At 48.7% G+C, this 70,319-nt stretch overlaps 2 protein-coding genes and 1 long non-coding RNA gene across 5 annotated transcripts in view; 2 read left to right on the top strand and 1 right to left on the bottom strand.

Moving 5' to 3' along the window:
- Positions 1–13,500: 13,500 nt before the first annotated feature.
- LOC122213740 (zinc finger protein 77-like) lies at positions 13,501–36,349 on the top strand. 2 transcript variants are annotated; one of them, XM_042927935.1, is made up of 4 exons: positions 13,501–13,593; positions 31,986–32,112; positions 33,357–33,537; positions 33,947–36,349. In XM_042927935.1, the coding sequence occupies exons 1-4, from the start codon at positions 13,591–13,593 to the stop codon at positions 35,640–35,642; spliced, it is 2,007 nt and encodes a 668-aa protein (XP_042783869.1). In that variant the 5' UTR covers positions 13,501–13,590; the 3' UTR covers positions 35,643–36,349. The 2 variants fall into 2 exon arrangements, with proteins under 2 accessions (XP_042783869.1, XP_042783867.1); XM_042927933.1 differs by lacking the exon at positions 13,501–13,593 and having other exon boundaries at positions 31,187–32,112.
- Positions 22,608–23,578, bottom strand: LOC122213742. The gene is made up of 2 exons (XR_006199625.1): positions 23,344–23,578; positions 22,608–22,818 (listed from the first exon to the last, which is right to left on the bottom strand). It is a non-coding gene; the product is annotated as an uncharacterized LOC122213742 (long non-coding RNA).
- A 16,702-nt stretch (positions 36,350–53,051) lies between the features above and the next one.
- Positions 53,052–70,319, top strand: part of LOC122213741 (zinc finger protein 77-like) — a 17,998-nt gene continuing 730 nt past the window's right edge. Inside the window, exons 1-4 of one of the 2 annotated variants that reach the window (XM_042927937.1) lie at positions 53,052–53,430; positions 60,465–60,591; positions 68,199–68,379; positions 68,784–70,319. The exon at positions 68,784–70,319 is cut by the window's right edge and continues 730 nt beyond it. In XM_042927937.1, the coding sequence (XP_042783871.1) occupies positions 53,428–53,430; positions 60,465–60,591; positions 68,199–68,379; positions 68,784–69,795 (1,323 nt within the window). In that variant the 5' untranslated portion in view covers positions 53,052–53,427 and the 3' untranslated portion in view covers positions 69,796–70,319. Of the gene's footprint in view, positions 53,431–53,564; positions 54,268–60,464; positions 60,592–68,198; positions 68,380–68,783 lie in introns of those variants that run through there. The other variant, XM_042927936.1, reaches the window with a different exon arrangement.

Here is a 70,319-nt window from a genome sequence, read left to right as displayed (position 1 = left end):
TCCAAGTAAGGTCACAGGCTCAGGTACCGGAGGGTTAGGAGTCAAACAGATCTTTTAGGGGGACATATTTCACACAGTGCAGCAGAAACCCCTGCGGGTGACGCCAGGGTGGCGCAGGGCCCCTGGGAGCTGGGGACAAGATCAGGCAGTGAGGATGTGCCTGGAGGACAGAACACTGGGTCCTCCCTGTCCGGGACTTTGGGACCCTGGATGTTACAGGTTTGAGGGTGGGAGTCAGGGCGGGGGCGGGGGGGGGGGGGAGGCAGGGGAGGGCATGTGACAAAGACCAGGGAGGAAGTAGGTGATGGTTGCTGGGTGGGTGGGGGGCACCCGAGGAGAGCAGCACAAACGGGGAGGGTGAGCCTTTGGGGAAGGAGGGGGACAAAGCCTCCTGCTTGTGGAGGGACTGGGCAGCAGCCACCGTCCTCACTGCAAACAGGCCCGAGACCTGAGATAGGAGAAGGTCTCGGGGAACAGAGGCTGCAGGGCAGGGGCGGCTGTGGGAGGGCGGCTGGGGGGCCTCCTGCTTTTGCTGGAGTTCTCCCCCTTCTTCCCTTTGTTCTCCCGTCTGGCCACATTTCCACATTCATTGAGGGTTCCTGGGCCCAATGCCCACGTGTGTGCAAGGGACTGACCCCCACCCATAAGCCCAAGCAATCCTCAGACACCAGCTGGGGCCACCGCCTCTTCCTTAGGTTCATTAATTTACACAGAACTCAGAGAAACTCACTTCCCTATTTATGTATGTATGTATATTTACTTTTGAGAGAGAGAGAGAGAGCACACATGCAGGGGAGGGGCAGAGAGAGGGGGAGACACAGAATCGGAAGCAGGCTCCAGGCTCTGAGCGGTCAGGACAGAGCCCCATGCAGGACTCGAACCCGCGAACCGTGGAATCATGACCTGAGCCAAAGTTGGACGCTTAACCGACTGAGCCCCCCGCCAGGCGCCCTGGGATGAGATTTATTCTACTCTCTGGTCCTTTAGTGCAGTATTTGTACAACTTTAAACTCCATCGCTTTTCCCCATTGCCTTCTCTTTTCTCCTCAAATTAAAAAAAAAAAAAAAAATGAACTCCACTGCTTTGGTTCTTTTACATCCACGCTTAGTATCTGCTGGGGTCTGAATGTCTGTGTCTCCCCACACCCTTATGTTGAAACTTAACCCCCCGTGTGATGGCGTCAGGAGCTGGCGCCCCCAGGAGTGGGACTACCACTTGAGGAGAGACCCCAGAAGGCTCCCTCCCACCTCCTGCCACAATGTGATGGGCACCGAGGAACTGGGCCCTCACCAGACACCGAATCCACCAGGGCCTTGATCTTGGACTTCCAGCACCCAGAACCATGGGATAGGCCTGTTGTTTACAAGCCCGGAGTCTGTTGTTTATTCTCTTACAGCTGCCAGAAAGGACCGAGACTGTACCCATTTCTCAGATGGGGAAAATCTACCTGCCAATTTCCCACCCAGCAGCACCTGAGGCCCCGGGAGGCACAGCCTGGATTCACACTTCCCTGCTGGGCTGTGCCAGCCGCTCCTACCAGCACCACCCCCCCACCCCCCCACCCCCATCTTGAGTCAAAATCAGTTTCCCCCTTTGCAGGACTTACTGGCTGAACTGTGACCCCCGGGACCTCAGAAAGCGGCCTTATTTGGAGAAAGGGTCTTTGAGGAGGTGATTAAGGTTAAGGCGAGGCTGTTGGTGTGGGCTGTAATCCAGTCTGGCCAGTGTCCTCGTAAGAAAAAGAGATCAGGCTACGCCGTGGCTCTCGGGCACGTGTGCACAGACGGGGACCCCGTGAGGAGACGGCAAGAGGGGTGACTGCAAGCCCCGGGGGAAGCCTCCGGAAAACCAGGCCTGCCCGCACCTTGATCTCAGATTCCCGGCCTCCAGAGCCGTGACGGGACGTGTCTGTTGTTTCAGCTGCTCTGCCCCTGGTATTTTGTTTTGGTGGTGGAAACCGACTAATTGCATCGGCTTATTAGGAAAATGTACCGAGCCCTCCCGCGCCCGTGGCCTCGTCACCGCTGCTCCGCCGTGGTGTCTAATCATTACCGAGGCTGTGCCCTGTTTCCAAGGGGGAGTGGCTTTCACATTAAACCTGCTTCCCTGGGATGGGGAAGGAGCAGAGGCTGGTGCCCGGCTGATGGCCGCTGATCGGTGTTAGTGGTTCAGACAGGACTCCAGAAACCACGCTTCCCAGAGGGGCCATGGGCCGATCAGCCCAGCAGTGAGCCGGCTGTGACCTCGCCAGGTGGCAGCTGTTGATTGGAGCCTTGGTGAGCCCCCGGTCCCGGTGATGCCGGCTGGTGGGCACCATCTCATCACATGATGGGGGATGCCTCGTGGTCAAGCCAGAGGCCGACCGGACGAAGGCCCGGGCACCAGCCGGCTGGTGTCTGAGATGGGGAGGGAGTTTTCTGGGGAGGCGGTTCCGGAACCCCATTCGTGAGTTCATTTGCCACCCTGGCCCGGCCAACAGCCAGATCTCTCTGAGCTGGTCTCTAATCTGCAAAATGGGGATGTTGCTGGCCTTCCGGTGGGGCGTGCAGGCTCTGAGAGGATTCGTGTCCATGAGGGAGGGAGCTGTGTGAAATCCGTTCGTGCTAACAGGCTTCCCTGGGTTGGACCTGGACGGTGGGGGGGGGGGGGGGGGAAGACCAGGGAGCAGGCACTTTCTGTGGCTTTATTAATATTTCCCCACTAGTGTTTGTGATTGAACATATCGAGTTGTTTTGGGCCAGTGGTTTATTGCATGTTCAATGGTGAGTAGTGGATATTGTTGCATATCTGGTAGGGCCAGATTGGTTTTTGGTCCAATCCAGAGTTCTTCTCCCACCTTTTTTTTTTTTTTAAGTTTATTTATTTATTTTGAGAGACAGAGCATGAGCAGGGGAGGAGCAGAGAGAGGGGGAGAGAGAATCCCAAGCAGACTCCATACTGTCAGTGCAGAGCCCGACGTGGGGCTCGAACTCACGAACCGTGAGATCAGTGACCTGAAGAGTCAGACGCTTAACCAACTGAGCCCCCTGCCCCCCGCCAGGTGCCCCAAGTTCTCCCTCTTCATTGAAGTCACAGTGATTAGATTTCCAATAATGTTTTCGCATTTCTGGGGCCCATTTTGGGGGCACCGCTGGTCAATTTCTGCATGTTATTATTTGGGAGAACATCCCTTTGAACTATGACGGAAGTTTGCCTCTTGGTTTCCTTGAGCTGCGTTTCATTTTTGTGTGTGTGTTTTAAAAATGTCAGTGAGGTGGTTTCTGTTGGCTTCCGGGGAGTCAAATCTGGAACCAGGACCCTTCATAATGCCGGAGCAGTCAGTTCAAGTACGGCATCTAATAAATTTGGGACAGGGGAGCCATTTCATCTATCTATCAATCTATCTATCTATTGCTTGCTTGCAAGTGAGTGAGTGAGGGGCAGAGAAAGAGGGAGAGAGGGAGAAGCAGGGCTCGAGCTCACCCAAGGCGGGGCTCGAACTCATGAACTGGGAGATCCTGAGCTGAGCTGAACTCAGATGCTTAACCAACTGAGCCACCCAGGTGCCCCTAGCATTTTCAATGTGTAAATAGGAACCATCAGTAAACCATGGAAACTCAGTGAGAGGCACTTCCTGTCCGTTCGCACGGGGAGTCGGAAGGTGCTGTGTCCGTGCTCAGCAGTCACGAGGGGTTTCATGTGGGTCCACGTGTCATGCTCATTCCCGGATCAGACGCCCTACGTATCGATCATTTTGTCCTTTCAAGGCCAAAAGGTGTAACAGGTGGATTCGGGCTTCCCGGGAAGAGGTCTGAGAAGGGGAGCAGAGACCGAAACCATCTACATGTCATCAGAGAGCAGAGCCTGCAGCAATTTTCCATCATCCAGACCAGCTTTTGAGATTCAAGAAAAGCAAGAAAGCCTGTGCCGCCCTGGGCGTGAGTGCCCTGGTGTGTTTCTGTTCCTTTCAAATGCAAGCGGAGTTAACTGCGTTCATCCTCACAAACTGCAATACGAAAAATGCACTGTGCAGTTTTATTTCCTTGAAAATTTGCTCTCAGTGGGAAGGGATGTCAGCGTGTGGGAGTTGGGAACAGCAGGTGCCAGTGATCACCGTGTCCTGGACAGTCCTCCGTCGTCTGGGCACTGGGTTTTCTCACAGGTAAAAGGGGGGTATTACACGGACGGGTGCAGGTATGATGGGATCATAAGCCTCAGGCTTGTAATCTTTTATGGGCTTGATGCCTTTAAGGGCTTCTTTATTTAAAGGGAATTAATTCCTGGCAGCGCTCTGAGGGATTTATATGAATCTTCATGGCAGGTACACTGTGGCTTCTGCCAATATCAACTGAGGATTTTGCTCAGAAAGAGGATGGCAGGTGATCCAGTCGAGACAAATGATCAGTGTCCCCAGATGCCACTCTAGTGTGTCAGAGATGACGTAGATAAAAGATGTTCAAGGATCATTTCATGCCCCTGGTTAATCTGGTTACTAGTGTCAAATTTTAATTTTTTTTAATGTTTATTTATTTTTGAGACAGAGAGAGACAAGCATGAACAGGGGAGGGTCAGAGACAGAAGCAGACACAGAATCGGAAACAGGCTCCAGGCTCCGAGCTGTCAGCACAGAGCCCGACACGGGGCTCGAACTCACGGACCGTGAGATCGTGTCCTGAGCCGAGGTCGGACGCTCAACCGACTGAGCCACCCAGGCGCCCCAGTACTGTCAAATTTTAGAATTATGTCCCCCTTTTGGAGGAAAGAAATCTGTCATGACCCTGTTCTAAGAAATCTCAGCCTAATACGTGACTAGAGGAGGAGGAAGGAAAGAGAAGAGAGTATCTCTCAAAGTACATAGACAAAAGGAATAGGCTGACAGACAGGAACCTGTTGCGATATTTTAGAGGCCCCCTGCTATCGGAACTATTTTAGTCCTTCCAGGCGGGGGCTGCATTACAGCAGGGGGCTGGGCACCATGAGTGTAGTTCCAGGGTCCACAAGGACAGAGAGAGATTCATTCCCAGTGTGGAGAGTGGTTTCTCTGAGCTGCTTACCAGAGAGGACTTGGGAATTGGAAGGACTCTGGAAAGGCCAGCTGGCAGGACGCAGGTTTGCTGAGTGCTTACATTTGTGACCTTTTTTTTTTTTTTTCTTTAATGACTTTGGCTCTTTGCAATAGCAGGATAGGACATACTAGGATAACAGCAGAAACTAGGAGATAACTCATTTTGTTTAGACTTTTGGAGTTGAGAATTAAGAAATTAGCATTCTTAGATGACTCATCTATGGCGCAAGCAAGCTGGTTTGCAGATTAACGAAATCTGCAGTGGACACAGTTTCCCACTGAGGTCCTTTTAACTAAAGAAAAAGATACCAGTTGAGCTCCTTAATAAACAGATTTGAACGCTACCCGGCTGGCCTCGGTGTCTATGGAAAGGCCAGAATTCCCTTTGATGACAATTTGGAGTTGCTCGTAATAATCTTGAGCAGGTTCTGGGCAAGCCTGGGCTTTGTTCCCATCAGCAGGCTTAGGAGAAGCTACTTTCATTTCTTGGAGATTTCCAGCAAGTGTTCTAACGTTTGCCCAATTTAGGAGTTCGAATATTTAAATCCATTTCGGGGAGTGTCTGGTGGGCCTCCCTCATCCTGTGTGCAGCCTGGCCCTCACCAACATGCTTGTGGACTAGTCGATATCAGTCTGAGAAACCAGGTTGGTAAGTTTGAAGAACGATTGTTAAATCCTTCACCAAACCTCTGGTGATCTTGGGTCACTTTAGGAAATGCTTTATGGCTTAGAATTTGGCCTTAGTCCAGGGAAGACAAGATTCATGTTTTGTTTTTTTTTTTTTTCCTAATGTTTATTTATTTTTGAGAGAGAGAATGCACAGGCAGGGGAGGGACAAAGAGAGAGAGGGAGACACAGAATCCGAAGCAGGCTCCAGGCTCCGAGCTGTCAGCACAGAGCCTGACACGGGGCTGGAACCCGTAAACCACAAGATCATGACCTGAGCTGGAGTCAGACACTTAACTGACTGAGCCACCAGGCGCCCCACAATGTTTTCCACTTTCTCTCCCTCTCGTGCATTGAGTCCACTCTGTGCCGAGGGCACAGTGGTGACCAAGAATCGTCTCATCCATTCTTGTGGACAGAGTCAGCTGGTCCAAGGGAATAAACAGACATCACATACCTTGCCATGTGAGACACCATCTGTTTTTTCTTTTCTTTTTTTTAATGTTGATTTATTTCGGGGAGGGGAGGGGCAGAGAGAATTCCAAACAGGCTGCACCCCGTCAGCGCAGGGCCAGACCTGGGGCTCGATCCCACACACCCTGAGCCCATGACCTGAGTTGAAATAGAGTCAGATGTTCAACTGACTGAGCCACCTAGACACCCCGAGACACTATCTGTTTTAATCATCTCCCTCTGACCCATTGGTGAGTGAGGGACCCCCACCTCAAGGTTACGGGGACAACCAACACGTGACACGCAACACTGAGCAGATGTGACCCCGGGAGGTTTATCAGATGGCTCACAGCCTGGGGGAGCAGGACACCACAGGCCACGCAGGGCCACTCAGGGGACACACTCAGGGACAGAGTGAGGCACAGGGGCTGTGGGAGGCAGGCTTTGCAGGGATGCGGGGTGGTGGTGGTCCTGGTCCTGGGGGAGGATTGTCTTGTTGGACTGATTCCGAGGCTGCGGGGGGGGGGGGGGGCGGGTAAGTGACAGCCATGGCAGGCCCCCCGGAGGGGGGCTTTGGGGGCCTTTATCGGTGGGAGCAGAGTTGGGGGCTGGGGGACTTGTGCTCAGGCCATTCAAGGCCCGATTTTACCGCATGAAGGCAGAACATAATACTGAGCCCTAATCTGGGGCCCGACACCACACCATCCTAGGATATAAACTTCCACATTGCACTGAGAGAAGCACCGACTCATTTTGTTCCTTAAATAACTGCTTTATTAAGCTACAAATCACATATCATGTATTCCACCCACTCAACGTGTAGTTTCTAGCACATTCACATGGTGTGCGTACAACCATCGCCACAATAAATTCCAGAACATTCCATCACACCAAAAGGAAGCCCTGTTCCCATCAGCCATCACCTTTGCCCCCTTTCCGGCCCCCACGAAACCCCTCCCTGTCCGTGGATGGGCCCGTTCTGGACGTTTCACACACGTGGACTCACAGCCCGTGTGGCCTCTCGTGTCCGGTTCCCTCTCTGAGCGTCGTGTTTTCGGGGGCCCGTCGGCGGGGTGGCGGGTGTGGGCGCCTCCCTCCTGCTCCGGCTGAGGGACGTGCGCGTGCGCAGTGGACACGTTCCTCCGCGGACGTGCGCGTGCGTGGACACATTCCTCTGCGGATGTGTGCGTGCGCGGTGGACACGGGCCTCTTTGGACGTGCGTGTGCGCGGTGGATGCACCTGATGGACGTGCGCGTGCGCGGTGGACACGTTCATCTGTGGACGTGCGCCTGCGTGGAGGGAGACCCTGCGTTTGTCCCTCCATTGAGCTTCAGCTTGTGGATTACACTGCAATTAACACAGATGTGCAAGTATCTGTTTGAACACCGGTGTCCAGATCCTGTGGGTATATACCAATGAGTGGAATTCCTGGGTCACATGGTCATTTTATGTTTAACTTTTTTTTTTTAAATTTTTTTTTAACATTTTATTTTATTTTTGAGACAGAGCATGAACGGGGGAGGGTCAGAGAGAGAGGGAGACACAGAATCTGAAACAGGCTCCAGGCTCTGAGCTATCAGCACAGAGCCCGACGCAGGGCTTGAACCCACGGACAGTGAGATCGTGACCTGAGCTGAAGTCGGACGCTTAACCGACTGAGCCACCCAGGCGCCCCTATGTTTAACTTTTTGAGGCACCACCAAACATTTCCAAAGCGGCTGCACTGTTTTTGTTCCCACCAGCCGTGCACAAGGACCCCCCATTTCTCCACATCCTCACCAATCATTGGTGCCTTTTTGCTTTCTATATTTTCTAAAACTTTATTTACTTTGCAGGGGGAAGGGACAGAAAAAGAGCGCGCGAGAGAATCCCGAGCAGGCTCCTCACTGATAGTGCAGAGCCTGATGCAGGGCTCCAACTCATGACCCATGAGATCGTGACCGGAGCCCCTTTTTTGTATTCTGATGCTGTCACATCTGGGGCCTCACTGACCCTGGAGGGACGGCCCCACAGAGGCTGCCAATCGCTAGAGACAGGAAACAGCTTGCCCACAGCACACCTTTTATATGCAAATCAGCCAATTCAGAGCCCACCTCCCCGTCCCCTCCTCTATGGGGCTTTCACTCTCAGGCCACTGTCCCCCTGCCCTAATCACCCCAGGGCTAGGTACCAAGCAGGAAGGGGTAGCCTCTACACCCCAGAGTAGCTGCACTCAAGCTAGCCTGGCCCGAGCCTGCATCCCTGCCTCGCCTGTTTCCGCCCAATGGAACCACAATAAACACTTGGCTACATTTCCCCCTTTATCCCTCTCCTCCTGGCGTTTGGTGTTTCTTCTCCGAGTGGCCCTGCGTGGCACAGAGTGGCATGCCCTCTCTTCCGGGGCTGTGAGTAACAGATTACCTTTCCATTACAACGTTGTGTGGCGGCAGATGTGAGCAGACGGCGTGGTGATGGTCTCTCGGGGTACACGGCTATTAAATATTAGGTAATACAATGTCCTATGTCAATTGTGTCTCAAACAGCCTTTTCAGTGCCCTTCGTCTCCTAACCTGCTGGCCTCATCAGAACTGAACAATAATAAAACCTACATTCCAAAACAGCCAGGACTGATTTTTTTTTTTTTTTAATAAGCTCTATGCCCAACGTCAGGCCTGAACCCACGACCCTGAGATCACGAGTCGCCAGCTCTAATGACTGAGCCAGCCAGGCGCCCCCAGAAGAGACAGAATTAAACCAAACCCTGCTTAGTCATAAATAATAGATGGTGAATTGATGAAGAGCAGCGGCGTAATTCAGGGCAGTGATTCTATCCAGTGGATGAAGGGTGATGAGTCAGGTGGTGGGCACCCCAAGATATGAGTAGCTGCCCAGTTTGTTCATGACCATGGGTGCCCAGGCTATAGCTCATTTATTATTTGTTCTTTCAACTTCACATACTTTTTTGCTTAAAATTGTTTTTAATTTAATTTTAGAGAGAGCATGAGTGGGGAAGAGGGACAGAGAGAGAGAGAGAGAGAGAATGAGACAGAGAGAGACAGAGAATCCTAAGCAGGCTCCACGCTCGGCGCAGAGCCTGAGTGGGTCTCAATCCCACAACTCTGGGATCATGACCTGAGTCGAAATCAAGAGTCAAGATGCTCAACCGACTGAACTACCCAGGCAGCCCTAGTTAAAATGATTAAACTTAACATTAAAACATTTAGTGCGTTTTTTTCCTCAGTCCAGTGTACTTCACGATACCAATCTAAATAATTTTTAAAGCATGAAATAATACACAGTTTTCAAATATTTATTTTACCACATGATGTGACCATCTCCCATTTTTTTTTAAATGTTTATTTATTTTTGGGAGACAGAGAGAGAGAGAGAGAGAGGCAGTGTCAGCAGGGGAGGGGCAGAGAGAGAGGGAGACACAGAATCTAAGCAGCTCCGGGCTCCGAGCTGTCAGCACAGAGACAGACGGAACTCATGAACCGTGAGAGATCATGACCTGAGCCAGAGTCAGACGCTTAACAGACTGAGTCACCCAGGCGCCCCTGACCATCCCCCAGCTTTGATTTCACTCTTAGTTTGGAAGAGGTTCTCAAGCCTTTCATACCCGGTGCTTTGAAATTTAGTTGGTTTACAGGCAAATGGAACCGAGAGTAAGAGCTTTCATTCTCCCTGTTGAAAATGAGGAAAGAGATGGCTCCCTCCTTTTTTTCTTAGAGCATTTTCTTTAGAGAACTTGTGTTTATAAACCCCTTCTCCTTTGAAATGTACGTAAACCTCTGTAAAAGCTAAGGAAAGCGTTCGCCTGCTTTACCACCGGGACTCTTTCCTGGGAGCTCACTTTGAAATGCAATCAGCAAAAGAGAGAGCGGTCTCTCCATGGGGGCTTCTCTCACTTGCAAAACTACCGACTGTCATAAAGAGAAGCTTGTTTTTCCTTTGCACAAAGCCAAGTAACTAATACGGACGGTCACCGAGTCACCAGGTGGGTGGAGGATGCATGATTGTATGACAAAGGCTGTTGGGATTGGCCACGGGAGGACTGGTTATCACTTATCCTGAGAACGTGTATGGAATGGCTTGACTGTGCTTGGCTGTGTAAGGGGGAGAGATTTCTTTGTCTTTCCAGGTTCTCAAGAGGATTGCCCGAGATGCAGGTCACATTCTGGCTTAGTGCTGACTCAGAAATAAAACCGTTCTCCTGGTCTCTTTCTCTTCAGTCTTTGTGACGGGTTTCCTGGGTTGGCAGGAGGTTTGGTTTTCGGTTATATTTTCCCAACAGAGAGCAGTATTTGAGTAGCAAAAGTTTGGAAATAAACCCAGTGTCCAGGGCGGAGACTAACACGGGGTCTGAACTCGTGACCCTGAGATCAAGACCTGAGCTGAGATCAAGAGTTGGACGCTTAATCCACTGAGCCCCCCAGGTGCCCTGCGTGGGATTTATTTCTAATTGAACCAAAACATCAAATTCTATTGCCGTATAAATATGTTGCTTTTTTATGTAACAAAGAAAGCAAGATAGGTATATGAAATTGTTACTTTTTGCATAAATACTGACCAGATGGACAGGAAATGAGTTGCTGAAGGACATGCTACCAGAGAGTCTTCGAAGGATTTCTGAATCCCAGGCTGGATTTTTTTATATGTGGCATTTATTTATTATTAATCCATACCAAGAAAGAAATGTTTAGTTTGTAAGTCAAAAGGGATTTATTTTTAATTGGAAGTCACATTTCTACATAGGAAATTATTCTCAAATATGTTCCTCTTCTTTAAAAAAAAAATGTTTAATGTTTCTTTATTTTTGAGACAGAGAGCGGGGGAGGGGCAGTGAGAGGAGGACAGGGGATCCGAAGCAGGCTCTGTGTTGACAACAGGGAGCCCGATGCGGGGCTCAAACTCATGAACCTCAAACTCATGACCCGAACTGAGGTTGGACACTTAACCGACTGAGCCACCCAGGCGCCCCTATGTTCCTCTTCTTTTTTTTATTAAAAAAAAATTTTTTTTAACGTTTATTTATTTTTGAGACCGAGAGAGACAGAGCATGAACGGGGGAGGGTCAGAGAGAGAGGGAGGCACAGAATCTGAAACAGGGTCCAGGCTCAGAGCTGTCAGCACAGAGCCCGACGCGGGGCTCGAACTCATGGACCACGAGATCATGACCTGAGTGGAAGTCGGACACTTAACCGACTGAGCCACCCAGGCGCCCCTATGTTCCTCTTCTTAAAAAAGAAACAGCAGATCTCAAATGGAGTCACTGGTGCTAAGTCCCACATCAGCACCGGGAGATTTAATACCTTATCTAATTGCAGTTTTGGCCTCTCTTGAGGAACGTGAACTTCACCGGTCAGTCTGGAATTGCTGGTCAGCACCAGTGAGATAACCTGCCTGATACACACACTTTCCACCAAAGGAAGGTGACCTTGCCTGAAACAATCCAGCCTTTGCTAGAAACTTCTTTTCCCCATCCCCTTCTTCTGAAGAAAGGCTTCTATTTTGTGTGGTTCCTCAGAGCTCCTTTGTAAGATGAGATGTAGTCTGATTCATGAATCGTGAAATAAAGCCAAATTACATATTCAGATGTGCTGAGATGAATTTTATTTCTTAACACCCTGAACACTCATTTTTATGAAAGTGAATAATACCTTTTTGCAAAACAGAGAAAATTAATTTTTATAATTATGTTTGTAAGTAACAGGGTTACTTGTTACGATGATGCTGGAGTTTACACTTCTCTACCCAACGCTGGGGGGGTATTTTTGAAATGAGCAGTCGTATTAAATGCTGCTGATCTATTTAGTGTTTCAGGTCCAACATAAATTTATTTCAGCTTTTGATGCTTTTATTTCATTTCATTTTTTTCAGCTTTTATTACTTTTAAATCAGTTAAAATAGGAATTCAATTGCCTTCAGGATATCGTAGCCTTTAATTTTACAAAATGCGCTAGAGATCTGAAAAACAGTTCCTTGCAGAGTGTGAAAGACGACTCAGTGAAGATAGCCCTAAAAGAGTCACTCAAAATACAGTCGGAAGGACATTCAGGAAGCAGGGACTGCGCACGTCCCCTGTTTCAATTTTCAGAACACCGTGAACTTTTGACTTTTGTCAATTGCAATTCCACCTCCTCCTGGAACACTTCCTCCTACTGGGGACCGAAATAGAGATCATGTAATGCCTGTTAGCCAAGTAGCCAATCGTGTATTAGACAGTCAGTTTAAACTCTGCCAGCACCAATCATAATTCTTTCAAAACAACTTATGTAACCTTGTATTTTTTGCCTTTATAAGCCTGCTCTCCTTGTTAGCATTTTGGAGCACGCTTTGTATTTTGACTCTGGCTCTCCGGATTGTAATCCCTAAGACCCCAAATAAACGCTTTGGGTTGCTTTACAGTCTTGTGGGCTTTTAGGCTGAAAAGAGTAAAACGCAGGTCTGAGAATGCCAACATCCCACCCCTGTGGCTGTGCTGAGGGGTGAGGTTGACCGACCTCAAGTCCCAGAGGTGGGGGACGGGAGAGGAGGCGGGGCCTCCTAGCGTGAAAGGTCACAGGTCAAAACCCACGGACCCTGGCTCTGCCCTTACTGTTGAGGCTCTTTGTTCTTTTTTAATATATATATATTTTAAATGTTTGCTTATTTTTGAGAGAGAGAGACAGAGCTTGAGCAAGGTAGGGAAAGAGAGTGGCAGACACAGAATCTGAAGCAGGCTCCAGGCTCTGAGCTGTCAACACTGAGCCCGACAAGGTACTCGAACTCACGAACAGCCAGATCAGGACCTGAGCCCAAGTCGGAGGTTGAATCCACGGAGCCACCCAGGCGCCAGGAGGATCTTTGTTCTTAAACAAAAGTCACAGATCCGCTCTTCACCTCGCCCCCGCGCCAACCCTTGACCCTAGGGCTCACCAGCCCCTCCCGTCTGTCCCCTCCTGTCCAAGCTCCCGACAAGGGGCGCTCCGCAGGGAAACTGAGTCAGGATCTCACGGTCCAGGAGGAGGACGCAGGCAGGATGGGTGGCCGAGCTGCAGGCGCCGGAGGTCCAACCGCAGGGAGCGGTCTCAGCTCTAAGCCCACGCTGGCCAGACACGTGTGTCCGAATGACCTGTCACTCAGGACGCAAGGGGCAGGGTCTGGGAGGATTGTCCAATCAGGGGGGGCAGGGGCGGTGCGGAGGCGCGGAGGCACTGTGGGTGGGCAACCGCAGGCCCGGTCTCTGAGGGGGCGGGGTCCGGAAGACGAGCCAATCAGAACGCATGGTCTCGTAGCGCCGTCCAATCAGGACGGGGGGCGGGCGCGCTCCAGAGGCGAGTCCCTCGCTGCCCTGCTGCCCTGCGTCGGAGCGCACCTGCCTCGCGCGGCGTCTAGCTCGGTGTCGCGGTCGGTGTCGTACTGCCGCTTGCCTGGACGCCGGGACAGTCCGGAGCGGGCTGCGAGATGGTGAGTGCGCGGGTTTGGGCGGAGCCCCGAGAGGCTGGTTCGAACCGGCCGGAACCGGCTGGAGGGCGCCCCCGGCCCAGGTGGCACCGCCCCTGGGGGTCCTAATCCGAGCCTGTGCCCTCGGCCGGGAGTGGGGCTGCAGCGTCCTGCCCTTTCCTCCTCTTCCCGGTCCCCACCCGGGTCGTCCTTGGGCGGGGGTCCGAAGCGAGGGTGGGAGGACCCCAGCGCCGGCGATCAAGGGCTCGGGGGCAAGTGGGGGTGGCCGAGGTGGAAGACCCCCGCCCCCCACCTGACAGATAAAATCAAATCCATACTTGGTTAAGGAGACTTTGTTCTTGCTAAAAAACAAAATTCAGCTGAGTAATTGGCTTCATTCAATGATTCATGGATCGGGCAGCATGCCATCTCGCCGATACAAGGGAGCCCAGAGGAGCTGTGCAAAATGAAGGGCTCACAGGCAGGAGGAGTGGGGACAGGAAGTTCTGTTAGACAAAAAGTGGATGGGTGCTGGGAGGTCACCTTTCCTTCCGGGAGGGCAGGGGTCTAGCAGCCCGGCGACCTCACCAGGGCTGACCAGGTCGTTCCTGATTGACTGGTTTAAGATTGCATTTCTGGGAGAGGCCGAATCTGCAATTAAGTTAACTCTTGGTCTGGTGACAAGGAGCTTAGTATGAGGGACTCCATTTTGGCTCTGGTGTCTTGTTTGTAACATTCCGAAGACCGCTGCAGAGGACGCTGGGTTCGGAGACTCCCCCCACCCCCCACCCCCCACCCCCAGCACCTCCAATACTCAGAAACAGGCTTTCTGTATGAGGAGCAGTGACCGAAAGGTGTTTGGACGGGAACGGGCTCCCTGTGCTCAGAGGTTTCTTTGCTCAGGTGGGCAACTCAGGGCTTGTTCTGACCAGGTGCCCATGGGGAGGCAATGTCAGGGGCCTGTGGGGAGGACAGTGGCCTGGATAAACTTTGGGTAGGAAAGGGGCGGTGGCCGACAGTTGGTCAGACCAGTGTCAAATGAAGAATCTGAATTGAGGAGGAGAGACTGGTATTGAGAAGAATGATTGCAAAGGCTGGGAGGGAGGGGACTGTTGCACTAGAGGCAGGGGCCGGGCAGGGAGTTGGGGGGCTGTTGCATTAGGGGCAAGGGCTGGGCGGGGGGGAGCTGGGGGGGGCTGTTGCATTATGGACAGGGGCTACGTCGACAGGGAGGACACTGAGTATAAGACCTGTGAGTGTCTCAAGAGTCGTGTAAAAGGAGAGGAGGAAAGAAACCAAGCATGAGCAGGTGTGGTGCTGACGTGGTGGTTCCCTGAGGCCAGCCTGTCCCCCTGTCCCCAGGAGGGGCTGTGTGTGGCTCAGGCTGAGAGCAAGCCCACATTCAGGGGTCTGGAGAAGGAGAGAAGCCAAAGCAAAGTGGGACCAGCCAGCATTTTGTGCCCCTTGGTCACGGGGACAAGCAGCTGAGCTGATCACAGATGAGGCACAAAGTGTGGGTGTGGGGGGGTCTGCGCGTGGCCCTGTCGTGGGTGAACAGGGGGACGTCCTGTGAGTCTTCTGGTCTGACGGGGGAGGGGCCCTCGTGCAGCCTGCTGTTTTCCAGACCCCAACAGGGTGGGGGAGGGAGTGCCTTTCCCTTCCACTGAGGTTTTCCTGGGAGCACAGGGCTCAGGTAGGCGTCTGCATGTCACCTGTGAGCAGGACCTGTCACCCTGTCCAGCTCAGCACTGATGGCTCTGTCCTCTGCCAGCCTCGCGTTGAGCAGGTGTAAAATGCGAGTTCTTTCTGCCTCCTTTCTTCCCCTTCAGGGCAGAGGGTAGTAAATGTGTCAGGTCGTTCCTGTCCCTGCTGACTCGGGTTACTGGGGGCTTTATCCAGAGAGCGTCCCCTGGGGAAAAGTGTCTCAGGACAGAACTGTCCTTCTCCATTAGGGTTGGGGGGGGGGGTCTGCAGGGGGCTCCACACCTTCATGCAGGTGGGTGGAGTCATGGGTCAGAGGATTCATCCAAATGCTGGTGACGGTTCCACGCAGGGTCCAGAGGTGGGAAACTGTCTTCCTGATCTGTCCCCTGGGAATTGCCGGTGTCAGAGACGCACACAAATTCTGTGAACTGAGACGGGTTCAATTCTAACGGTACCAGTCCCTGTTCTCTGAAAGGGATAAACAGCTTCCATTCATGGGAAACCACGCAGGGGCCCTAGAGCCGCCCCTCCCACTGTGGCCTTGCCCTCAGGGTGGAAGCCGTGATGCTGCACCTGGTTGTCCACACAGCAGCTTGGGGTCCCCGTGTCATTCGGGTGACCTGGGTTGCTGGAAGCTGGGGCCTCCTCTGGGCTGGGGACCGGCCACCCCCAAAGGTGGGCCTGGTGGGAGGTGAGGGAAGGTGTGGTAGGGTCTCGCTTGCCTGCAGGTGGCCTCCAGCCCCCAGGATCAATGGGAACCAGTAGGGAAGGGGCTGGGGCCGCCCTGGGGTGTCTCCCGAGGACCGGTGTTGGCATCGTCCAAGGGGTTGTGGGGTTAAGTGGGATCTGTGGAAACAGGAAGATGTGCAGGTCAGACTGAGGGAAGGCTCCTCGGGGTCAAGTGCCGTTGGAAGGGTCATGAACACAGAGCATGTAGGGGTCAGATCCTAAACTGGGAGGGCTTCCTCTCTGGTGAGAATTGTGGCCCCAGAGGAGGGGGTGCAGGGCGTGTGGAGCTCAGAGTCCAGTCCCCAGGGGTCTCTGGTCCCCTCCTTCCATCCCAGAGGACCGGTGTCAGCAGGGAGAGCTTGGCGCTCATGGGGGGACTGGGTGTCACCCTGTGCACTGGGGTGTCATGTGTGGTGTGGGCGCCGTGGGTGACCAGTCTGAGCGGCTCCTGCTCTGGTGCTCGGCCCGTTGTTCCTGGAGAGGCTCTCGCTGCCCTGGGCATCCAGTGTGGGTGACACTTAGGACTTTTGTCCCTTGGCCATACCTCTTTGTGCTGGCAGCTTTCCGTGTCGTCACCCCCCAGCAGGCGTCACTCGACCTGATCTCTGTTGCGGGGCGAGAGGGGAATGTCAGCAGTGCCACCGGTGATGTGTGGCTGCCCAGGGCTCGTCTGTGCCTCTCGGGCGGGTGCTTGCGGCTCAGTGTGTCCGGTGAACCCCTCCGTCCCGGGATGGTGGGGTGTGGGGTCTCCAGTTCATGTTTTCCTTTTGTGGGCTCTGCTGTTGCCGTCAGTGTGGTCTTGTCTCCAGGGTAAAAGCCTCGTAAGTCCTTCTGCGCTGGGGGGACATTGCATGTTGTAGCTCGTAAGTTACACGTTAGCAGGAAACGGGGTGCAGAGTGTGAACCACATGTCGGTTTTGGGTCCCGTCACTTGCGACTTCATGGCGTCCAGCTCGAGTGGGTGACACGGGGTCTCCTGGGCGTCACACGTTGGTTTATCTGATTCCTCCAGGGCTGAGCATTTCTCACGTGTGGGTTTCCTCTTCCGTGGAAGCATTTCCAGCGTGTTGTCTCCTGTAACTCACGTGTCTTCTTCCTGATGATTTGTTTCCTTCACTTCCTGGGGACATTTGTCTGTTTCATTTCTGCCTGCTGTGTTTTCTCCAGGTCAGGGTGTATCCTTTCTCTGTGTTGTCTGCATGGATGGATCCTTCACGTTGTTAGTAGAGTTGAACTTCCCGGTCTTTTCCTGTGTAGATGACCATCTTTTGTTCTGTGAGAAAACTCCTCCGTTGCTCAGGTCATAATCATACGTGCTGGAACTTTCTGTGTGTTCCACTCGTTTCCACGACAGTTAAATCCACAGGACTCAGTTACTGTCCGTGACGCTGATGGTTCTCTTTACCCTTTAGAAAACCGGTCTTCCCTGGCCCCGTGTGTCCCAGTGTCCCTGTCTCTGCTGCTGTCCTAGGGCGCCTGCTGGGTGTATATCCACCAGCATAAATCAGGGGCACGTATCTGTACATTCCCTTTGCCCACCAGGGTGTTTTTCTTCCTGTTAATGCCAAGTGTTCTAATAACCGATAACTTGAAAATTTTTTTTACTGTTATTTTTTAGAGAGAGTGCATGCGCAGGGGAGGGGCAGAGAGAGAGGGAGACAGAATCTGAAGCAGGCTCTGCACTGTCAGCTCAGGGCCCGATGCGGGGCTCAAACCCACAAACTGGGAGACCATGGCCTGAGCTGAAGTTGGACGCTCAACTGACTGAGCCACCCACGTGCCCCTAATTACTGATGACTTTAAAAATAAAACTGTCAGGTGATCACTATCACTCCTTTCCAACATTGACTTGTACGTGAGGGTCAAAGGAGCAGGGGTCACTGCACTGGACGTGCTGTGATATATCAGGGTGGGAGGCTGAAGGCCCTGGAGGGTGGATGGGAGATTTCGAAGGACCAACCTTAGTGCTTTCGGACACGGTGGTTGTGTGTGTGTGTGTGTGCGTGCGTGTGTGTGTGTGTGTCGGGGGGGTCTCTACACAGCGTGTCCATTGAGTGTCAACAGTGCCATTAATGTGTTCAACTGAGCCTGCGTATGGGGCACGGTACTCACAGCGAAGGTGTAAAACGGGCTGAACAGAACAGACCTGTCGAAGCACCTGGCTGGTAAGCTGGGTTCCTGGATCCCTGTGAAGTTAGAGGTGTGTTCCCCAGGTGAGACAGTAAGTTCTCACAGCACTGCAGCCACAGGATAAGCAGTGGGGTATCTACAAGAGAAGGCTTCTGTCCAGTGAGATAACATGTAAGTCATGCCTAAACCGTATTCATGTCCGTGAGAGAGGGAGCTGTGTGAAATCCGCTCGTGTTAACAGACGTCCTTGGGTTGTACTTGGACAGGTGGGACCAGGGAGTAGGCGCTTTCTGTGCATTTATGAATCTTGGGATTGAACATATTGTGTTGTTTCGGGCCAGGGGTTTCACGCATGTGTAGTGGTGAGTTTGGGCTGTGGTAGCATCTCTGGAAGGGCCAGATTGTTATTTGGGCCAAACCAGAGTTGTCCCTTTTTATTGAAGTCACAGTGACTAGATTTCCAATATTGCTTATCCTTCATGGGGCCGGTTGTTGGGTATCTCCTAGCAATTCTCTAAAGTATTATTTGGGAAGAACATCCCTTTGGACCAAGACAGAGGTTTGCCTCTCGGTTTTCTTGAGTTGCTTTTCATTTTTTGTTTTCGAGTTTTTGTTTGGAAAAAAATGTCAGCAAAAATGGCTTCTGTTGGCCTCCAGGGAGTCAAATCTGGAGCCAGGACCCTTCGTAATGCCAGAGAAGTCAGTTCAAGTAGGGCATCTAATCAAATTGGGACAGAGGAGCCATTTTTAATTGGTTCCCATGTGGGTGAGGACATCTTGTCTCTATAATAGTCCAAGGTCATGAGCTCCCATACAGGCATGGCGACTGTCCCTATGAACATGTGTGAACATGTTTTACCCTTGGTGAAGGTGCAGGGCCAGAGGAAGGGCCGATCATTCAGCGTGTTGAGCCGAAGTAGCCCAAAGGTAAAGTGCTGCTCAGTGACCTCAAGGGACTTGAAGTCGCATCCCCAGCACGATATTTGCCGTTTTCCATTTGTAAATAAGAGTCGTCAGTAAAGCATGGAACCTGTGCATCAGCGAGAGGCGCTTCCTGTTTGCACGGGGAGTCGGAAGGTGCCGTGTCCGTGCTAAGCAGTCACAAGGGGTTTCACGTGGGGCCAGGATCGGGCGCCCTACGTATCGATCCTGAGTTTGAGCAACCTGCAATATTTCTTTAGAGACATTTTGTCCTTTCAAGGCCAAAAGGTGTAACGGGTGGATTCGGGCTTCCCGGGAAGAGGTCTGAGAAGGGGAGCAGAGACCGAAACCATCTACATGTCATCAGAGAGCAGAGCCTGCAGCAGTTTTCCATCATCCAGAGCAGCTTTTGAGATTCAAGAAAAGCAAGAAAGCCTGTGCCGCCCTGGGCGTGAGTGCCCTGGTGTGTTTCTATTCCTTTCACATCAAAGCGGACACATGGGTCATCCCTACTGGAATATGAAAATGCACTGCATAGGGTAGTTATATCAAAAAGCTGCTTTCCGTGGGAATGGATGTCAGTAGTGTTGGAGGTTGGGAATGATGGCGTGCCAAGGGTTAAATAAAAGATGTTCAGGGGCGCGTGGGTGGCTCAGTCAGTTGAGTGGTTGAGCACCTAACTTCAGCTCAGGTTATGATCTCGCCGTTTGTGGGTTCGAGCCCCGCGTTGGGCTCTGTGCTGACAGCTCAGAGCTTGGGCCCTGCTTCGGATTCTGTGTCTCCCTCTCTCTGCTCCTCCCCTGTCCAAAAAAAAAAAAAAAAAAGATGTTCAAGGGGCATTTCATCCCCTGGTTAGGTATTTTGAGTACCTTCATCCAGTTCTAGAATTACTTCCCCTTTGTGGGAGAATGAAATTCCAGCGTGATCCCTTCTGAGGATCCGTGCAGTGAATGACTAGAGGTGGAGGAACTAACGTGAAAATGGTGTGTCTGTCACACGGGACTAGACACAAGGGGGCGGGTTCAGAGGCAGGAACCTGTGCAGGTTCATTAGAGACCCCACTGTTGGAGCCCCGTGAGCTCTCTGCGGCGGGACCTGCTTCACAGTGTAGGTCCCGTGCCAGGCGGCACAGAGAGAGTCCCTCCCCATCTGGAGAGTGGTTTCTCCAAGCTGATCAGGAGGGAATTTGGGGCAGAGCCCCTGTGGTCCTTAGAGCCCAGCCGTCGGGCATGAGGAGGGCTTGGGAGGGGCCGGGAGGAGGGCTCCCACCTGGAGCATTCAGGCTGCTGATAACCTTCCCTCACATGTCCTGGATGTTGGCAATAATAGCGCAAACTAGGAGGTATTTGGTGGGTTTTTTTAAAATGTTTGTTTATTTTTAGAGACACAGAGTGTGAGTGGGGGAGGGCAGAGAGAGGGAGACACAGAATCTGAAACAGGCTCCAGGCTCTGAGCTGTCAGCACGGAACCCGACACGGGGCTCGAACCCACAAACCGTGAAATTATGACTTGAGCTGAAGCTGGATGCTCAACCAACTGAGCCACCCAGGCGCCCCTTCTAGAAGAAGGCTTCAGTTGCCCGAGGTGAAAATGAAGAATTTTAGCTCTCTTTCTTTCATGTGGGGTGTCAGTGGCCTAGTTTGTCAAAATAACTAAATATGCAGGGGACGAGGTTTCCCAGCCCATCCTGGTGCTTTTAACTAAACAGAAAGATTCCAGTCCAGCCCATTAAATGCTGCCTGGTGGATTCCACATGCGAAGAAAGACCAGAAGTCTAAAATAAACAACTCGGGCAACAACAGATGTTGGCGAAGATGCGGAGGAAGAGGAACCCTTTGCACTGCTGGTGGGAACGCAAACTGGTGCGGCCACTATGGCAAACAGTATGGAGGTTCCTCAAAGTTAAAAATAGCACTGCCCTATGATCCAACAATTGCACTACTAGGTATTTATCCAGGGGATGCAGGTGTGCTGTTTCAAAGGGGCACATGCACCCCCATGTTGATAGCAGCACTGTCGACAAGAGCCAAAGTATGGAAAGAGCCCAAATGTCCATCGACGGACAGATGGATAAAGATGTGGTATATATACACGATGGAGTATTAGTCGGCAATCAAAAAGAATGAAGTCTTGCCATTTGCAACTACGTGGATGGAACTGGAGGGTATTATGCTAAGCGAAATTAATCAGAGAAAGACAGATATCATATGACTTCACTCATGAGGAATGAAAGTTACAAAACAGATGAACATAAGGGAAAGGAAGCAAAGATAATATAAAAACAAGGAAGGGGACAAAACATAAGAGGCTCTTAAATACAGAGAACAAACTGAGGGTTGCTGGGGCAGTTGTGGGTGGGCGGGATGGGCTAAATGGACGAGGGGCATTAGGGAAGACCCTTGTTGGGATGAGCACTGGGTGATATATGTAGGGGATAAATCACTGGAATCTGCTCTGGAAATCATTATAGCACTAGATGGTAACTAACTTGGGTGTAAATTTAAAAATAAAATTAATTAATTAAAAAAAAAAAAAGACCAGCTGGAGTCCATTGTAATAGCCACGTACAGATTCATCAGGCTTTTGAGTGGAAACCTGAATTTTGTGTTCGTCCAGTCTTCGGAAAAGCTACCGTTGGGGCACCTGGCTGGTTCACTTGTTGGAGTGTGTGACTCTTGATTTCAGAGCTGTAGGTTCAAGCCCCCACATTGGGTGTGGAGATTACTTGCAAATAAAAAAAACTTAAAAAAAAGGTACCTTAATTGCTTGGCGGGGATTTCCAGCCAGTGTCATAAGCATCTTTCCAGAAATGGGCGTCTGTCTCTCTCGGGTTAGTTTCATCCCATGTGTGGCCTGGGCCCCAGCAACACGCATGTGGACTAATTGATCTAAATCTGGGAAACCATGTTGGTAAGTTGAATAGCTGTGTTATGTTCTTCAGCGAGCTTATGGGGGTTCCCGGGCACTTCTGGAAACTTCTGCCTTAGTCCAGGGAACATGAGAAACATGGGGTTTCAAATCTTGAGATGCTTTACCTTAAAGGGGCTGGGTTAACAAGTTGAGGTAAGGAGGGATCAAGGGCAGGTTCAGAAGAAAAGGGAAGTTCAGAGCATGTCGAGGGAAGTGGTTGGAGGCAGGTCCTGGGTGTAGAGTGAAGCCGGGGCAGGAGAGAAAGACCCTTCGGAAGCCATTTGTCATATTTCAGTTGTTTGCCTTGGTTCAATTTAAATAGTCTTTTGCAAAGAGGTACACTTAGATCCTGAAAATATTTGCAAGTCTCGAGGTACTGAATAAAATCTGTATCAAATTCAGTTTGCTGGATTCATGACTTCCTAATTTTTTTCTTTTCCTTTTCTCTTTTTTTTCCCTTCCTTTTCTTTTCTTTCCTTTCCTTTTCTTTTCCTTTCTTTTCTTCTTAATTTTTAATTTTTTTCCCTAACAATATTCAATAAAACAAGTTTGGGGAGATCGAAAGTTCCCCATAAAGGCCCTTGTAGTTCTAAATTACATTTGTTCAGTTGCTCAGTTTGTTAGAAATGCACAAGGACGCACCATGGTTTTTAAACCTAAGATTGGCCAGGGTCCCAGTTGGGTCCCCCCTCCATGCGCTTTGATAATTGGAATCCATTTCTTGGTAGTTTTCTCTAGACCAGAAAAAAAGTTTATAGACACTGGTCTCTACAGGAGTAGCCTTGTTCCAGAAGAAATCAGACGAAGGGCCAGTGCATTTCCAACAGGCATGGTTCCAAGAGGAACAGTCCAGTTCTGGAAAGTAGTCGGAACAAAAATGAGTTCTCTGAGAAAGGACAAGCCCCTAAAACAGGTTCCGAATAATCCCCCGAGAGCACAGACACAGGAGAGCGCAGACTCAGGGAGTGGGGCTCTGATCCCAGCACAAAACTTAACCTCCGCTTCAGGGTTGGGGAGAAAACAGCTCATTGGGCTCTGTGGGACCTACACCTGTTTGCTCGCCAGCCTGGAGTGCTTGGGGTCTTCTCTGGGATCACTAACGTTAACCTTAACAATGAAACCGTCAGGGGTGCCTTGGTGGCTCAGTCTGTTGAACTCAGATCGTGATCTCGTGGTTCAAGGGTTTGGCACCCTGTTGGGCTCTGTGCTGACAGCTCAGAGCCTGGAGCCTGCTTTGGATTCTGTGTCTCCCTCTCTCTTCCCCCTCCCCTGCGTATACTCACTCTCACTCTCTCTCTCTCTCTCTCTCTCTCTCAAAAAAAAAAAAAAAAATTAAAAAAATTAAAACTGCCAGTTATTTTTCAGCGAAAATGGGATTACCTGGGAATAGCAGAGAATTATAATTTGGGACACGCCAGCCCCAGCAAAACCACAGGCAAGTCTGGAGAAGAAACGGGAGAACAAAGGGAGGAACGCTCTTTTCTAGAGGAGAGGGGGCATTGGGAGGGGCTGTGGGAAACTAAACAACGATTGGAGCAAACTACGGGAATCCAGGTGTAGTGGCTTCTCATTGGCTGGACTGTGATTGTCTCTCATTGGCTGGACTGTTGCCAGGGCAGGAAAACCCTTCCTTCCTACTCCTGGGACAGTAATATACCTCATGTAGACTTGCAAAGTCCTGTTCTTGATGGTGAGGTTTAGGGCTTGAGAGCTTCCCCTGCTGGTTTCCCCACTCGATTCTAAACAGAGTTTTCTCATGTTTTCATATTCACGTACTTTATTTTATTTATTTTATTTTTTTTAATGTTTATTTATTTTTGAGACAGAGAGACAGAGCATGAACGGGAGAGGGTCAGAGAGAGAGAGGGAGACACAGAATCTGAAACAGGCTCCAGGCTCTGAGCTGTCAGCACAGAGCCCGACGCGGGGCTCGAACTCACGGACTGAGAGATCGTGACCTGAGCCGAAGTCGGCCGCTTAACCAACTGAGCCACCCAGGCACCCCATATTCACGTACTTTAAAAACTGATTTCTATTGGGCAAAGTCCCACCAGTTCTGTAACATATCTCCCCTATTCTGAGAAATCTGTGTTACATTGCAATATGAGAAATAGTGTCCTTTGGGGCGCCTGACTGGCTCAGTCAGTAGAGCATGTGACTCTTGATCTTGGGGTTGTAAGTTGGAGTTGCACGTTGGACAGAGAGATGACTTAAAACAAAATCTTAAGTTCAAAGAGAACAGAAATAAGTCCCATAACAAAGCCACAAACAAACCTGATTGCAGATTTAATGGGATTTTTTTTTTTTTTTTAAATCTCTTGATGTTTTGGGAGAGTTGATATTATGGTCTCATTTTGGAAGGCACACAGCATCTCTTCATTTATTTCATTGTGTTGTGGTGTCACTGAATGACATTTTGTAGGTTTTCCATTAAGTTACTTTATACCCTTCATGAGACATATCTTAGGACTTAAGGAAAATTAGTTTAATAGCAGTTATAAAGGCTAATGTTAGAAAGTATTTTTAACACTTAATTTTCAACTGCTCGCTTCTAGTGACTCATTGTACCCTGAGATTTCTTTTTATGAGTTTGCCTCCTGCAAACTAAAAATCCGTTTCTGTGATCATCTTTCTATTCTTTTCGGGCGCGAGCTACACGCTCATTTGAGTTAGGAGTAAAGGAAAAAATGTTTTTCGGTTACAATATTCTCCTTAGGCGAAACTACATTGTTAGTTTGCTCTCTAAACGATTACAAAACATCAAGCGTGTACTGCACTTGAGCAGTAGAGAGATTTCTCCGTCTATCATTACCGGTAGCTCAGGGTGAGAAGCACATTTGGATGCTTGAGAAGACTCAGACAAGAAATAAGGCTTGAAATGTGGTTTCATGTAAATCAATTTAGAAAACCTCACTTATCTAACAGCTAAAAGTGCAGAGGAGGAGATAAAGAGGGATTTATTAAACTCTTGGTCTCCAACCATGCAAAGTAACCTGTGAAGGCACCTTTCGTTCCCATCCTGGTGGTACATGCAGCGGGGACAGGTTTTAAATGGGAACCAGCCCTTCTCCTCACATGCATTTGGCAGATTTTTTTTTTTTTTAATGTTTGATTTTTGAGAGAAAGAGCATGAGGGGCAGAGAGAGAGAGGGAGACAGAGGATCCGAAGCAGGCTCCGCACTGACAGCAGAAAGCCTGAACGTGGGGATCCAACCCATGAACAGCGAGATCATGACCTGAGCCGAAATCAAGGGTCGGACACTTAACCGACTGAGCCCTGCCGGCCGCCCCCACCAATTCCTTGTTTTTGGTTGCAGCGCTGGCCGAGCCCTCACAGGCATGTACATATGCATCCTCAGCAAGTTGTTCCCGATCTCCCATTTCACCACCAAATAGGGAGTCGGCTCTAGATTTAGTGTGGACACCATGGTTTTCTGACGGTGCATGTTTCCATCTGGTTTGTAAGCCAGTCGTCACTCGTGTGTGGTGACATGAGGCAGGCGTGTCCTCAGCCTGTATGGATTGGAAGCCTGGGGTTTGTTTGTCTTTTTTTTTCCATTAGTGGCATAAGTTGTACTTCTTGAAGAATCAGTGTTTAATCCGTGTTGCATTTCTGGAATAAAATAGACTTGGTTTTGCTGTCAAAGGTTATTTCTACATTTATGTATAAGGTTTCCTTCTAAAAAGACTTCAGTCTGGGGTGCCTGGGAGGCTCACTTGGCTAAGCCTCCGACTTCAGCTCAGGTCATGATCTTGCGGTTCACGAGTTCGAGCCCCGCGTCGGGCTCTGTGCTGCCAGCTCGGAGCCTGGAACCTGCTTCGGATTTTGTGTCTCCCTCTCTCTCTGCTCCTACCCCGCTCGCACTCTCTCTTAAAAATGAAAACATAAACACTAAAAAAGAATTAAGAAAAAAGGATTAGCCTGTATGCATGTTGCGTTTTAATACTATTTAAGTTATTCTTTTCCTGTGTTGGTAATGCCCTGTGATTCCTTTCTGCAGTTGGGAATCACAGATGTTAAAATACTTGGTGCTTGGCTCACGCAGTGTTTGAGGTTTGCATTTAGAGTGTGGGGGTAGTTGAATCTACGGAATTCATTTCTTTAATGACCAAGGACATCCTCAGATGCCCTGTTCCCTTGCATCATTTCAGGTATGTTACCAGTTGGTTCACATTCGTTCCTTTTCTTCTGTTCTAAAACACCTGTAGTGTCTCCTCAATCTGCTTAATCTCCGAAACTGTAATTTTGTTTCTTTTTCATACTTCCTTTAATTTGCCCGATTTCTATTGTTTTTGATTACAAATGCCAAAAGATGAAGAAGGATATATTTTTAGCTCCTATGACTTTTTAAAAACAGCTTTCATGGAGGTGTAGGTTCCGTACCATGAAGATTATCTGCTTAAAGTAAAAATTCCGTGGCATTTATTGCAGTTACAGAACTGTTCAACCATTCTCACTTTCTCATTTTAAAACATTTTGATCATTCCATAAAGATAATTGCATCAGTGGGTGGTCATCCCCATTCTAGTGTATCCCTGCCCTGGGTTCTAGACAGTTTCTCAATCTTTCTCTCTATTGATTTGCTGAGTCTGTACATTTCCGTATAAATGATATCCTGCTCTGTGTCCTCGTGAAGTTTGTTAACGTTCTCGAGGTTCATTGATTTTGCGAATCAGTACCTGGATCAGTATTTTGTTGTGCGCATTTCTGAATAACATCCCATTGTTTGAATACACGGTGGTCATTTTGAAATGGGTTGCTGACCTTCAAAGTAAAACTGTCATTAATTTTACCAGCAAAAATGGGTTCATCCTGGAATAGGTGAGAATTGCAACTCGGAAAAGCAGGCTACAACGAGACCAAAGGCAAGCCAGAGAGCAGAGGAGAGGGGAGGCTCTTTTATAGAGGAAACTGGGAATTGGGCAGGGGGACGTCGTAAACAAAAAGTCCATTGGAGCAAGCTGGACGCGGAAGTATTGCGGCTTCTCATTGGCTGGGCTGTGACTCTCTCATTGGCTGGGCTGTCACCACACCGGGAAATAATCTTCCTCCTGTTGCTCTAGTAAAGTGATGCCCACTTGTAACCGCAGGGTCCTCCTCTTGTTGTTGGGTCTGCAGTTGACCATGAGTGGTAGGGTGTCAGAACTCCACCTGCTGGCCTCCTGACTCCATTCTTCACGAGGTTTCCCTGTATTAATTCTCACAATTTCCCCTTTTGATAGAGACCCTTTCTTTTTTTTTTTTTTTTTTCAACGTTTTTTATTTATTTTTGGGACAGAGAGAGACAGAGCATGAACGGGGGAGGGGCAGAGAGAGAGGGAGACACAGAATCGGAAACAGGCTCCAGGCTCCGAGCCATCAGCCCAGAGCCTGACGCGGGGCTCGAACTCACGGACCGCGAGATCGTGACCTGGCTGAAGTCGGACGCTTAACCGACTGCGCCACCCAGGCGCCCCGATAGAGACCCTTTCTTAAATGCATCATTAAGAGGCAGTTTTCCATATTTAGTGGTTTTGTTCCTTGGTGCCACGAAGGATCTTTCCTGATCGTCATGTCCTACGTCATAGGGAAACCACATAGCAGTTGGAAACTCGTTAAGGTGACATTTGAGTAACAAGAAAGATTAGAGGGGAGCAGTGTCAGGCACTTCTCATCTCCAGTCCCTATTTATGAAGATAGTAAGTGTTGGAGATTATCTCCTCGTGGGTACGTCACTTTTATAACGTTTTGGCACGTAACAACTGGGAAGGCAGAAGTGATGTGGGAATTCCAAATTGTATGATGGTTCCGAACCAGGACCCTAGATCTGAAAGTAGCTAATCGAATATTGGCAGTTTTCAGACTCAGGGAAAAATTAAAAAAAAAAAAAATTTTTAACATTAATTCATTTTTGAGAGACAGAGTACAAGTGGGGTAGGTACAGAGACAGAGAGAGAGACACAGAATCCGAAGCCAGCTCCGGGCTCTGAGCTGTCAGCACAGACCCCAATGCGGGGCTTGAACTCAACGAACCGTGAGATCATGACCTGAGCCGAAGTCGGACGCTTAACTGAGCCACCCAGGCACCTCCAAATTTTTTATTCTATTGATAAAAACTGGGAGTCATGTATTCCTCCTGGAATTTGCATACAGTAGGAACTGGGTCGGTAGTTTATGGGGGTTAGGAAGCACAGGGTACCAAGGGTTAACAATGGCATATGTTGCTCAGAGGTTCCAGACAAACCTCCGTCTTCAGCCGTGGGGTTTTCACACCAGTAAAAACAGGCCATTACAGGGATTAGTGTAGAGGATGATGGGCCTCTGAGGCTTGTAATGTTCTATTATGGGCCTGATGCCTTAAAGAGCTTTTTTCTTTTAATAAAAAAAAAAATTTAATGTTTATTTATCTTGAAAGAGGGAGAGGGAACATGTGCGCACAGGGGAGGAGGGTGGGGAGGGGTAGAGAGAGAAGGAGAGAGAGAATCCCAAGCAGGCTCTGCGCTGTCAGGGTGAAGCCCAACGGGGAGGGCGAACTCACGAACTGTGAGATCATGACCTCAGCTGAAATCGAGTCGGGCGCTTAACCAGCAGAGCCACCCAGGCGCCCCAAGAGTTTCTTTATTTATAGGTATTGATTAATTGCAAGGAGATCCTTTGAGAGATCTATTTTCATCTTGATGGGAGATACACTGTGGATTCTGCCAATATCGCTTAAGGATTTTGCCCAGGAAGAGGAGGGTAGGGAATCCAACAGAGACAAATGATCAGTGACCCCAGGTCCATTACAGTGCGTCCGAGATAGAGCAGATAAACGATGTGGAATGGCCATGTATTTCCTTTGGTTGGCTATTTCGATTACTGTTTTCAGATTCTGGAATTATTTCCTCTGTCGAATAGGGGTGTAGGAACTATCTCTCAAAGGGTCTAGACAAAGGGGAGTGGGTTCAGAGACAGGAACCTGTTAACGTTCACTAGAGATGCCGCCTCCCCCCCCCCCCCCCCCCCCCCCCCCCCCCCCCCCCCCCCCCCCCCCATTGGAACTGTTTTAGTCCTTCCAGGCAGAGGCTACTTTACAGCAAGGGGTTGGGCACCGAGAATGTAGCTCTCCGGTCAACAAGGACAGAGATTCATTCCCGATGTGGAGAATGGTTTCTCTGAGCTGCTTATGAAGGAGGACGGGGAAGAGTCCCTGTGGTTCCCTAGAGCCCCGTCACTGGGGATGAGGAAGGAGGACGTTGGAAAGGCCGGCTGGAGGGATGCAGGTATGGGAGCACTTAAACTGGTAGCAAGTGGTCTTTTTTCCAGTGTCCTGGCCCTCTGCAAGAATAGGAGAACCTAGTTAGTTTCTGGTTTTATTTAGGAACCTGCATTGCCAGAATGGAAAATCAAGAATTTTAGTGGTTTTGGGGCACCTGGGTGGCTTCGCTGGTAGAGCATGCTATTCTTGATCTCAGAGTCATGAGTTCAAGCCCCACTTGGGCATGGACTCTACTTCAAAAAATAAATAATGGGGCGCCTGGGTGGCTCAGTTGGTTAAGCGTCTGACTTTGGCTTAGGTCATGATCTCATGGTTCGTGGGTTCAAGCCCTGCACCAGGCTCTGTGCTGACAGCTCAGAGCCTGGAGCCTGCTTCAGATTTTGGGTCTCCCTCTCTCTCTCTGCCCCTCCCCTGCTCATGCTCACTCTCTTAAAAATAAGTAAACATTAAAAAAATTTTTTAAATAATAAAAATCAGTAAATCAAAACAGAATTTTAGTGGTATTTTTGTAACTCATCTAGGATGTGTGTGAGCCGTTTGCCAAACTAAATCTGCAGTGGACATATTTTACCATTCTATCCCTGTCCTCTTAGTGAAAAGGGAAAGATAACTGGCTCTGCCCTTTAATAAACATAAACTTAGATGCTACCCGGGTGGATTCTATATCTACAGGTGGACAATTCTCTTTAAGAGAACTGGAGTTGATTTTAATTGTCATGAACAAGGCTGATCGTGATGCACTGTTGACCTTAAAAATAAACCCAAAAATGGCTTATCTGGGAATAGCAGAGAATTATGATTTGGGACATGTGAAGCCCCAGCAAAAGAACAGGAAAATCTGGAAAAGAAAGGGAGGAACACTCTTTTGTAGAGGAGACGGGGCCGTTGGGAGGGGCTGTCCCAAACACGAAGTCCTTTTGAGCAAACGGGTTTTCATGTGTAGTGGCTTCTCATTGGCTGGACTGTGGTCGTCTCTCATTGGCTGAGATGTGACTCTCTCACTGGCTGAGCCCTGGCTCTCTCTCATTGGCTGAGCCGTGATTGTCTCACATTGGCTGGGTTGTGACTGTCTCTCATTGGCTGGGCTGCTACTATCCTGCATTGGCAGGGCTGTGGCCGTCTCTCATTGGCTGGGTTGTGGCTCTCACTGGCTGAGCCCTGGCTCTCTCTCATTGGCTGGGCTATGATTGTCTCTCATTGGCTGGGCTGTTGCCACCCCAGGAAATAATCTCCCTTCCTCCTGCAGGAGCAGTGATGCATTATGGGCGTGCAGGTGCGTCTCTCCGTGTTGTGTCTGTCCTTGGCCCTGAGCGGCAGGTTGGGGAGCTTCCCCTGTGGACTCCTGACTGCACTTCAGTCGTGTCGCCTTTACTCAGCCTGGAAGGGGTGCCCGGCTTCTGGGTGGTTTTCATCGCTGGCGATCGGGAGTCGTGCCGCGGAGAGCAGAGCGTGTGCGCACGCGTGTGTGTGATGGCGCTCGTCCTCCCGGGTCTGGGGCAGGTGGATACGAGGAGCGGACCTGCCGTGTTGGGTGGGAACTCCACGTTGCTCGTGTTGGGGGTCCACCAGACTCTTCCAAGGCGGCTGCCCCCTCTTACATCCGCAGCAGGATGAATGAAGGAGAATGCGCCCTGCTCACGTCCTCGCCAGCGCTTCCCGGGGCGTCTTTATAGCCAGTGTGGTGGGTGCGAAGGGGCCTCTGCTGGTAGTTCGAGGTGCGTGTCCCGCGTGACGAATGTCTAGCATCTTTTCATCGACCTGTTTTCCATTTGTATATCTTTGGAGAAGTGTCCACTCACTTTCTTTACCCATTATTTAATCATATTATTTTTCTTTATATTGTTGTCTCTTATTTTTTATGGTTGTCATTTTTGAAATGTTTGAAATATAAGACTTAACAGGTGTGTGATATGCAAACCCCAGTTACAACTACAGTTGAAGTAGAATTTCCTTTCTTCTAGGTGATATGGTTGGTTTTTTTTTTTTTCTCTCTCTCATTAAGTTTTGAGAACATAGTTTTTGCTTAAGCAATCTCTGATTTTTAAAAAAATAATTTTTTTTACTCTGTGTTTCATGAGCGTGGTGTCAACCCTTATTCCTCTAAAGTTATGAATTAGCCTTGTTTTTTTTTTCTCTGTTAAAGCTGTCTCTGGATCTGTCCCCATCAATCCTTCAGGGACTCTTCCTTCTGGTGCCCTTTTCCTTGAATTCTGGGCACTGGGTCAGAGGCCCTGCTTACGCCCAAGTTTCTTCAGCATCCAGAACTCGTTTTGCACACTAGGTGTGCCAGGCACCCGGGCCCTGGCCTTTGCCCATGCCCACAGTCCATCTAATCCGCGGAAAGGGTCATGTCTGCCTCTGTCGGAAGAGAGGGGACGCCACCAGGCTTCTTGACTTGTTCCTTCCAAGGCGAGAGCTCCTCACATCGAGCGGCACTGGAATCTAAGTGTCCACAACATCCTGACATTCTGGTCCCAGTTCTTGGAGCTGACGAGGCATAATCGTCTTTGAGCAAGCCAAACGTGTGTCCTCCGATTTGTGTGCTGTCCGAGTGAATATTTCACTTTTCAGTCTGTACAGTGCTGGTCTGCTCAGATGTGTCTCCGTAGAAATAACCCAGTAAATTGGGTGTGTGTAAGTCCATGTCAGCTGTTGTCCTCACCCTCTGTTGTGACTCAGGGGTCCTAGAAATGGAGTGCAGCTCCCCGCCTGTCACCCTTCATCCTCCCACACACATGGGTGATGATGGAACTTTGCTGCAATAGAGTGTGTGGTATGTTTCAGGCCTCTGTGGTCTTTGAGGATGTGGCTGTGTACTTCACCCCGGAAGAGTGGGCTTTGTTGGATCGAGGTCAGAGGAAGCTCTACAGAGATGTGATGCTGGAGACCCGCAGGAACCTGGCCGCCGTGGGTAAGGATGGCTCCATACCTTCACTAGTCTTTTAGGGAAGAGATGTTTCTTACGATTGTCCGATTTTGCTGGGGCCGAGGAATGGGAGTGCGTTGCAGAAGAGACAGACACGGTCCAAGCCTTCATGGAGCCTACCTGGAGTCACATACCTTTTCCAGGAACACAAAGTTTTGTTGCTCTTAATCAAAGTCTGAGACTCTCTAATTTTATCAGTGTGGGGATGGTCTCCAGTGTTGCTCTGGGGCAGAGAGTGCTGCTCTGTGGAAGATACACTGGTTAATACACCTGTCTCATGGTAATCATCCTGCAGTTAAACTCACACTTCGTCATCTTCGGTGACTTTGAAGACCAAATTAAACAGCCCGTCTTCCAGATTGCTTGTTGCTCTTCAAATCCTCCCTCCTGCCGAGCTGTCCTCCAGGGGCAGGACCAGCAGCCACACACACCACCCACCCTCCCAATGGCAGCTGGGACAGTGCAGGCGGGCTTCACTGAGGGCCTCTGTGCCTTCGGAACAGTCCAGCAACCCTCGTTTGGACCAGGTTCTGGAGAAAAGAATGGCATTTGGAGACACCCATTAGAAACAAGACTCAGTCTTTGTTTGAGAAGGGTGGTCGTTGTCATTTACCTGCTTTCCTGTTGGACTTTTCATCCATCCTCATGCATGTGGTGAACCTCTTACACAGGTAGCGTGTGGATGTGTGTATCTTGCCCAGTTCCTTCTTTTCTTTAATTTTCTTTTTTCTTTTTTGTCCTTTTAATATGTGTTTATTTTGAGAGAGACAGCGTGAACATGAGGGGCGGGGGGCGGGGCAGAGAGACAGAGGGAGAGAGAATCCCCAGCAGGCTCCAGGTTCAACAAGGCACCCAACATGGGGCTCAATCTCAGGACCTCAAGATCACGACCTCAGCCGAAATGAAGAGTCGGACATTCAACCGAGTGAGCCACCCAGGCGCCCCCTACTTTGCTTTTCTGATAATACTATTTCCACGTTAGTCACCATCTATTTTGAAGTATTTCTAAGTGAATGGGCTTCCATTGTAGACACTTTTCCCATTATTGCCAAAGCCCCAAATCACTAGGGTCCTCAGAATTTTCCTTTGGTCACCTGTCCATTCATTCTGATGAACTTCATTCACATTTGGGATCAGTATATAAATAGAAATCTGCATATGGTCTGTTTTCTTACCTTTACACATCAGATCATTCCCAAGAATTTAAATTATGCTCCCAATTCTTGCAGATTGTTGCACTCAAGTTAAAACTTGTGGATCAAGGACTCAGCTGAATATTTTGGAGAATGAACTATCCAGTGAAGAGAAAATAGTAAGATTTACAAGAAATGATCCCTGGGCTCTTTTTCGAGAAAACCCGGTGTTTCATAACATTGGTGATCAGTCCCAATCCCAGGAGAGGCGTTTGAGGTGAGTGCCTCTCCCCGTAGGAGAAAGGGGGATCTTCCCAGATTGATCGACTAACTTGGAATTAAAGAAAAAGTATAAACCTAGCCCCATAATTGTGTAGTTGGAATTATACAATATAATATCTTCATAAATGTGATGTAGATATTGATCATCAGAAACATAATTGAGTTCAAAACGTTTATCGGGAGAACCCACATGTAAGAAATCCTGACAGGGCATTTCTGGGCCCTTCTCCTGAGCACGTAACTTCTTCCACTTTACAGCAGTATAGGCGGTACCACCAACATGCCCATTCCTTGAAAATGGCTAATAGTAATCCGATAATCATTAACAAACATCAATAGGTCATTAATAAAGAGATCACTTATAAGCGTCATCCCCTAACCGTGTGCCTTCCTATTTTGAACAGAAGTCCTTTGGTGGAGAGTGTCTGTGAACGTATTGAAGGAGATCCATGTGGAGAAACCCTGAACCCGATTACAAGTCTTACTGTGCATGAGGGGTGTCCCACTGGAGGCAAATCCTGTGAATGTGCTAAGTGTAGAGAAGCCTTCGCAGATGGTTCCTTCCTTGAGAAACTGCGAAGATCTCACCCAGGACTCAAACCTAGTCCTGGTGAGGAGTGTGGCCCGGCCTGCAGCTCTGTCTCGAGCCTCAGCACTCACGTGGACGCAGACCTTGTAGAGAGACCCTATGAAGGTCAGGACGCTGGGAGAGCATCTGACACATACGCGGAGAGTCTCAGTAGTAAAATATCTCTAGAGTGCAAGAAATGTGGAAAAGCTTTCACTTGCACGTCTTCCTTTCAGGGTCACGTGCGAGGTCCCTGTGGACAGAATGTCCATGCGTGTGACGTGTGTGGGAAAACCTTCTTGTATCACTCCTACCTTACCCGTCATGTGAGAACTCACACTGGGGAGAGACCCTATGAATGTATGGAGTGTGGGAAAACCTACAGTTGCCTCTCATATTTTCGAGAACACATGAGATCACACACTGGAGAGAAACGCTATGAATGTAAGGAGTGTGGCAAGACATTCAAGTACCCTGCATCCCTGCAGGGACACCTGATGACGCACACTGGAGAGAGACCTTATCTGTGTCAGCAGTGTGGGAAAGCCTTCAGTTGTCCCAAATACTTTCGAAGACACGTGAGAACGCACAGTGGGGTGAAGCGCTATGAATGTACGTTATGCGAGAAAGCCTATAGTTGTTCCTTATCCCTCCGGGAGCACGTGAGGACGCACAGCGAAGAGAGGCCCTATGAGTGCAAGGAGTGTGGGAAGGCTTTCAGACACCCCCGATACTTCCAGAGGCACGTGAGGATGCACAGTGGGGTGAAACCCTATGTGTGTAAGGAGTGTGGGAAAGCGTACAGTAGTTCCACGTCGCTTCAGGAACACGTGAGGTCGCACACGGGGGAGAGACCCTTTGAATGCCAGCAGTGTGGGAAAGCCTTCACGCGTCACTCCTCCCTCCAAGGTCACGTGAGAGCACACAGTTTGGAGAAACGTTACGAGTGTACGCAGTGCGGGAAGGCCTTCCGTTGGTCCTCGTCCTTGCAGAAGCACGTGAGAACGCACCGTGAAGAGAAGCCCTACGAGTGCCAGCAGTGCGGCAAAGCCTTCTGGTATCCCGCGAACCTGCGGGCGCACGTCAAGACCCACACGGAGGAGAGACCTTACGAGTGTCCGCACTGTGGGAAAGCCTTCAGTTGTCACTCCTCCCTGCAAGTACATGCGAGAAAGCACAACGGAGTGAAACCCTACGAGTGTAAGGAGTGTGGGAAGGCCTTCTGGTATCCCGTGAACCTGCGCGCCCACGTGAGGACGCACACGGGAGAGAGACCGTACGAGTGCCAGCAGTGCGGGAAGGCCTACAGGTGTCCCGCAAACCTGCGGGTCCACGTGAGGACGCACACGGGGGAGAGACCCTACGAATGCCAGCAGTGCGGGAAGGCCTTCAGGTATCCCGCAAACCTGCGGGCCCACGTGAGGACACACACGGGGGAGAGACCCTACGAATGTCCGCACTGTGGGAAGGCCTTCAGGTACCCCACAAACCTGCGGGCACACGTGAAGATGCACACTGGGGAGAAACCCTGAATACACAATCACGCGATTTTCCCTCATATCTTATTGTAAGTCCGGTCAGACACACGGGCAAGAAACGTGATGTACGAGTGTAAAGAATGTTGGAGAACCTTCAGGCATAGCACCTCATTTATTTTGTACATAAAACGTCAGGGCTGGACGGCAGTTTTTGTTACAAATTTGCTTGTGCCTCAGAAGTGCCTCGTCTGTAATAGGGATCTCTGTTGTATTTATTTCCACTGCATGCTGCTGATATGAACACCCAAGATAAAACATTCCTGAACACCCCCAGTTTCTGTATGAAATATATTTTGCTATCTCAGACATGAAAAGACTGTATAGTTCTATAAAATGTGTCTCATTTCCACGACGATGTCTTCTGGACCCAGGGCCGATCAGTGGTCTGTACGTGTATCTCGTCCTCTGGTGCAGAGACTAGAATTCCCCGACTCCGCCCTGCCCCTCCTTGCGGTCTTTATTATTGAAAGTTGTGTCTCCACGTGTGCTGGTGCTGCCGTGTGCCCACCTGTGTTCCCCATGACGTTAGTAAACGCGCAAGGATACTGGAGGAGGACAGACTCCTCTGATTGTGTTTGTAGTTTGACCTTCGCTCATCGCCTTTGGTCTCGGTGGTTTATCAGTCATGACCTGTTGAGTTACGAAGGGTAACTGTTGGGGGTGCCTGGGTGGCTCAGTGGGTTAAGCGCACCACTCTTGATTTCGGCTCAGGTCATGAGCTTGCGGTTCGTGGGATTGAGCCTCGTGTTAGGCTCTGTGCTGATAGCGCTCTCTCGCTCTCTCTCTCTCAAAGTAAATGCATAAACTTAAAAAAAAAAAAAAGAAGAGAAACCTTGTGGCTTGAAGTGGAAAGTTAGTGTCCGCCTAGTTCTGCTGGGTTTCGTTGTGAGCCTTGTGAGGCGGGAGGCCGTACGTCCCAGAGTCCTCCTCTGTGTGGCTCTGAGAGGAAGGCCCTGAGAAGAGGAGCTGTGTGGGGCTTGGAGAGCAGCAGTGAGGAACCGTGATTCTCCATCCTTCCGTGCCGCCAGGGGACAGACGCGTGGGGACCCAGGTGGGCCCGAGTCACGGCGTGTTGTCCTGGCTTCTGGTCTGCCGTCTGGAACAGCCCCCGTGTAAGAAAAGTTTGACATTAGTTCTTGTTAGCATGTTCCAGAGACTTCCACGAGCTGTCCCGTGACAGACCGTCTTGGCTTCCTGGTCCCCACAGATCCTTACGTTGCCCTGTGACTCTTTGTGTCCGTGAGGCTGTCTCTTCAGGCTGTCGTGCTTAGCAAGCTCTCTTATCCTGTGACCCCTTCATCTCCATGCTTTTTCTTTACATGATTTCTGTGGTAAGCATCTTGTCCCTCTCAGGGTAGGTCTGTATCCTGCCTCCCTCCCCCCTGACAGATCGAATGCTGTAGCCACAGATGCAGGAAACCTCTGTCCCTGGTTGCGTTGTGGAGAGGCTGTGCTGACCCTGCATTTCTTCTTTCTGGATGTTTCCATGATTGGAATTAGCACCTGTGAGTGTATTTGGCAGTTTGTGGGAGTTTTCCCCTATAGCTGACTGCTAAGAGAGAAACCCAGTATGTTTAATGACTGTCTGTTGTTATGTGTGATTTCCCACTGTTTAATTCTGTCATTTTTAATATGTGATTCAAAACAATGCGTTTTTTTGTTTTTTGGTTTTTTTTGGTCAAACATGGTTTTCTACATTGCTTCATAGAAGTCTCATTACCAAGGTTTTCAAATCTATTGCATAATTCTTTTTAATGTTTATTCATTTTTGAGAGAGAAAGAGAGTGAGTGGAGAAGGGGCAGAGAGAGAGGGAGACACAGAATCTGAAGCAGGCTCCAGGCCCTGAGCTGTCAGCACAGAGCCCGACATGGGGCTTGAACTCACAAACCGTGAGATCTTGACCCGAGCCGAAGTTGGATGCTTAACCGACTGAGCCACCCCGGCGCTCCACATCTGTTGCACACTTTAAGATTATATGTTTGGGGCGCCTGGGTGGCTGAGTCGGTTAAGCGGCCGACTTCGGCTCAGGTCATGATCTCGCGGTCCGTGAGTTCGAGCCCCGCGTCGGGCTCTGTGCTGACAGTTCAGAGCCTGGAGCCTGTTTCAGATTCTGTGTCTCCCTCTCTCTGACCCTCCCCCGTTCATGCTCTGTCTCTCTCTGTCTCAAAAATAAATAAACGTTAAAAAAAATTTAAAAAAGATTATATGTTTTATGTTTCACAACTGAGAAATTAGTTTACAATATCCCATTCTAGAATATTAACTTCTTGTGTTAGTTTTTTGAAATATATATTTTGGTTGATAGTGCTAAGTACATAAACATTATGACATTTTCCTTCTGGTTTGTATTTGTTTAATTCCTCTACAGCCGTCATGATTTTCTCAGTAAAATGACTTACTCATGGGGTGCCTGGGTGGCTCAGTCAGTTGAACATCCGACTTTGACTCAGGTCATGATCCCACAGTTTTTGGGTTCGAGCCCTGCACCAGGCTCTGTGTTGACAGCTGAAAGCCTGGAACCTGCTTCAGAATCTGTGTCTCCCTCTCTCTCTGCCCCTCGGCTCTGTCTCTCTCTCTCAAAAATAAATAAATATTAAAAAAAATTTTTTTACAGTGACTTAACTCCTAATGGGTGAAAATCCAAATATTGCTTATGTAGTGGCCTCCTCCCAGAGTCATGGTCTTGCAGCTCAAGAGTGTGGGAGGGGACCCAAACACATTCATCTTCCCTTCTTGTCTGTCAACAACTAGAAAAAACAGCGTTGTTGCTGTTGTGAGTCTTAGTTGCGCTGGGAATCCGTTATTACACGGAGCTCCAGGCAGAACTGTCTTGAGGAAACTAACAGTTTCTGGCAATGCTGCTTCCCAGTGTGTGCTGTCCACATACCTCAGAGGGGTAATGGAAAACTGACCCCAGAATGGAAACGTGTCCTTCCTCCCTTACTCCTTGCTGGGAATTGTGCTGAACAGGACACTTCTAACTGGGACCGATGTGTAATTGGTTCGTAATGCTTCACCCAGTGGTGTCTCCTTGTATTATTCCCAGGGGAGGCAGAATAGTCCACTCATGCTTTTGTTGATCTGCCCCGGTTGACACAGAGGTAGCAACTGATCTGGCGTGGTGGGAGTCTGGCGGTATTTCGGGTGGGGCTGGTTGGGCTTCACGTCTGAGATGATGTGTAAGGGGAGCGGTTCCACGGGGACTTGGGGAAGGAAATGGCAGAGGAAATGTACAGGAAGTTGGTAGTATAAATGGAAAATAAAGATATCTGTGTCTTCAGAGAGTAATACTTATGTGTAGTCATTCCAGCCAATGTCGGAATGGGCTTTCCTCTCTGCTGTCCTCAGTCCCCCGGTATGACCTTGTCACCGGCCGACAACACGCTGACCTAACAACACAGAAGGTGTGGATCACAACAACGTTGCGATTTCAGCGCCGACGGTGGGAAATAGTCTGTGTGTGACATTTTCCGTGGGACTCTTGCTTGTGCCTAGCATAACCGTGAAATCCCTGATTTCAAACACGGTCTGCAAATACCCAGGTGAGGTTTTCCTTGTGAAGTGGTGTTCCTTTTCTCTCTGGTGCCTTTCTGATTCTGACTCTGCAGTTTTGCAGGGACAGCCCCAGAGCTCACGTTTAGAGGCTGTGAATGGGCACCTGTTCTGTGGCCATTAGGGGTTGGCCAGTGTCGTATGGTCACAGGAGGGGGCACAGGAAGCCCCAGGACAACAGTTTATTACACTCAGGGCTGAGAGGGATGGTCAGTGCATGTAATGAGGGGGTGACCCCGGGGAGCACCGCGGGAGTGAGCACGAGCAGGAGGGTGGGCGGCCGTGAGCCCGAGGCCATGCGGGCAAGTGCTTACAGTGCCTGGATCAGCATGGAATGTGATGGTGTGCTTTGAGCCAGGTGTGTGGCACCTGAAGTAGGGTCAGTAATCAGCCCCTGACGCTGAGTATAGAGTCTGGGAAAGAAAGGCTGGATTTGCATCTTGATCCTGAGTTGCTTCCTTTCTTGCGGTTTTTGGAAAATCACCTGCACTTACAGGCCTCAGTTACCTCCTACGAGGAGATAAAAATAGTATGTACCTTGTAGAATTTGCTGAGCAGCAACTAGATTTATATGTGCTGACAGGGTTCCCTTAAGGAGGACATTTAACACACTGCCGGATATGAGTAAGCAGCACGTCCGTGTTCACACAGTCGGTGAGAATGGCAGTCATAGCCTCAGACACGGAAGCCGGCCCGGCGCTCGGTACCGGGCTGTGACATTCACTGAACAGAAACCATTTCACCCGCCTGTCCTCGGACGAGGCACTCCCTTGTCTGTGAGGCGTCAAGGCACATGAAGACCACGATACGGTCATGTGTGTAAAGAGGCTAAAAAATAGAGTCCAGTCCACACAGCTCCCCACATATTCCCTGCTTCTTGCTGATGTGCCTGCTGCCTCTTTTCTTTTTTTAAATTTTTAAAAGATGTTTATTTTATTTTTGAGAGAGAGAGAGAGAGACAGAGCATGAGCAGGGGAGGGGCAGAGAGGGAGGGAGACACAGAATCCGAAGCAGGCTCCAGGCTCTGAGCTGTCAGCACAGATCCTGACACAGGGCTCGAACTCACGAACTGGGAGATCATGACCTAGGACGCTTAACCGACTGAGCCACCCAGGCGCCCCGTGCTGCCTCTTTATTCATAGTTTGAGCTGCACCGCATCCCGCCTGCTTTCTAGACAAGAAGTGTGAAGATCTCCAATCACAAACTTACCTGTACGTCCTGACGGCATCTAATCCAGAATAAGGGAGCCCTTCCCACACGCCCCCATCATCTGTCACATGTCTGCATGCGTCATGTCAGAACATGTCCTCACGCGGTACATGTCACAGTGCGTCCCTCACACCGACACCTCCGCCCACTTTCATGAGTTGTGGTCATCCAATGTCCCGATGCAGTGTGATCCTCTCTGCCGACAGGTGTGGTCCTGGTGGTCTTTGAGTGGAGGGCATTGATGAAGTCATCGCCTTAGTCTTAGTAATGTGTTACAATCACGGTAATGACAAAGATTATAAGTATATAAGAATTTAAAATATCGACCCAAAAGAAAAAATCCCTAAAATCCTGTGCAGCTGGTACCATGACTAAGAATGCATGAAAATATTAACCAAGAATTGTCCTAAATGAGAAATAGCGAGGCTGACTTGACCCTACATAAGTGCAAAGGGATATTTTGATAAAATCTCTCTTGTAAAGAGAGTTAGATTTGTTAGTATACAAGTGATAGTTAAACACAACTTAGGAGTTCCTGGGAAACAGGTAGAATCATCTGTTTGAGTAAACAAATGTAGATTGGGGGGGGCACCTGGGGGGCTCTGTCGGTTGAGCATCCAACTTCGGCTCAGGTCATGATCTCATGGTCTGTGAGTTTGAGCCCCGCATCGGGCTCTGTGCTAATGGCTCAGAGCCTGGAGCCTGCTTCAGATTCTGTTTCCCTCTCTCTCTGCCCCTCCCCTACTCATGCTCTGTCTCTGTCTCTCAAAAAGTAAATAAACATTAGAAAAATTAAATGCACATTGTTTTAATCTCACGTAAATAGAATAAGTCAGCATTTACCAATGACTTGGTTTCAGCTCTGTGTAAATGGAGAACTCGTACATTTACCCTGAGATATGTGGAAGGTGCTAATTTCTCACATGGAAAGATAGAATATGCACTCAACAAAGCAGCAGAGGGTCAAAATTCCATGTGCCTTTTAGCTGTGCTGTTATATCTGTTGTCCTGGCATCGAGATCCCTGATCTCCTAAAATTATTGGGATGACGGATATTTGCTATACAAATGAAATCCCCCCCCCCTTTTTTTCAAGTAACCTCTTCAGCCAATGTGGGGCTTAAACTCATTAACTGGAGATCAAGACTGATCACCGACCAAGCCAGCCTGGCACCCACAAATGCTATGTTATTATACAAATACGGTATGATCTAGAAAAGAGGGGAGTCAAAGCACCAAAGAAAATCAACAAACGTGACAACCTAAATTAGGGGCCTGGGGGACAAGGTGTGACTGGCTGGAAAACCCAAAGCTATGGATTTCTGACCCTAGAATCTGTACCATGATGGGGAAGATCATGAGTGGAACACAGGGCTGCTAAGAAAATGGAAGAGTAAAGTTTGGTGTTTGGTTAGGGTACATGGTTGAATGACAGGCCAGTACTCAGAAAGATGGGCCGCGAGCCCCTATGCATTGATCCGTCTGTATGGTGACCCCAACTCTAGACTAGGGCATCTTCACTTGTGTGTACCTTTTTAAAGTTTATTTTGAGGGAAAGTGCGAGTGGGGGAGGGGCAGAGAAAGGGGGACAGAGGATCCCAAAGCAGGCTCTGCATTGAGAGCAGAGAACCCGATGTGGGGCTTGAACTCACAAACTGAGATCATGACCTGAACCAAAGTCGGATGCTTGACCGACTGAGCCACCCAGGCACCCCTTCGTTTGTACTTCTAGTACTCATGCAATTTGACCATTGGTGAATTGTCACCTAGAATCATAAAGACAGGGATTCTGGGAAATATGCCTGCTGGCCTTACCCACGATTAAATAACACAATTCAGCAGAACCATAGTTATCTACATGTAGGTTTCATTGACCTTTCATACTAGTATTGTAGTACAGTGAAGGGATGGAAGGAAGATGTATGTGGAGTTCATATAATGTGTCTCAGCAATACACATGTGTATATAATCTGGAATGTTAATGTATATTTCATAGAGATGTTGTGCATGTGGTTGGAAGGACTAGGAAACCAAAATAGTAAAGTAAGGATTTCAGATAACACTGCACGTTGATACCAAAATTGATGATAAGATATACGCAGTGCAGGCATATACATACTCTGGGTCCAGTATCGTACCCCCCAAGTTTCATGTCAAATGGACTTCCGACTACAGCCTTCTCTAGACATAAAGTGTTTGCACATGTAATGAAGAGGAAGCCATACTGGGTCAGGGTAGGTCTTGACCCAGTGATGGGTGTCCTTATAAAACTGGGAAATTGGGACACAGAGGCCTGCACTGAAGACAGGGCTTGACCATGTGAAACAGAAGCAGGGATTGGCATGATGTGTCTACCCGCCAAGGAATGCGAAGGGTTGTGGGCAACCCCCAGAAGCTGGGAGGGAGGCCTGGGACAGATTGTCCTTCAGAGCCTCCAGAAGGAACCAGCCTTGCAAGACATCTTGATCTCAGGCTTCCATCAGCCTCAGTTGTGACACCACAAATGTCTGTCTCTGTGTTATGGCTGCACCAGATAATGAAGGCATTCTGCAGGAGGGAGGGAGTCTTGGATGTCCGAAGGACACCAGAGGCCACTGTGCCCCCAGCAGAGTGAGGGGGGAGAGGAATAGCAGACGTGAGAGGAGAGGAGAGGGTGGGTCACATGCACTGGCTGACCAAGGAGACGGACTTTGGTGGTGGGTGGCGTGGACCCTCAAGATGAGCTGATCAGGCACCCGCACAGGACCCCTCTGTTACCATGACAACAGGCACTAGGAAGGTGATGTCGGCCAAGGTGGTGGGTCACACTGGGTTGGTAGCAGTGGCTATGATGTGGAGGTTGAAGCCTAGATAGTATTTGAAGTTAGAGCCATCAGAATTTCCTGGCTTGGTTGTGGGTTGAACACAAGAAAGAGTGGGAAATTAGGCTTCAGCAAAATTACAATCTTTTGTACATCAGAAGTCAACATCAAGAGATTGAAATGCCTCCCATGAAATGGAAGATCATGTTTGTAAATCAAATGTATGATGAGATTTTTATCGTCCAGAATACACAAAGAATGCTTATATCTGAATGACAAAAACTCGACCCAGTTAGAAAGCGAGCAAAACCTTGCGTAGACATTTCGTTTAGGATGACACACAAATGTCTAATACACACGTGCAAAAATCCTCAATGTCACTAACTGAAGGGAAACACAAGACAGAACACAAGACAATACCACTTCCCATTCACGAGAACGGCTAGGAGCCAGAATCCAGAAAACAAGCGGCAGTCGGGATGTGGAGAAAGTGGAACCGTGTGCTTGGCTGGTGGGAGTGTCAGGGCAGCTGACGTGGAAGAAAGTTTGGTGGTTCCTCAAGAAGTGAAACACAGAATGACCTAAGTGTTCCAGTCCTACGTAAACGGAAACACTCAGATGTGTGCACACGAATGCCAGGTGCAAAACTGTGCAGACCCCGCAAAAGAGGGAAACGTCCCAAGTGTCCCCCGGTGTGTGGATGGATGAACCGGGTGCGGCATAGACACAGGGCGCAGGTGATTCAGCCCCAGAAAGGAATGAGGCACGGACACGTGCTGTAAAATGAGTGAATCTTGAAGGGGGAGTTACGATGGCAGAGCAGCCCGGAGACCCCGAGCGTGTCTCGTCCCTGAAATGCAGCTAGATCAGCACCAAAAGACTTTGGACACCTAGGAGGTCGACCAGAGGATTAACACAACAATGTGCAGAACTCGAGCCACAAAACTTGGCAAGTACGTGGTGCCCAGAGGTGAACTGGGGGAGAGGAAAGCTGCGGAAGGTAGGCAGCGGTTTTTGTGGAGAGAGGACAAAGAGAGAAAGAAAGGGGGAGAGTGGGGTGCATCGGCAGTGCAAGAAAAGTACTCCTCTGAAAGTAGCTGGAGTGAAGGAGAGAGAAAGAGTGAAAAACACTGGCAGGGGACTCAACAAGAAACCTGTTCCCCAAAACCACCGATGGGGAGACAGGAGTGGGTTTCAATACCACCAGGCTTGTATAAACAGTGAAGTGGAGCCTGAAGTTCCTGAGTTCGGTGCCTGACGGTGCTCCGGTGAGGAAGCGGGGTGAATGCCCAGGAGCAGGCAGCGGGGTCTGAGGGGTCCGTGGGCGACACGGGGAGAAGCGGTTCCCCTGCCTGGAGTGCATTTGGTAGAGGCCATACGGCCTCCCCATGGGCAAAGGTCCCAGTGGACCCTGGAGGGCAGACTCGTTTGCTGGTAGTGGGAGAAAGATGCCAGAGTGCGGTGAAACACGGGGCCTGGTTTGCCGTAGTCTGAACCTCTGCTGCCGCGCAATCGCACGAACGTTTTCTGGGGCCTTTGCTCAGTGAGACCCTCCCCCGGAGAGTTGGCACGGGTCCAAGCTGCAAGGGTCTCTGAAGCGTGGGGTTTTGAAACAACCCCATCCGAAGATAAAACTCGGGAGGGAGTTGCCGCCTGGCAGGCGGACAGCTTGGACGTGGACAGGTAGAGGTGCGGAGGGGACAGCGGCCTGAGACAAAGGAGGGGTGCTTGATCGCCGGTCCATGAGAGCAGGAAGTTCCTGCCCCAGAGAGGAGGCAGCTGGGTGAAGCCATTTCCGCCTCTCCCACCCACGCACATGCGTGCCACACTGATCCACCCTAGTGAGCTAAGCAGCGCCACCAACTGGGGAATGGAGCCCTGACACCAAGCCCCGCGCGGCTGTGCCCTCCATGCTCATCCCCTAGAAGACCAGCACAAGCCCCTCCACCTGCTTAGTGTACGACTATAAAAGGATTCACAGTTCAAGTTCTAGGGAAAACTAGATGTAACTTCATTCTGGTTTCATTCTGTGGGCTGGTTCCTTTATTTGTTCATTTTCTTTACTTCTGTTTTTGCTTAAATTGTTTTTTCCTTCTTTCTTTCTACCTCATTCTTGGATACAGAAAGAAAAATGTATTCTTATTTGTATGTTTTGTACTTAAAAACTTTTTTTGTTCTATCTCATTTCATTTTGTTCTATTTTATTATATATATATTTTTTTAATTTTTAAATTTTTCTTACTTTTTTTTTTTTTTTTTTTTTACTTTTCCTTCCATTTTTTTCCCCCCTCTATTCTACCAAGCTTCCTTCCACAAGCAGACCAAAACACACCTAGGATCTAGCTTCCTTTGATCTTTTGTTTTTAATTTTTTGATTTTAGTTTTTTATTTCATTAATTTTTCTTCCTCCAAAATCAGAAACAGGGAGAAATTCACCCCAAAAGAAAAAAACAGGAAGAAATGACAGCCTGGGGCTTAATCAACACAGACATAATCAAGATGTCTGAACGGGGTGCCCAGGTGGCTCATTCGGTTAAGCGTCTGACTTCAGCTCAGGTCATGATCTCACAGTTTGTGAGTTCGAGCCCCATGTCGGGTTCTGTGCTGACAGCTCAGAGCCTGGAGCCTGCTTCAGATTCTGTCTCTCTCTCTCTGCCCCTCCTCCACTTGCACTCCATGTCTCGCTGTCTCTCAAAAATAAACATTAAAAAAAAAAAGATGTCTGAACTAGAATTTAGAACCATGCTAATAAGAATACTAGCTGGGGTTGAAAAAAGTATAGACTCCCTTTCTGTGGAGATAAAAGAAATAAAATCTAGTCAGGACGAAATTAAAAGTGCTATTACTGAGATACAATCTTTTTTTTTTTTTTTTTTTTTCCAACGTTTTTTATTTATTTTTGGGACAGAGAGAGACAGAGCATGAACGGGGGAGGGGCAGAGAGAGAGGGAGACACAGAATCGGAAACAGGCTCCAGGCTCCGAGCCATCAGCCCAGAGCCTGATGCGGGGCTCGAACTCACGGGCTGCGAGATCGTGACCTGGCTGAAGTCGGACGCTTAACCGACTGCGCCACCCAGGCGCCCCCTGAGATGCAATCTTGAATAGATGCCATGACGGTAAGGATGGGCAAAGCAGAGCAGGGTCAATGATTTAGAAGATACAATTATGGAAAGTAATGAAGCAGAAAAAAGAGGGAAACAAAGGCAAAAGATCATGATACAAGACGTAGAGAACTCAGTGACTTATTAAAAAGGAATGACGTCTGAATCATATGAGTCCCAGAAGATGAAGAGAGAGAAAAAGGGGCAGAAGGTTTATGTGAGCAATGTTTATGTAAGAAAATGTTCCTAATCTGGGGAAGGACACAGATATTAAAATCCAAGAAGCACAGAGAACTCATTTGGTTCAACAAAAAACGGCCATCACCACGGCATATCATAGTCAAAATCACAAAATTACACAGACAAGAAAAGAATTATGAAAGCAGCAAGGGGGAAAAAAAGTCCTTAACTTATAAGGGAAGACAGATCAGGTTCACAGTAGACCTATCCACAGAAACTTGGCAGGCCAGAAAGGAGCGGCAAGATATATTCAACATACTGAATTGGGAAAATAAGCAGCCAAGAATTCTTTTTCCAGCAAGGAGAAGGAGAGATTCAAAATAGAAGGAGAGATAAAGAGTTTTCCAGACAGAAACTAAAGGAGTTCATAACCACCAAACCAGACCTCCAAAAAACAAAACTCATCTATATGCTGCTTACAAGAGACTCATTTTAGACCTAAAGATACCTGCAGATAAAAGTGAGTGGATGGAGAACCATCTATCATGCTAATGGTCATCAAAAGAAAGCTGGAGTAGCTATGCTTATATCAGAAAAACTAGATTTTAAAATGAAGACTGTAACAAAAGATGAAGAAAGGTGTCATATCATAATTAAGGGGTCTACCCACCAAGATGATCTAACAATTGTAAATATTTATGCCCCCAACGTGAAGCACCCAAATATATAAATCAATTAATCACAAACATAAAGAAACTCATTGATTATAATACCATAATAGTAGGGGACTTCAACACCCCAGTTACAGCAATTGACAGAGTATCGAAGAAGAAAATCAATGGCTTTGAATGACACACTGGATCAGATGGACTTAACAGATATATTCAGAACATTTCATCCTAAAGCAGCAGAATTCACATTCTTCTCGAGTGCACATGGAACATTCTCCAGAATAGATCCATACTGGGACACAAATCAGCCCTCAACAAGTACAAAAAGATCGAGATCATACCATGCATGTTTTCAGACCACAGTGCTATGAAACTCAAAATCAACCACGATAAAAAATTTGGAAAGACCATGAATACTTGGAGATAAAAAAAAAAATCATACTGAAGAATGAATGGGTTAATCAAGAAATTAAAGAGGAAACTAAAAAGTACATGGAAGCCAATGAAAATGAAAACACAACAGCCCAAAACCTCTGGGATGTAGCAAAGGCGGTCGTAAGAGGGAAGTATATAGTAACCCAGGCCTTCCTAAACAAGGAAGAAAGGTCTCAAATACACAACCTAACCTTACACCTAAAAGAGCTGGAAAAAGAACAGCAAATAGAGCCCCAAACCAGCAGACAAAGGGAAATAATAGAAAATTAGAGCAGAAGTCAATGATACATATAAAAACAAAACCAAACAAAACAAAAAACAGTAGAACAGATCAATGAAACCAGGAGCTGGTTCTTTGAAAGACTTAACAAAATTGATAAAGCCCTAGTCAGGTTGATTAAAAAGAAAAGAGAAAGGACCCAAATAAATAAAATCATGAATAAAAGAGGAGAGATCACAACCAACACAGCAGAAATACAAACAATAGTAAGAGAATATGATGAACAATTATATGCCAACAAATTGGGCAATCTGGAAGAAATGGACAGATTCCTAGAAACATATAACCTACCAAAACTGAAACAGGAAGAAATAGAAAATTTGAACAGACCCATACCAGTAAAGAAATTAAATCAGTAATCGAAAACCCTTTGGGGCGCCTGGGTGGCTCAGTCGGTTAAACGTCCGACTTCGGCTCAGGTCATGATTTCACGGTTCGTGAGTTTGAGCCCCGCATCGGGTTCTGTGCTGACAGCTCAGAACCTGGAGCCTGCTTCAAATTCTGTGTCTCCCTCTCTCCCTGCTCCTCCCCCGCTCATGCTCTGTCTGTCCTTCAAAAATAAATAAAAAACATAAAAAAAAATTTAAAAAAACACAAAAAACCCTTCAACAAACAAGAGTGGAGGGCCAGATGGCTTTCCAGGGCAATTCTACCACTCTTAAGGAGAGTTAACACCTGTTCTTTTGAAGATGTTTCAGGGGCGCCTGGGTGGCTCAGTCGGTTAAGCGTCCGACTTCAGCTCAGGTCACGATCTCACAGTCCATGAGTTCGAGCCCCGCGTCGGGCTCTGGGCCGATGGCTCAGAGCCTGGAGCCTGCTTCCGATTCTGTGTCTCCCTCTCTCTCTGCCCCTCCCCCATTCATGCTCTGTCTCTCTCTGTCTCAAAAATAAATAAACGTTAAAAAAAAAAAAATTTGAAGATGTTTCAAAAAAAAAAAAAAAAAAAAAAGAAATGGAAGGAAAAGTTCCAAACTCATTCTACAAGGCCAGCATTACCTTGATTCCAGAACCAGACAAAGACTCCACTAAAAACGAGAACCACAGACCAATTTCTCTGATGAACATGGATGCAAAAATCCTCAACAAGATACTAGCCAACCGGATCCAACAATACATTAAGAAAATTATTCACCATGACCCTGTGGGATTTATACCTGGGTTGCAGGGCTGGTTCAATATCCACAAAACAATCAATGTGATACATCACATTAATAAAAGAAAGGATAAGAACCACATGATACTCTCAATAGATGCTGAAAAAGCATTTGACAACATACAGCATGCTTTCTTCATAAAATCCCTCAAGAAAGTAGGGATAGAAGGATTATACCTCAAGATCATAAAGGCCATATATGAAAGACCCACAGCTAATATCATCCTCAATGGGGAAAAACTGAGAGTTTTCCCCCTAAGGTCAGGAACATGACAAGGATGTCCACTCTCACCACTATTATTCAACATAGTGTTGGAAGTCCTAGCCTCAGCAATCAGACAACACAAAGAAATGGAAGGCATCCAAATCAGCAAGGAGAAGTCAAACTTTCACTGTTTGCAGAAGACCTGATATTCTATGTGGAAAACCCAAAAGACTCCAGCAAAACACTGCTAGAAGTGACACATGAGCTCAGCAAAGTTTCAGGATATAAAAATCAATGTGCAGAAATTGTTTGCATTTCTATACACTAATAATGAAGCCACAGAAAGAGAAATCAAGGAATTGATCCCATTCACAATTGCACCAAAACCCATGAAATACCTAGGAATAAACCTAACCAGAGAGGTGAAAAAGCTATACACTGAAAACTCTAGAAAGCTTGTGAAATAGGGGTAGCTGGGTGGCTTAGTAGGTTAAGGGTCTGAGTTTGGCTCAGGTCATGATCTCATGGTTTGTGAGTTCAGTTGCCACATCAGGCTCTCTGCTCTCAGCACAGAGCCTGCTTTGGATCCTCTGTTTCCCTCTTTCTCTGCCCCTCCCATGCTCATCCTCTCTCAAAAATAAGTGAACGTTAAAAATTAAAAAAAGAAAGTTTATGAAAGAAATTGGAAGAAGACACAAAACAACTGAAAAACATTCCATGCTGATGGATTGGAAAAATATTGTTAAAATGTCAGTAACTACCCAAAGCAATCTACATATTCAGTGCAATCCCTATCAAGATAGCACCAGCATTTTTCACAGAGCTAAATCCTAAAATTTGTACGGAAACTGGAAAGACCCCAAATAGCCAAAGCAATCCTGAAAAAGAAAACCAAGGCTGGAGGCATCACAATCCCGCTCTTCAATCTGTATCACAAAGCTGTAATCATCAAGACAGTATGGTACTGGCACAAAAACAGACACACAGATCAATAGAACAGAATAGAGAACCCAGAAATGGACCCAGAAACATATGGCCAACTGATCTTTGACAAAGCAGGAAAGAATATCCAATGGAAAAAGACAGTCTCTTCAGCAAATGGTGTTGAGAAAACTGGATACCAGCATGTAGAATGAACCTGGGCCACTTTCTTACACCATTCACCAAAATAAACTCAAAATGGATCAAAGACCTAAACATAAGCCAGGAAGCCATCAAATCAAGGAGAAAGCAGGCGAATCCTCTTTGACCTTGGACACAGCAACTTCTTCCTCAACACGTCTCTGGAGGCAAGGGAAACAAAAGCAAAATTGAACTACTGGGACCTCATCAAAATAAAAAGCTTCTGCACAGCGAAGGAAACCATCAGCAAAACTAAAAGGCAACTGACAGAATGGGAGAAGTTATTTGCAAATGACATATCAGATAAAGGGTTAGTATCCAAAATCTATAAAGAAATTATCAAACTCGACACCCAAAAAAGAAATAATCCAGGGAAGAAATGGGCAAAAGACATGTGTAGACACTTCCAAAGAAGACATTTAGATGGCCAACCAACACATGAAAACATGCTCAACATCACTCATCAACAGGGAAATACAAATCAAAACCACAGTGAGATACCACCTCACTGGTATCAGAATGGTGAAAATTAACTTCTCAGGCGACAACAGATACTGGCAAGGATGCGGAGAAAGAGGAACTCTTTTGTGCTGCTGGTGGGAATGCAAACTGGTGCGGTGACTCTGGAAAACATATGGAGGTTCCTCAAAAGATTAAAAATAGAACTACCCTATGACCCAGCGATTGCACCTACTACATATTTATCTAAAGGATACAGGAGTGCTGATTCAAAGGAGCACAGGCACCCCGATTTATTACAGCAGCACTATCAACAATAGCCAAAGTATGGAAAGATCCCAAATGTCCATCGACTGATGAATGGATAAAGAAGATACACACACACACACACACACACACACACACACACACACACACACACAATGGAATATTACTTGGAGATCAAAAATACTGAAATCTTGCCATTTGCAACAATGTGGATGGAACTAGAGTGTATTAGGCTAAGCAAAATAAGTCAGAGAAAAACAAATACATGATTTCACTCATGTATGGAATTTAAGATACAAAACAGATTAACATAAAGGAAGGGAAGCAAAAATAAGATAAAAACAGAGGAGGCAAACCATAAGAGACTCGGAATTACAGAGGAGAAACAGGGTTGTTGGGTTGGGGGAAGGCTAACGGGTGAGGGGCAGTAATGAGGACACTTGTTGGGATGAGCACTAGGTGTTATACGTAAGTGATTAATCACTAAATTCTATTCCTGTAATTATCATTACACTATATGTTAACTAATTTGGATTTAAATTTAAAAAAGAGAAAATAGCCTATGTGAAAGAGACCAGACTCACGTGGACACATACTCATATATAAAATGCAGAGTAGACGAATCCATAGAGACATAAACTATATTGTGACCAGGAGACATGGTTTCATGTCTGTTTTGGACTTTATTTAAAAAAAAATTTTTTTTTTAACGTTTATTTATTTTTGAGACAGGGAGAGACAGAGCATGAACGGGGGAGGGTCAGAGAGAGGGAGACACAGAATCTGAAACAGGCTCCAGGCTCTGAGCTGTCAGCACAGAGCCCGACGCGGGGCTCGAACTCACAGAGTGCGAGATTGTGACCTGAGCCGAAGTCGGCCGCTTAACCGACTGAGCCACCCAGGCGCCCCGGCTGTTTTGAACTTTAAATCTGTTTGAAAAAATGGAGCCGTAATTCACATACCATAGCTCACACTTTTTTTAAGATTTATTTTTATTTAGTTTTATTTTATTTATTAAAATTTATTTAAGTGTTTTTCTTTGAGAGAGAGAGTGCTAGGAAGAGGCAGAGAGAGGGAGGGAGAATCCCAAGCAGGCACCATGCCATTGGCAGGGAGCCCAGCTGGGAGTACCAGCGGGATTAGGGGTGCAAACCCATGAACCCACAAACGGTGAGATCATGACCTGAGCCCCAACCAAGAGTTTGATGCTTAATGGACTGAGCCACCCATGCTCCCGGGGCTCACACTTTTAAGAGTAAAACTCAGTGCTCTGTTTTTTGTATGGTCACAGAGCTGTGCCACATCAGTGTACCATATGCAGAAGGGAAATAGAGCTTTTACATTCCACATTCACAGGAACTGACTACAAACTGCGGTGATTTTCCTTGCAGAATATAACGCACGCCTGAGTACTATAACATCTCACACCTGTGGCTGTGTCCTGCTGGGGCCCAGGGGTCCCATGTCCCACGGAGGCTGAGAGCACGGGCATGTTTGGTTGACCTGGGGACAGAGAGAAGTGGGAGCGGGGCCTTGCGGTGTCAAGAGTCAGGTCAAAACGCTGGGAGACCTTATCTTCTGTTCCGTGACATCACTGGTCATTGAACTGTTCTTAAACATGGGACAGGGGCACCGTCACCTCGCCCGCGTGTCGACCGCAGACACAACCGTCACCAGGGCCTTCTGCTCTGTCTCGTTCCGATCCGGCGCGGGACAAGGGAGGCTCCGCGGAGAAACCGAGTCAGATTCCCGGGACAAAGGAGCAGGCAGGCGGGTCAACCGGCCGGGAGGGCGTTCGGCCGGAGCCGACCTTAGGGCGGGCGGATCAGACACGTGTGTACCGCCGGCCCGTCACTCAGGGCGTAGGAGGCGGGGCCTGGGGGATCTGCCCAATCTGGCGCCACAGGGGCGGTGCCGGGACCACCCTCCAATCAGAACGTGAAGGGCCTCAGGCTGCCCTATCACAGTGCGGCAGTGCGGTGTCTCGGAGAATTGTCCAATCGAGGTGGTGGGGAGTTATCTTCGGAACAGCATCCAATCAGGTCGCATTGCCTGAAGCAACGCCCAATCCGTGCTTGGGGGCGCATAGCGCGGTGCATTTATATTACCGGGTCCGGAAACACTCCAATCAGGCCCTGGTGGGTGGGGGATGGGGTGATGCCATCCCGCTCGGTGAGTGTGAGCTCTGAGTCGTGGCTGCTGGTGTGCGCTTGTCCCGCGCTCACCCAGTTTTCCGGTCCGCTAGCTCCTCGGTTGGAGGAGGGGCACGTGAGGGCCGCGGAGTCGCCGGGTCGCGGGATCAAGAGGAGGACGCCCGGAGAGCTGCGTGTGCGGCCGCGAGATGGTGAGTGGCCGGTCCCTGGCCCGGGACGCGGAGGGGCTGGTTCCAACCGGCCTGAACCGGTTTGTAGCGACCGCGGACCCCTATTTCCCTGTTCCCCGCGAGTTCTCTCCCGAGTTTCCCCTGTGGGCCTTCGGATGGGATCCTGGCGTTCTCTCCCATCCTCGCGTGTGGGTCTCATAGTCTCTACCCGAATCTCCGCCGTGGACCGCGGTCCTAACCCTAGATCGGCCATGGGCCTCGGGGTGAGGTTCCTTTGTCCTGTCCCCTCTCCTCGTGGGGTCCCGGGGGTCCCGTCCAGAGATCTGTGGGCCGCGGGGTGGGGTTCCGGCGTCCTATCCCCTCTCCTCGTGTGGGTTCCGCAGGTCCTGACCCAAGTCTCTGTCTTTGGCCATGGGGTGGGGTCCCCGTGTCCCGTCACAATCACGGGTTTCCATGTGACCACCCGAGTCCTGGCTGGTGGAAGGAGGCGGGGACCACCACGTGCGGGGGCAGTAAAACCTGGGAATCGGAGTCCGGGAACTCACGATGGACCTGAGAGATAAATCCAAATTCGAGCTTGTCGAGGACACTTTGTTACAAAGGAGTTCCAACAGGGACCAGGTCCCGTCTCAGAGATCCTCGGATCCTCAGAGATTCAGCCTCTCCAGTGAAACAGAACCGGCCTTGGCTGTTCTGCAAGAGGGGGATGGGCAAGAAGGCCCAGTGTCAGGATCCCACCCCTGCGGTGGAGGAAGGCCTCATTGGCTCAGGTCCCCCGGGCCTCGTTCCTCAGCTCAGTGGATGTTCAGCGTGTGGGCCACCCACAGCCAGGGGCCTGTGGGGAGGACAGTGGCCTGGGTAAAGTTTGGGTAGGAAAGGGGCAGTGGTGGACAGTTGGTCAAACCAGGTTCAAAGGAAAAATCCAAACTGAGTAAGGAGAGACGTGTATTGACAAAAATGATTGCAAAGGTGGGGGAGGGGACTGTTGCACTAGGGGCAGGGGCCCTGCAGGGGGGAAGGACTGTTGCACTAGGGGCAGAGGCTGTGCAGGGGGCTAGGGAGGCTGTTGCACTAAGGTCAGGTCGGTGGTGGGGGCGGGCTGTTGCATTAGGGGCAAGGGCTGTGCAGGAGGGCGGGGGGCTACATCGACAGGGAGGTCACTGTGAGCCTAAGACCAGCGAGTATCTCAAGAGTCGTGTAGAAGGGAGGAGAGGAGGAAAGAAACCAGGCATGAGCAGGTGTGGTGCTGACGTTGGGGTTCCCTGCGGCCAGCCTGTCCCCCTGTCCCCAGGAGGGGCTGTGTGTGGCTCAGGCTAAGATCAAGCCCACATTCAGGGGTCTGGAGGAAGGAGAGAAGCCAAAGCAAAGCGGGACCAGCCAGCATTTTGTGCCCCTTGGTCACGGGGACAAGCAGCTGAGCTGATCACAGATGAGGCACAAAGTGTGGGTGTGGGGGTCTGCGCGTGGCCCTGTCGTGGGTGAACAGGGGGACGTCCTGTGAGTCTTCTGGTCTGATGGGGGAGGGGCCCTCGTGCAGCCTGCTGTTTTCCAGACCCCAACAGGGTGGGGGAGGGAGTGCCTTTCCCTTCCACTGAGGTTTTCCAGGGAGCACAGGGCTCAAGTAGGCGTCTGCATGTCACCTGTCACCTGTGAGCAGGACCTGTCACCCTGTCCAGCTCAGCACGGGTCCTCTGCCAGCCTCTTGTTGAGCAGGTGTAAAATGCCCGAGTTCTTTCTGCCTCTTTTCTTCCCCTTCAGGGGAGAGGGTGGTAAATGTGTCAGGTCGTTCCTGTTCCTGTCCCTGCTGACTCGGGTTACTCTGGCCTTTATCCAGAGAGCGTCCCCTGGGGAAAAGTGTCTCAGGACAGAACTGTCCTTCTCCATTAGGGTTGGGGGGGATCTGCAGGGGGCTCCACACCTTCATGCAGGTGGGTGGAGTCATGGATCAGAGGATTCATCCAAATGCTGGTGACGGTTCCATGCAGGTCCAGAGCTGGAAAACTGTGATCCTGACCCACTTCTGGTTAATTGATGGTGGTCTGAGATACACAGAAATTCCTTGAACTGGGTTGTGTTCAGTTGTGACTTATGATTTGCTATCATGAGGCTAAAGTTAACAAGCACCTGTTCTCTGAAATGGATCAACAGTTTCCATTTATTTAAAACCAGAGAGTGCCCTAGAACTTCCTTTCTTTCTTTCATCTCAAGCACACGTAGAAGCAGTGATTCTGCACGTTTTCCTTCCCATGCTGGGAGGGGGTCTTTGTGTCATTCGGATGACCCAGGGGGCTCGAAGCTCAAAGCAGAGACTCAGGTCTCAAGTTCCTGCTTGTCTTGTGGCTTCATGTCTCTAAGTGTAAATGCATCGCCATTTTTACATGATGGGGAAAATTGCATATTGTAGATTGAGGGTAAGTTAAAATTTACTAAGTGATGGGGATGCAGCGTGTGAGTCAGCCATCAGTGCAGTGGGAGTTACCCGCTTTATGTTGTCCCGCTCGAGGGCGCGACTCGTATCTCCCCGGAAGTCACACATGGGTTTATCTGATTCCCCCGGGGCTGAGCGTTTCTCACATGTGGGTTCCCTCTTCTGTGGAAACGTTTCCAGCGTGTTGTCACCTGTAACTCACGTGTCTGCTTCCTGATGTTCTGTTTCCTTCCCAGCCTGTGGACATTTGTCTGTCTCATTTCTACGTGTTGTGTTTTGTCCAGGTCAGGGTGTGTCATTTCTCTGTGCTGCCTGCGTGGATGGACCTGTCACATTTCCCTTTTTTTTTAAGGTTATTTATTTATTTTGAGAATGAAAGAGCATGAGGGAAGGGGGGGCAGGGAGAGAGGGAATCCCAAGCGGGCCTAGCACAGAGCCCGACGCCGGGCCCGATCTCCTCAACCCTGAGATCATGATCTGAGCTGAAATCTTGAGTCACACGCTTAACAGGCTGGGCCACCGAGGCACCCCCTGCACATTTTCAGTGGACTTGAACTTCCTCATCTCTTCCTGTGCAGACAACCTTCTTTTGTTCTGTGAGAAAACTCCTCCTTCACTCAGGTCATAATCACACGTGCTGGAACTTTCTGTGTGTTCCACTTGTTCCCATGACGGTTAAATCCACAGGTCTTGGTTACTGTCCATGAAGTGGACGAGGGAAAGGATTCCTTTTTTTTAAATGTTTGTTTAATTTTTTGAGAGACAGACAGAGAGTGTGTGAGCAAGGGAGGGGCAGAGAGAGGGAGACGCAGAATCCGAAGCAGGCTCCAGGCTCCGAGCTGTCAGCACAGAGCCCGACGTGGGGCTCGAACCCACGAACTGCTAGATCATGACCTGAGCCCAAATCGGAGGCTTAGCTGACTGAGCCACCCAGGCTCCCTAGGATTCCTTTTACCCCTTAGATAACCAGCCTTCCCTGGCCCCATGTGTCCAAGTGTCCCCATCTCTGCTGATGCCACTTGCTAAAGTCAGGGGCGCCTTGTCTGTGCATTTCTTTGTCGATCAGGGTGTTTATCCGTCTGTCTGTTGCTGCCACGTGTTCTGGTTACTGGTAACTTGTAAATTGAAACTGTCAGTTACTTTACCCCCAAAACTGAGGCTGTTCCGGAACAGCAGAGATTTAGTTCTGAACGTGTAAGATACCACAGGACCACAGGCAGTTACTAGAACAGAGGAGAGGGACGCTCTCCTAGAGAGGCCAGGAGGGGCCGGGATGGAAACACGGGATGTGGAAGAACCTAGAGCTGGAAGCACAGTGGCTCCCCCCTGGCAGGGTGGGGGTGGGGAGGTGGCGTCCCGGCCGAGGCAGGCTGGGCTTGCAGGGTGCTGGGCTTGCGGCTGGGGCCCCCGGTGAGGACGGGGCAGGACGCGAGGGCGCCCCCTGCCGGCCCCCCACTCCGTCCCTAAGGAGCTTTCCGTGTGCGAATTTCTACATTTCCTCTGTTTGACCTCAGTGTTTCCTGAGAAGCATCTGGGAGTGAGAGGCGGGTTTGCTGTATTTAGTGGATTTGTCCCTCAGCGCCAGGAAGGACGTCTCCCGCTTGGCGTGGCTCGTGTTGGAGGGAACGAGCAGAGCAGCGGAAACCAGTCGAGGCCACAGCTGAGTAACAGGACGGTTCGGAGGGAGATGCCGTCAGACACTTGTCGTCTAGGCCGTGTTCACCAGCAGTGTCCGCCTTGCAGAGCGTGTACTTGTATGAATCACACGAGTCACCGGCAATAAAATATGGAAGAAAAGTAGCATAACTCTATGGTTTGTCCTAATCCGGGACTCCGGGTCTGAAGGCAGCCACTGAACTGTCTATTGGCACTTGTTCCAACCCCGGGGAGAAAGTTCTCCCTGTGGAGCAGACCCGGAGTCCTGTTGGCCTCCCAGAAGTATTGTTCTTGGGGTGTCTGGGTGGCTCAGTTGGTTGATGATGGTACTCTTGATTTCAGGGCAGGTCATGTTCTCATGGTTCATGGGTTCAAGCCCCCGGTTGGGCTCTGTGCTGACAGTGCAGAGCCTGCTTGGGATTCTCTCTCTCTCCCTCTCTCTGCCCCTCCCCTGCTCCTGGTCGCTCTCTTTCTCTCTCTCTCAAAAAAAAAAAAAAAAAAAAAAAGCAAAACAGAAGTCAGTTATTTTTCCAGGAACAAGTGGGTGTCTCTGGGTATAGCAGAGAATTACAATTTGGGACAGGTTAGCCTCAGGAAAACCACAGGCAAGTCTGAAGAAGAAAGGGAGGAACAAAGGGAGGAACACTCTTTTCTAGAAGAGAAGGGGGCGTTGGGAGGGGCTGTGCCAAGCTAGAAGTCCATTGGAGCAAACTGGGAGAATCCAGGTGTAGCGGCTTTTCGTTGGCTGGACTGTGGTCGTCTCTCATTGGCTGACATGTGACTCTCTCACTGGCTGAGCCCTGGCTCGCTCTCATTGGCTGAGCCGTGGTTGTCTCTCATTGGCTGGGTTGTGACTGTCTCTCATTGGCTGGGCTGTGACCGGCTCTCATTGGCTGGGCTGTTGCCACCAGAGGAAATCATCTTCCTTCCTCCTGCATGAGCAGTGATGCATTATGGGTGTGCGGGTGCGTCTCTCCGTGTTGTGTCTGCCCTTGGCCCTGAGCGGCAGGTTGGGGAGCTTCCCCTGTGGACTCCTGACTGCACTTCAGTCGTGTCGCCTTTACTCAGCCTGGAAGGGGTGCCCGGCTTCTGGGTGGTTTTCATCGCTGGCGATCGGGAGTCGTGCCGCGGAGAGCAGAGCGCGTGCGCACGCGTGTGTGTGATGGCGCTCGTCCTCCCGGGTCTGGGGCAGGTGGATACGAGGAGCGGACCTGCCGTGTTGGGTGGGAACTCCACGTTGCTCGTGTTGGGGGTCCACCAGACTCTTCCAAGGCGGCCGCCCCCTCTTACATCCGCAGCAGGATGAATGAAGGAGAATGCGCCCTGCTCACGTCCTCGCCAGCGCTTCCCGGGGCGTCTTTATAGCCAGTGTGGTGGGTGCGAAGGGGCCTCTGCTGGTAGTTCGAGGTGCGTGTCCCGCGTGACGAATGTCTAGCATCTTTTCATCGACCCACTGGCCATTTGCATATGTTCTTGGGAGAAGTGTCTGGGTGCGCAAATGTTAGGTGTGGACTTTTCCCCGCTGCCCCTTTTCGGGATAAGGAAGTTCCTTTCTGTTCCTAGTTGGCTGAGTATTTTTGACAAGAGAGGGTGGTGGGTTCAAGGAGATACCTCTTCTGTGTGTAAGTGATCATGGGGTTTTTGTTTCTCTCCTGTTCATGAAGTTTATGACTGCTATTTTGCTTGCTGAACCAACCATTTTATTCCCAGATAAATCCCGTTTGGTCACGTTGTAGAATCCATTTTGTATATGACTGGTTTTGGTATCACCATAAACTGGCCTCATAGAGTAGGTTGGAAGTGTCTGTGCACAATTAAATTTTGTGGATAGATTCCAGATGATGGTGACATCGAGCATCATTTCATGTGCTTTTTGGCCATTTGTGTATCTTCCTGGGGAAATGTGTACTCGCGTTCTTTGTCCATTGTTTAGTTGTATTATTTGTCTTTATACTGTCTTTTTTTATTGTTGTTACATGAGTTTTTAAAAACCTGTTTAGATCACAAACCTCGTATCAGCTGTGTGACTAGCAAACCCACATTGTAGCCCCAGACGAAGGGGTGTTGCCTTTGTCGTAACTGATGTAGCTGGGTTCTGTGTCCTTAGGTTTTGGGGACGTGTCTTTTGTTTTGCAACTTCTGATTATTTTTATCATAGTTGTCTGCTCTTTATTTCAATGATGCAGTGTCCTCTGATTTTGCTCAAAAGATATTATGTGTTGTTGTTTTTTTTCCCTCTCTGTTAAAGTCGCCTCTTGCTCTTTTAGGATCAATCTCTCGGGGAACTTTTCTTTCTGGTGCCCTTTTGCTTGAATTCTGGGTACTGGGTTATATATTTCAGAGGCCCTGCTGACTTCTGAGTTTCTTCAGGAACCAGAACTTGTCTTACACACCAGGTGTGCCAGGCGCCCGGGCCCTGGCCTGTGTCGGTGCCCAGAGCCCAACTGATCCGGGGAAAGGGTCGTGTCTGCCTGTCGGAAGAGAGGGGACTCCGCCAGGCTTCTTGCCCTTGTTCCTTCCAGGGCGAGAGCTGCTCCCATCAAGCAGCCCTGGAATCTGAGTGTCCACAGCATCCTGACATTCTGTTCGCAGTTCTTGGAGCTGACGAGGCATAATCGTCTTAGAGCAAGCCAAGCGTGTGTCCTCCAATTTGTGTGCTGTCCGAGTGCATATCTCACTTTTCAGTCTGTACGGAACTGGTCTGCTCAGGTGTGTCCCAGTAGAAATAACCCAGTAAATTGGGTGTGTGCAAGTCTATGGCAGCTCTTGTCATCGCCCTCTGCTTCAAGTCCCAGCCCTTCCCGTCACTGTGCGCAGTGCAGTGGGTCTGCCTGGGTGTTGTCACTTCCTACTCACGTGTGACTCACGGTCCTAGGAATGGAGTGCAGCTCCCCGCCTGTCACCCTTTATCCTCCCGCACACGTAGGTGATGATGGAGCTTTGCTGCAACAGAGTGTGTGGTATGTTTCAGGACTCTGTGGTCTTTGTGGATGTGGCTGTGAACTTCACCCCGGAAGAGTGGGCTTTGCTGGATAGCAGTCAGAGGAACCTCTACAGAGATGTGATGCTGGAGACCTGCAAGAACCTGGCCTCCGTGGGTAAGCATGGCTCCATCCCTTCCCTCGTCTTGACGCAACAAATGTTTCTTACAACTGTCCTATCCTACCGGGGCCGAGGAATGGGAGTACGTTGGAGGAGAGGTAGACATGGTCCAAGCCTTCATGGAACCTCCGTAGAGTCACAGAGCTTTTCCACGAGAAAAGTCTTATGTGTTAACTTGCTCTATTCATCTGGATTAAGGTCTGAGACTCCCTAATTTAATAAATGTGAATGCGGTCTCTGGTGAGTGCTGTTTTGTGGTTTTTACTCCTGTGGAAGTTACACGGTGGCGAATACACATTGGACACCTTAATATTGCTGCACTTAAATCCTCACTTAACGAGGAGGGAAGGCGGCAGAGTAGGGGATCCTGAGCTCACTGCGTTTCCCGGACGCTCTGAGGCAATAGGAACGTGTACTCCCACTAACTCTGCGATGCCTCGAAAACTGGCGGAACAGGTCTTTCGAAGCTAACATGAAGGCTACATGGAAAAGGGTAGGCAGGGGGGAGATGTGGTTGGAAACCAAACCCCCCAGTGTGGCTGTCCACAAGTGGGCGGGACATCCCAGTTACAGAGAAGCTGGGGAATCAGTCCCCACACCATGCACCCCTGGCCCGGGGGACTACAGTGGAAAGACCAGGACCCATAACACCTGCCTTTGAAAATCAATGAGCCTTAAGTTTTGGGGGTGAAACCTCACAAGGGCTTCACTCTAGGCTCTATCGTTTGGCAGAAGGTCCAGCATAGGGGCAGCCTTTTGAAAATCACCTTAGTTGTATGTGATAGAGATTTATTGATTAATTTTAGGACACGCACTGGAGGCTCAGGGAACTTCCTCCAGGAACAGACGTGTAGGCAGGTGTCATTTCCCTTGCCCCCCTTCACCCTGGATGGTCAGGTGCTTGTGGGAGCCAGTTCTGATGCTCTGCGTCTATGCTGCCAACACCAGTTGCCACACGACAGCATCCCCCCAGAGGACCCCCACCGGCCCCAGGATACAAAATCAATGTACAGAAATCTGTCGCATTCCTATAGACTAATAATGAAGCAGCAGAAAGTTAAATTAATGAAGAATCCCCTCTTACAATTGCACCAAAACCAATACAATATCTAGGAATAAGCTCAACCAAAGAGGTGAAAGAGCTGTATTCCCAAGACGGTAAAACACCAATGAAGGAATTTCAAGACAACACAAGGAAATGGAAAGACTGTAGTGCCCCAAGCAATGTAGAGATTTAATGCAATCCCTGTCAAAATTCCAACAGCATTTTTCACACAGGTAGCACCGAAATGCTAAAATTTGTATGGAACTACAAAAGACTTCAAAAGCCAAAGCAATCTTGAGAAAGGAACACGAAACTGGGGGTATTCCAATTCCAAATTTTGAGTTCTATTACAAAATGGTAGTAATTAAAACAGGATGTACTGGTACAAAAATAGAAACAGATCAGTTGAGCGGAACGGAAAACCTAGAAATAAGCTCACAATTATATGGTCAATTAACCTTTTTTTTTTTTTAAGTTTATTTATCTTGAGAGAGCTCGAGAGTGAGTGCAGGGGAGGGGCAGAGAGAGAGGGAGAGGTAGATCCCAAGCAGGGTCTGCACTGTCAGCAAGGAGCCTGATGCAGGGGTTGAACTCACCAACTATGAGGTCATGACCTGAGCCAAAATCAAGAATCAGATGCTTAACTGACGAAGCCACTCTGGCACCTCGTCAATTAATCTTTGACAAAGGAGGAAAGAACATACAGTGGGAAAAGTATAGTCTCTTTGACAAATGGCACTGGGAAAACCGGACAGCCACATGTAGAATGAAACCAGACCGCATTCTTCACCACACACAAAAATAAACTCAAAGTGGATTAACGACCTAAATTTGAAACCTGAAACCATAAAACTTCCTGAAGGGAGTGTAGGCAGTTCTCTCAGACATTGGCTATGGCAACATTTTTCTAGATCTGCCTCCTGAGGCCAAGAAAATAAAAGCAAAAATAAACTATTGCAACGGCATCCAAATAGAAAGCTTCTGCACGGTGAAGGCAACAAGCAACAAAAGTAAAAGGCAGTCTCCGGAATGGGAGATCATACATCCTATAATGGGTTAGTATCCAAAATATATAAAGAACTGAAACAATGCAATACCCCACAAGAAGCAATCTAATAAAAAATGGTCAGGATGGCTCAGGTTGTTGGGCGTCTGACCCTTGATTTTGGCTCAGGTCATGGTCTCACGGTTCGTGGGATCAATTCCCACCTTGGGACCTGTGCTGATAGCAAGGAGCCTGTTTGGGATTCTCCTCTCTCTGCTCCTCCCCCATTCATGCTGTCTCATTCTCTGTCTCTCAAAATAAATACATATTTTTAAATACATATAAACATATTTTTAAAAATAAGGTTTTAAAAAAATTTTTTTTAACGTTTATTTATTTTTGAAACAGAGAGAGACAGAGCATGAACGGGGGAGGGGCAGAGAGAGAGGGAGACACAGAACCGGAAGTAGGCTCCAGGCTCCGAGCCATCAGCCCAGAGCCCGATGCGGGGCTCGAACTCACGGACCATGAGATTGTGACCTGAGCTGAAGTTGGACGCTTAACTGACTGAGCCACCCAGGCGCCCCATAAAAATAAGTTTTTTGATTTAAAAAAAATTTTTTAATAAAATTTTTAATTTTTAATATTTTAATTTTTTTAAACTTACTTAAATTTATTTTTTAACTTTTTATTTTTAAATAAAAATGTTTATTTTTGTGAGAGAGAGAGAGCGTGAGCGGGGAGGGGCAGAGAGAAAGGGAGACAGAATCTGAAGCAGGCTCCAGGCTCCGCGCTGTCAGTACAGAGCCCAATGTGGGGCTCTAACTCACCAACTGTGAGCTCATGACCTGAGCTGAAGTCGGAAGCTTAACCGACTGAGCAACTCAGGTGCCCCTATTTTTTTTTTTTTTATGTTTATTTATTTTTGAGAGAGAGAGAGAGAGAGAGAGACAGTGCATGAGTGTCAGATGGGCAAAGAGAGAGAGGGAATCTGCAAGAGTCTCCAGCCTCCAAGCTGTCAACACAGAGCCCAATACAGGGCTCGAACCCACAGACCATGACATCATGACCTGAGCCAAAGTGGGAGCTCAACCAACTGAGCCACCCAGGTGCCCCAATAAATAAACAATTTTTAAAACTGGGTAGAAGACACGAAGAGACACTTCTTCAGAGAAGACATCCAGATGACTAACAGGCACATGAAAGGGACTCGGCATCACTCCTCATCAGGGAAATGCAAATCAAAACTATAAAGACATATCCCCTAACACCTGTCAGCATGTCTGAAAGAGAAAACACGAAAACAAGTGTTGGTGAGGATGTGGGGGGAAAGGAACCCTCGTGCAGTGTTGGTGGGAATGCAAACTGGTGCAGCCATTGTGGAAAACTGCGTGGAGATTCCTCAAAGAATTAAAAATAGAGCTGCCCTATGATCCAGGAATCGCGCTTCTGGATATTTACCCCCAAAACACACACACAAAAAAAACACTAATTCAGAGGGATACACGCACCCCTGTGTTTATTGTGGCATTGTCTACAATTGCCAGACTATGGAAGCAGCCCAAGTGTCCATCACTAGATGAATGGATAGAGAAGCAGTGGTGCATATACAAATGGAGTATTACCCAGCCATAAAAAAGAATGAAATCTTGCCATTTGCAACAACATGGATGGCGCTAGACAGATTACACTAAATGAAATAAGTCAGAGAAAGACAAATACCAAATGATCTCACTTCTATGTGGAGTCCATGAAACAAAAGCAAACGAGCAAAGGGAAAAAATGAAGGTGAGACAAACCAAGAAACAGATTCTTAACTATAGAGAACAAACTGGTGGTTACAAGAGGGGAGGTGGGTGGGGGGCATGGGGGGTGTAGGGGATGGGGATTAAAGAGTACCCTTATGATGGAAAAAAAAGAAATTGAAGATGATACAAAAAGTTGAAAGATACAGTATTCTCATGGATTAGAAGGATTAATATTGTTAAAGTCTGTACTACAAAAAGCACCCTACAAATTTAGTGTACCTACCAACCTACCAATAAATAGTATTTTTTCAAAGAACTAGAGCAAAATATCCTAAAATTTGTATGGAACCCGAAAAGCCCCCAAATAGCCAGAACAGTTTTAGGAAAGTGTAACAAAACTGATGATATGATAATCCCAGATTTGAAAATATACTGCAAAACTGTAGTAATCAAAACAGTATGGTATGGCACAAAAACAGACGTAGATGAAGGGAACAGGATAGAGATCCCAAAAAGAAAGCCATGCTTATATCGTCCAAATATCTACAACCAAGCAGGTCAGAATATACGACGTGGAAAAGACTGTGTTCAGTAAATGGTGTTGGGGAAAACTGGACAGCGACCTCCAAAAGAATGAAACGGTGCGGAGAAAGGGGAACCCTCCTGCACTGTTGGTGGGAATGCAAAGTGGTGCGGCCACTCTGGAAAAAAGTATGGAGGTTGCTCAAAACAGTAAAGATGGAACTACCCTACAACCCAGCGACTGCACTACTAGGTATTTACGCAAAGGATTCAGAAATACAGATCTGAAGGGGTACACGCACCCTGATGTTTATAGCAGCATTATTTATCATAACCAAGCTATGGAAGCAGCCCAGATGTCCATCGACCGATGAATGGATAAATAAGATGTGGTTTATATACACAACGGAAGATCACTCAGCCACCAAAGATGATGAAATCTTGTCATTTGCAGCTACATGGATGGAACTAGAGTGTATTAAGCTAAGCGAGATAAGTCAGACAGAGGAAGACAAATACCATATGATATGAGTCATATGTGGAATTTAAGAAACAAAACAGATGAACATATGGGAAGGGGGAAACAAACAATAAGAGACTCTTAACGATAGAGAACAAGCCGAGGGTTGATGGAGGGAGGTGGGTGGGGGGATGGGCTAGATGGGTGATGGGATAGCACCAGGTGTTGTATGTAAGTGATAAATGATGGCTTCCACTCCTGAAACCAATATAATGCATATTTACTAACAAATTTAAGTGAAAACTTGAAGGGGCGCCTGGGTGGCTCAGTCAGTTCAGCATCCGACTCTTGGTTTCAGTTTGTGATTTCACAGTTCGTGAGTTCAAGCCCCGAGGTGGTATTCTCTGTCCCTCTCTTTCTGGCCCGCCCCCACTCATACTCGCTCACTCTCAAAATAAATAAACTAAAACAACAAAACGGGGCCACTTTCTTACAGCTTACACAAAAGTAAACGATATGGATCAAATACCTAAACATAAGACTTGAAAGTATATACGTCTTGAAAGAAAACAGAGACAGTAAACTGTAAGGACATTAGCCTTAGTGATATTTTTGTGGACTTGTCCCTCAGGGAAGGGTAAAAAAAAAAAAAACAACAAAAAACAAAAAAAACCCCACACGAAACAATTGGGACTATATCAAACTGAAAAGCTTTTGCAGTGAGGCAACTATCAACATGATGAAAAGGCAACCCTTTGTTTATGGGAAGGGGAGAAGATATTTGCAAATGATATTTCCAATAAAAGGTCTGTATCTAAAACATAAGTAATTCCTACAACTCAACACCAAAAAAATTTTGATTATTAAATGGGCAGAGGAACTCAACAACAGACATTTTCCTGAAGAAGATATTGAGATGGCCAATAGACATTCAAAAAGCTGTTCAGTATCACTAATCCTCAGGGAAATGCAAATCAAAACCGCAATGCGATATCATCTCAGAGAAGATAGATTGGTTAGTATCAAAAAGACAGGAAATAGCAAGTATTGGTGAGGGTGTGGAGACCAGGAAACCCGTCGTTGTTGGTGTGAAGGTAAACTGGTGCAGCCACGTTGGAAAACCATATGGAGCTTCCACAAAGAACTAAACCACAAGTACCACATGGTCCGTAATTCCACTTCTGGGTAGTTGACCACAGGGGAAAAAAACTAACACGCAAAGATATGTGCGCCCCCACGTTCACTGTGGCACTAGTTATGGTATTTAAGATGTGGAAGCAACCCAGGAGTCCGTCGACAGATGAACTGATGGGGAAGATGTGGTATCTACATACAAGGGGCATCGCTCAGCCGTATAAAGTGGATGAAGTCTTGCCATTTATGACCACATGGATGGACTACAGGGCGTCATTCCAAGTAAATAAGACGGAAAGACAAACACCATGTTGTAACTTCACACGTGGGATCTAAACAACAAAATGGAGGCACAGACAACAAAAAGTAGAAACAGGTGTAAAAACAGGAGATCAACATGGTGTTTGCGAGGTTGGAAGGGGCTGGAGGGACGGGTGAATGGATGAAGGGGATTGAGAAGTACAGAGTTGAGCTTATTAAATAAAGAAGTCTTGGGAGTGAAGAGTGCCACACAGGGAATACGGGCAGTAATATTGTAGTTTGTATAGTGCCCAGTGGTAATTTCACTTATCGTGGCGAGCATTTTGTAATGTATAGAACTGTCCTGTCACTATGTTGTACCCCTGACACTAATATTATAGGTCAATATGGTTCCCTCTCCACCCCCCAAAAAAGCCCAGGGGCTCCTGGCTGGCTCAGTCAGAAGAGCATGTGATTCTTGATGTCAGGGTCATGAGTTTGAGCCCCACGTGGGGTGTACAGGTTAGTAAACAAAAAAATAAAAAAAAGCCCGCACTTACCCATCATCAATGACCCTGAAGACGAAAGTCAGGCCCATCTTCCAGATTGCTTGTTGTCCTTCAAATCCTCCCTCCTGCTGAGCTCTTCTCAGGGGCAGGACAGCAGCCACACACACACCATCTAATCTCCTAGCTGCAGCTGGGGCAGTGCAGGCAGCCTCCTCCGAGGGCCTATGTGCCTTCAGAACAGGCCAACCCTCGGTTGGACCAGGTTCTGGAGAAGGGATTGGCGTTTGGACACATCCATTAGAAACATGACTCGGGGGCGCCTGGGTGGCTCAGTCGGTTAAGCATCTGACTCTCGGTTTTGACCCAGGCCGTGATCTCATGGACTGTGGGATTGAATGCTGTGTCGGGCTCCAGGCTGACAGTGCAGAGCCTGCTCGGGATTCTCTCTGTCCCTCTCTCTCTGCCGCTCACCTGCTCGTGCTCTCCCTCTCTCTAAAAATAACTAAACTTCATAAAAAGAAAGAAACATGACGCAGTCTGTTTGAGAAGGGTGGTGTTTGTCACTTACCTGGCTTCCCTGTTGGACTTTTCATCCATCCTTATGCACATGGTGAGCCTTTCTGTAGTTTTGTTACAGAGGTAGTGTGTCGATGTGTGTATCTTGCCCAGTTCCTTCCTATTTTGCTTTTCTAAAAAATACTGATCTCTGCATTAGTCTCCATCTATATTGAAGTATTTCTGAGTGAACAAGTTGCCATTTGATAGTTTTCCTATCATTCCCAAAGTCCCAGATTACCAAGGTCCTCAGAATTTTTCCTTGGTCACCTGACCTTTCTTCCTGATGAACTTCATTTACATTTGAGATCAGTGTATGAATGGAAGTCTACATTCGGTCTGTTTTCTTTCTTTTATCCACTAATTCTTTTCCAGCAAACTAAATTTTGCTACCAAATGTTGCAGATTATTGCATTCGAGTTAATACCAGTGGATCAAGTCCTCAGTGGGATGTTTTGGAGGATGAACCATCTCATGAAGAAAAAATAGTAAGATTTGCAAGAAATGATTCCTGGTCTGTTTTTGGAGAAAACCAGACATTTCGTAGCAGAGGAGATTACCTGCAAACCCAGGAAAGGCGTTTGAGGTGAGTGACGCTTGCAGGGAGGAGGGGGGGACGTTGGCAGATTGTGAGACGAACTTGAAATTAAAGAACAGCTGAAAACCTAGCGCGACAATTGTGTAATTGATGGGGAAAATGCATTCTACGTATTGATCGTCTGAAACCCCATTCAGTTGGAAACCACGGTCAGGGAAAACTCTACGTGAGAAGCCCTGAATGTTACGACTCTATTTGAGTCCTCAGCCAGACCAGTAAGCTTGTACCACTTTGTAAGCATGGAGACAGTGCCACAAACGTACCCGTTCATTGACAGTGGCCACTGTGCAGTCCCAACACGGATTAGCAAACGTCAATAATAGGTCATTAGTGAATAAAGAGACCGCTTCTAATCACTAGTCCCTAACCGTGTGCCTTCCCGTTTTGAACAGAAGTCCTTTGGTGGAGAGTGTGTGTGAACGTATCGAAGGAGATCAACGTGGAGGCACCCTGAACCCGATCACAAGTCTTACCGCGCACCAGGGGTATCCCATCGGAGGCAAACCCTGTCAATGCGCTAAGTGTAGAGAAGCCCTCACAGGTGGTTTTTTCCTAGGGAATCTGCGAAGATTTCACCCAGGACTCAAACCTAGTCCCTGTGAGGAATGTGGGCTGGCCTGTAGCTGTGTCGCGAGCCTCAGCACTCAGGTGGACGCAGGCCTCGTAGAGAAACCCTATGAAGGTCAGGACGCCGGGAGAGCATCGGAGACGTACGCGAAGAGTCTCAGTAGTAAAATATCTCTAGAGTGCAAGAAATGTGGAAAAGCTTTCATTTGCACGTCTTCCTTTCAGGGTCACGTGCGAGGTTCCTGTGGACAGAGTGTCCATGCGTGTGGCGTGTGTGGGAGTGCCTTTATGTTTCACTCCCGTCTTACGTGTCACGTGAGAACTCACGCCGGGGAGAGGCCCAGTGATTGCATAGACTATGGGAAGGTTTACAGCTGCCTCTCTTACGCTCAAGGTCACTCCAGTAATCAACCTGGGGAAAGAGTTTTTCAGTGTGGGCTCTGTGGGAAAGCCTTCACTCGTCGGACCTACCTTCAAAGTCACGTGAGAACGCATACTGGGGGAAAACCCTATAAATGTCAGGAGTGTGGAAAAGCCTTCACTCGTCGGGCCTACCTTCAAAGTCATCTGAGAAAGCACAGTGGAGTGAAGTCTTTCAAGTGCCAGCAGTGTGGAAAAGCCTTCTATTCGTCCTCGTACCTTCAGATACATGCACGGATACATACTGGGGAGAGACCCTGCGTGTGTCAGCATTGTGGGAAAACGTTCAGATACCCCGCAAACCTGCGAGCTCACGTGAGGACACACACCGGGGAGAGGCCCTACGAATGTAAGGAGTGTGGAAAAACCTTCAGTCGTGTCTCCTCCTTTCGAAGGCACGGGAAAACCCACAGTTGAGTCAAACATCTGGGAGTACGGAGTGTCGTTCCTAATCCGTTCTATTGTTCTTCATTCCTTCGATACGGAACAACGCACGCTGGGGAGAGACGCTTGCGAGTAGTGTGGGAAAGCTTTCAGGCAGCTCCAGCATTTGCAAAGTCATTTGAGATACAGTTGCGTGAAACCCTAGGAGAGTAAAGAGTGTGGGAAAGCGTAGCGGGCTTACTCCTTCCTTGGAGGACGCACAGTGGGGAGAGACCCTTGGAAGGTCGGCACTGTGGGAAGACGTTCAGGCGTCACGGCTCCCGTCCAGAACACGTGAGGCTGCACAGTGGACGGTGAGCCGGCGAATCTAAGGACGCTGGTGGGGCCTTCCGGTGCCCCGTAGACCTGCGGGAGCGTGTGACGACTCACACCGGGCACTGTGGGAGAGCCCCCAGTCGTCCCTCCTCCCACCGAGGACACGTGCGAAGGAAAACACGGCGAAGTGTAGCCTGAGAACGTAGGAACCGTGGAAAAGCCTTCGGGCATCCCAGGAACCT

Source organism: Panthera leo, chromosome A2 (assembly GCF_018350215.1).
Source record: "Panthera leo isolate Ple1 chromosome A2, P.leo_Ple1_pat1.1, whole genome shotgun sequence".
NCBI lineage: Eukaryota > Metazoa > Chordata > Mammalia > Carnivora > Felidae > Panthera > Panthera leo.
The sequence above is the reverse complement of the archived record's forward strand: the minus strand, read 5'-3'. Positions and strand labels throughout refer to the sequence as shown.

What these genes read in the sequence shown, in the direction of transcription:
- LOC122213740 (XM_042927933.1), top strand. Translation starts at nt 31,944, where the DNA reads ATGATGGAACTTTGCTGCAATAGAGTGTGTGGTATGTTTCAGGCCTCT. An exon ending in CAGGAACCTGGCCGCCGTGG is followed by an intron (nt 32,113 to 33,356) that starts GTAAGGATGGCT and finishes CAATTCTTGCAG; the next exon opens with ATTGTTGCACTCAAGTTAAA. An exon ending in TCCCAGGAGAGGCGTTTGAG is followed by an intron (nt 33,538 to 33,946) that starts GTGAGTGCCTCT and finishes TATTTTGAACAG; the next exon opens with AAGTCCTTTGGTGGAGAGTG.